Source organism: Homo sapiens, chromosome 4, assembly GCF_000001405.40.
Source record: "Homo sapiens chromosome 4, GRCh38.p14 Primary Assembly".
In the NCBI taxonomy this organism is placed as follows: Eukaryota; Metazoa; Chordata; class Mammalia; order Primates; family Hominidae; genus Homo; species Homo sapiens.
Window position 1 is genome coordinate 67,361,687 of NC_000004.12, and position 64,911 is coordinate 67,426,597.

Here is a 64,911-nt window from a genome sequence, read left to right on the forward strand (position 1 = left end):
AAGTTTGCTGATACTTTATTCTGCAAATTGAAATTGACTGTTGGATGCCTCTAGCGAATTTTTATTTCAATTATTATACTTTTCAACTCCAGAATTTTCATTTGTTTCTTTTTTATAATTTCTATTTCTTTATTTTGTCTCCTGTATTTGATGAGACTTTGTCATTGTATCCTTCTTTAATTCTTTAAGTATGCTTTTCTTTGGTTTTCTGAACATATTTATAATAGCTGCTTTGACATCTTTGTCTGCTAAATCCACCATCTGTGCCTCTTCAAAGGCAGTTCCTATTACCTGCTTTTTTATTTCTTTTGTATAGCTCATATGTTTCTGTTTGCATATCTTATAATTTTTTTGTTAAAAACTGGAAATTTTAGAAAACATATTATAGCAACTCTAGTTACCAAATGATGCTTGAACTAATTATGCGAAGTCTATTTCCCCTACAGTGTGCAGCCACTGATGTCCCTAGTCAGTTTTTCTCTTTTTTGACTGACAACCTATAGGTCACCTCTCGATTGACATAAGCCGCTTATTGGTCAAAAGTTCTGCTTAAGCCTACCTACTCGGTTAGATTTTCATTCTTTACCATTTGATGTGTATGTGGCCTAATGGCTTCTATCACAGTTCAAGGAGTTTATATTTTTGGCCTCCACATTCGGCCAAGGACTAATAGCTGAGAAGCTCCTTGTTTAGTGACTCCTGAGAGGATAAAGTCTTGGGCATTGTATTAATCAGGGTTTTGCAGAGAAACAGAACTAATAAAATATATGTATATGTAGAAATATTTATTTTAAGGAATAGGCTTACATGTTGGTTGGTCTGGCAAGTCTGAAATCTACAAAGGAGGCTGGAGTCCCAGGGAAAAGTTGACATTGTTGCTTGAGTCTGAAGGCAATTTAGAGGCAGAATTCTCTTTTCCTGTGTTGAACCTCAGTCTTTTCTCTGTTAAGGCCTTCAACTGATTCAATGAAGTCCACCCACATCATGAAGCTTAATCTGCTTTACTCGAAGTCTACTGATGTAAATGTAAATCTCATCTAAAAACTACCTTCATGGCAACATTTAGATCAGTGTTTGATAAACATCTGGGGACTGTGGCCTACCCAAGTTGGTACATAAAATTAACAATCACAGACATGGCACATAGTCTTTTACATTGCCAAGGATGAGTAGGATTATAGTTTTAAGCCTGACTTCCTAGGAGTTGACCCTAAGTAAAAGTAGCTTCTTATTCAGTCAATGTTTGGTCAAAGGTTGTATTTAACACTTCCACGGCAGTGAAGCTTCTGCCTTGTGTTGATGGCTATGTGCTTCTTGGGGAATGTTTGTAAGACTACCCTACATTCTGCTCTGAGTGTTCCCAACTGGGTGCAGCCTAGCTGTGCACATAGCCTTCCTGATCCCGAGTTGACTGAGATCTTAAAAACGCTCTTCTTGGCTGTTTCTTTCCTTATTTTGTTTTTTGAATAATCTACTCTGCCATTTTGCCTGTATCATGGAACTGCCACTCTCCTCTTAAGTGTTCTCCACCAAGGTTGGGCATGGGCTCTCCACTTTCTGTTCCACATAAAGTCCCTTTAGGCAGAGCTATGGAGTAATTTGTCTTTATGGCCTGCCTTTACCCTGGGAAGAATCCCTGTGACACTGCCCCAGAGCTAGGGGCAGAACTGCTTTTCCCAGAGTGACACAATCCATCACTATGAGTGGGCATGGAGAGGTGCAAACAAACTCTGGTCTCCTTGGCTTGTCCCTCTTAGTGTGGAGCCCCTTTGCTACAAATGAGCTCTGCCTGCTGCCTGGACTAGAGCTTCTGCCCCGTAAGTGGGAGCTTCTGCTACGCAAGGCTTGGGGAATGCAGGGTGAAGGCAGAAATGCCAGCATCCTGCCCATCCCTGGATGAAACTGTGGCCCCAGACTAAGTGCTGGTGAGAAAGAGCCCCATTGTTTCAGCCACACATGCCTGCAGTAAAACTGCTGGAACTTGGTAAGACAAGTGCCCAGGTAAAACTGCTGGAACTTGGAGCTGAGGGGCAGAGAGAGGAAAGATTGCAGTTCATGATTCTGATGCCACAAACTGTGTTCTTAAGGAGATTTGTAGATTTTCTTGAATGAATGTATCTAATACAATTTCCAGAGACTTTAAATGATAGTGTTTTATAATTTTCACCTAATGGTTGTTTCCATGGGGAAACCATCTACCGAGGACCTTATTCACCATTTTCGAAGTCCCTCTATTCTTTTACGGAGCCAAGCTTTTTCTTGCCTTGAGTCTTCTCCCATGTTATTTCCTCTGCCTGGAATCCACATTGCCTGACCATTCACAACCTGAACTCCTGCCTATTCTTCAGGTATTTGATTGAACGTATATTCCTTAGGAACACCCTTCCTAATCCAACATCCAATACACTCCAATCTGGATGAAATCATCTTGTTATAACAACATCCTAAGCTCTCATGACATCTGATACTTTCTTTCATAGTATGTATTGCAATTGTAGTAGTAACAGGTTATTAAAGGGGATTTTTCCTATTTCTGGTATTTGTAACTAAAGCTCCACTGCTGAAAATAATAGGCACCAAGCATACCCACATTCTTCAAAGACAGCCCATAGGATTTACCAGTAGCAGAATCAGCCCTACTGTAATCACCTGGATTCAAGCCCATGTGACAGATAGTAATTTCTAAAAGGAGTTATTGGAAGTTATAGAGAGTTTTGAGAGAGGTATCCTTTTCCCCAAAGCCCAGACATATGTGTGTTACTCATGGGTGGAGTAGACACTGCAAAAGGTAGCCAGGTTTGAGGAACTTGACTGAATCCTGCAAAGAGAGTGGCCTTAGAGGCGAGGGGAGCTTTGCAGCAGGTGATTAACAGGCATACCACGGGAGGTAGAAGAAGGAGCTGAAGTGGAGCTACCAATCATAGCACTAGTTGATTAAAAAATCTTTTGACTCTTTTCTGTAATTCTCCTTCCTTACATTCCCCCAAACCCACACTCTACTGATGGGGCCCAAAGCGACAAAGTAAGTCAGGATAAAAGGAATAAAAAAGACCATGCCTCCCTTCCCAGTGCCATGCCCCTTTCATCGAAAATCAGGCCCCTTTCATCGAAAATCAGGCCAGAACTGGGAGAGGGAAAAAAAATGTGGATCAGACAAGAGAATTAACTTCTCGATTGACCTGAACTGGATTGGAATTTTTTATGCCAGATGGTAACTGGGAAGTTATTGAAGCTCCCCTAAAGGTCATTAAGGAGTGAGAAAGAATCACCAAATATACAGAAAGCACAGACTAGAGAAAAACACAACTATTTCATGCTTGCATCCCACCATATTCATGCAGCTTAATTAGCTGGTGTGATAATTCTGTAGTTTTATAAAGTTCTTAGTGTGTTTATTTGCTTAATGTTTATGTCTTCCAGTAGACCATAATTTCCATGGAGGCAGAGGTTACATCTCCAGCACCAGCCCAGCTCTGACACATAGTGGGCCTCTAATTAATATTTGTTGAATAAATAAATGAATATATGCAGAAGCGAATGCTTTTGATTTTTCATTTAACATTTTTCAATTGTTCAGAATAATAGTCAAAAATGTGCTTTGTGGTATCCACATATAAAAGATATAAATATCAGACTAGTCAATTAAAAATGAGAATCTGAGGAGTAAAAAGAAATTTGGAGAAAAAAAAGAAAGAGCCTCTGCTGAGAGGATTACTTTCCTTTGGAAATGTTATTTTAAGTATAAACTTGATATTCCTTGGACAGGGAAGATTGTGGAGAAAAAGTAAAGGATCAGTCTGCTGGAAAAACAGCCTCCACTAAAGTAGCTATTGCTTGTTCCAGAGAAAAGGCAGATGGGTGGGAGGTAGAGGAGTTCTTTATCCTGTGCTCTTCTCTTCTTCTTATAATGTCTCTTAAGGTAATATTTCATCCAGAGTGATTGCAGTCCCTGAAATTTCAAGAACAGGCAGGTCTTCTTTTACAAGCAACAGTAAAAAATTTTTGAGCAGCTAAGCATGTTACCAGGGAATTAATAATAAATCTGTACAGATTGATATTCCCCTGAGATAAAACGAAAGAGAAAATATTAAAAAACTGATGCTTCTGGCAAATGAAAAACTAATGGAGTGTGTATCTCTCAGTGGAGGGGAAGAACGCAGCATTTGCTTTTATTCCCAAGACTAAAGCCTGCCATACCAGGTAATGATCAGATCTCTTCTCACGTATGCTGTGCTCTCAATACCACTGACAAAAACTAAATAGCATGGTGCCAAGACCCAGTAGGCTTTGGCTGGAATGCCAGTTCTACCACTAATTAGCTGTGTGACCTCAGACAAGTAATTTCATGTCCCTGAGCCTCAGTCTTTGCAACAAGAAACAGAGATAACACCTGCTTCATAATGTTTTCAGAATTAAGCAGGAGCATGTGCACATTGGCTAGTATCTAGTAAGGACTCAGCAAGCTTCTGATTCTTTCCCATAATATGGTACATTTTTCTAGGTCATTTAATCTTTATGTTAAAAAAAATCCTTTACTCCACATAAACTAGCAACTCTTTACCTACTAGCTCACATTCTACTCTATTTTAATAACAAGTCAAGGTCCATAACCTAAGGAAATTGTTCTTATCCAATTTTATAGACATCAGTTTCTTGAAAATGTTAATCATGCTTCTTTGAATTTTATCTCCTTCCACCAGCCCTTCCATCCCCACCCTTATTAGTCACCAGTAGATTATAAGAGCAGCGAAGCCAAGGTCTATATATTTTTTTCACTGTTGTAACATCAGCATATAACATAGACTCTAGCACTCTGTAAGTAATCAGTATGTATCTATTACATGAATGGAGGAATGTAAGATATATTCATCAAAACAAGCTAACTGCTGTATCAAACAACCTCAATATTTCAATGTCTTAAATCAAAGAACAGTTATTTTTTACTTAGCCACAGATGAATGTGAGTCATCTGGTGGCTATAATCTGCACTATCATTCAGACACTGAGATCTTTTCATTTAACTATTCCACTCCCTCCACAGCCTCGAAGTCCTCCACTAAATCTTCTGCATCCAACCAGCAATTAAAAGAAGAGCAAGGCCAGACACGGTGGCTCATGCCTGTAATCCTAATACTTTGAAAGTCTGATGCAGGCAGATCACCTGAGGTCAGCAGTTAGAGACCAGCCTGGCCAACGTGGTGAAACCCTGTCTCTACTAAAAATACAAAAAAAAAAAAAAAAGAGCCAGACGTGGTGGCATGCATCTGTAATCCCAGCTACTTGGGAGGCTGAGGAAGGAGAGTCACTTGAACCTGGGAGGCGGAGGTTGCAGTGAGCCAAGATGGTGCCACTACCCTCCAGCCTGGGTGACAGAGTAAGACTCTGTCTCAAAAAAAAAAAAAAAAAAAAAGGAGAAAAAGAAGAGTAAGCCAATGAGAAGGACTTACAGGAAGGTTTTAGGAGCCAGGCCTGCAAATGACATCCATTACTTCCCCCTCCCATTCCATCAGCCAGAACTTAGGCCTGTGTGCCCACCTACCTTTAAAGGAACCTGAAAAAACGTAATACAACTGTGTACCCAAAAGGAAGAAGAAATTGGTTTGATGGGACCCTAGCCAGATTCTTTAACTTAATAGGCAGTCCATATCTGTTGAGTGACTAAGTGATGGCATTAGGAATTGGGCAAACAGTTGTATCCAACAATAATAGCCAAGGTTAGGGAACAGGAATCTAGGAGTCAGAAAAACATGAAAATAAAGGGAAGGAACAGGTAAGGAAAAACTAAGATCCAAAATAAGAGACCAGGACTGAAAATCAAGGCAGAAGTTCTACAACTCCAGAGACGTTGGCCAATATCATAGATCAATATTATCAAATATTTGCACCAAACCAATAGCAACAAAAGTAGCTGCTCAAGTTATGCCTGTTTTGAGCCCAAACTATTGTGGAAACTGAAGCAGGGTAGGCTTTGTGTAAGATGAATGTGTTTAAGTATGCAGAAGTAGAAATTCAGAGGCAGAGACAGTCAATAATATAAACAACCAAAGCCATAAAACAGCTTACATGAAAGCTGCTCTTGGCTGTTACCCACTGAACATGATTGGAAAAAAATATGGCTCTTCCATAACCTCAGGCCTCTGCATTCTTTGTTCCCTACTGGTGTACTTTCAGACCAAGGGGCAGATTATAGAAAGGTCATGCTTTGCCGGAAGGAACAGGCCTCATCCTGGAAGACAGGCACAAGATTCCCTGCAATACATAAAAGGCAGGACCTGCATCTGCAACCCTCACCTTGGCGACTGGCACCTTTGCCTGAACAAGAACAAGGTGCAGCACTACCCATCCAATCATCCCGTAGCACTGCCCTTGACAGGCCAATGACAAGACCATTCTCCCATCTCACTTGTAGGTTTCCCTTTTCAGCACATTTCCCCCCTGCCAGGCATCATAATTAGTGCTTCTCTGTGGGCTTAATTGTACATTTGTTTTGATTAATTAGCCTCAGAGCTGACTTGGCAGTTATTGAGACATTGGAGAGGGTTCTGGATTTATTTAGTGTTCATACCTCTGCACCCTCTGGGACTCTTCTTTCTGTCAGCAGCAAAACTTCAAGTTCAAAACTGTCTGTTTTAGAAAATGTTTTATGTGTCCAATTAACTATTTGTCATGTTGAGGTAAGTACAAAGATAAAATCTCACCATCTTGTGTAAGGTGATGGATGTGTATCTTTTTATAGTACCATGGACCAGGAAACTCAAGAATCAATTTCTATACTCTGAAACAATGACAAAATTGTCTAATATGTTAATTTGTGCTGTGACACATTACTCATGATGTAACCTTCCAAATGGCTTCTCAAAATCTTAACTTCCCCCCACCCCTACCCTCTGCCCTGAAAGTTTTCTTAAATCTCTACCTCCAGGACTCAATGCAAAAACTGAAGCTGGTAATATTTAGCCTAGCAAAGTAGAGCCAAGCATCACAGTAAGGTTTATGGAGAATCCAATCAAGAGATTGAAGATCTGGGTTTGGATCGTATCCTTGTCACTAAGTAGCTGATTAGGACTCCCAGACATCCAACTATAAGAAGTTTAATGTAGGGAATGTATTAGCTCCTATAACTAAAACGTCCAGGGACTGGTCTTCAGACACAGCTAAATCAAGGAGATCCAACCATGTGGCCAAGGCTCTGTGTTTCTCCCTCCTGTGCTTGGACCTTCTTTACTTTTTTTTTTTTAATTTAAAATTATTTGTGTATTTATTTTTAAATTTTACTTTATGTTCTGGGATACATGTACAGAATGTGTAGGTTTTTTACATAAGTATACGTGTGCCATGGTGGTTTGCTGCACCTATCTTAAAATTCATAAAATTTACAGAAAACCATTAAGAAATTTTATTCTCTCTACTCTCCATTCTGCAGTTTGGACTACTGGGGCCTTGTGATTTAAATGACTTTTCTAAAGTCATGATTCTGCTAAGTGCCAGAATTGTAAGACAAATCTGTTTTCTACCTAATTCATAACTAGTTCTTTCCAGAACATAATGAGCTGAACATTCAGTTCATGCTTGAATCTAGAAAATTATACTATATTTTTACATTAATCTGGATATACCATAGGTGTTTTAAACTCCCGGAAGATAACTATATGTTCTACTCATAGCTAACATTTATTTTAGTGCTATTATGTTATAGACACTGTTCTAAGTATTTCACATCTATCAAATAATTTAACCCTCAGATTAGTCCTATGAGATCAGTTCTATTATTGCTATCTTCATTTAACAGATGAAAACATGGAGGTTCAGAGAGGCTAAGTAACCTGCCCAGGGTCTCAGCTTCAAAGTGAAGGTTGGTGCTTAAAAAGCCTATGCTCCTAACCTATGCATACTACCGTTTACATATAATAATGGCCCATGATGGCTGGAGTAATACATAAGTCCAATTCTATAGTAATCAGCAATAATAGAGAATTTTTCCAAACTTTAGAAAATGTTTTCAAATAATTGCCTATTGAATTACAAACTGGACAATTTCCTCTTAGGTTTTGCTGTTTTGTATTCTCACCAGTGCCGAGGTGAGATATGACTGAAGAATAAATTCTGTTTCATTACCTGTATATTTTAAATGTTAAAACATTGTTGAATAACTTGTATCCTGATTGTTCATAGTTTGTGCCGGCTGCTACTCCTGTGAGTAACTTCTCAATGTCAGTTGTCCCAGATCCAGATACTTAGCCACTCTTCTTCTTCTACCTTCTCTCATAGATATTTTCATTCATTTATTGAATTTTCAACCCATGTATAGGCCCATGGAAGCTAAATTTCTATCTCTAGCCATAGCCACTGAGTTCCAAATTTAAATATGCTTTTGTCTTTCGGCATATCCGCTTGAAATTCCAATAAATAGCTCAAATTTAACACAATTGAAGTAGAACACTGTAATCCCTTCTGCTCTCAAACACAGAGCAGGAAACAAAAATAAAAATAAAATCTGCTCTTAGCTCAGTATTTTCCATACCAGTTAATACCACCCCATCCACCTAGTTGTTCTCCCCCAGATTAGAAGTCATTCTTAACCATTTACTTCCCTTACACTCTGCATTAGTCCTTTAGCACATCCTCTCAGCTGTACTTTCAAACCATTCTCTCCTATCTATCACCTTACCTTCTTCTCCACTGCTATCATTCTAAGCCAAACCACGTACATCTCTTACCTGAATTACTTGGTAGCCTGTTATTTGGTCTCCTTGCTTCTACTCTCTCCCCTTTATAATAAATTTTCTATATAGCAGCTACAGGTGTATCTTTAAAAGGTAAATCTCAGTGTGTTGCTCACGTCCCTTTCCTGCTTAAAGACCTCCAATGGCTCCAGTGGCTTTTCTCTTCAGACAGTTTGTTCAAGACAGCTAGGGCAGACAGCCAATTGCAGCCCTAAGTACCTGGGTCTTGCAACTCTGCCTCATTAAAGTTAATGAGACTGCCTCTCTCTCTCTCTCTGAATACCCATAAACAAAATTTTACATTAGTTTCCAATTACCTCATTTGAACCATGGGCCCAACGCAGAACCAATCACTATAGCAAAGGGATAAAGTAATGTTAATCATGTGAGCCATGTAGACTGCAACTTATACCCCTTTCTATGGTAAGAAACAAGGAGGAGAAGAGATCAAAACACAGTGACAGACTTATCATAACATTTTGGAAATGTCATCCAAAAAATGAAAGATCAGGTGCTATTACCAGATGCAAAGGACAGAAAGGCTAAACAAACAAGAACACCAGAAATTTGCTACTTAATTATTTAAACCAATCACTTATTCAATCTGAAAAATAAGCGTAAGAATATCACTATTGACTTTACATGGAAGTACAAAGACAAAGCACAAAAAGTGCTTCCAAAAAAGGCCTTTGGGGAGAAACTTGTTAGATACTTTACAAAATAAATTACATTGCTTGTACATTGCTATTGAAAGTATAAATTTGCATGATGACTTAGGAAAACAATTTGGCATTGTCTTGTAAAGCTATATATTATAAACTCTAAAGCCTGGGAATTTCTTTCCCAAGTGGCTGAGACAGGGGTGATCATCAAACATTTTATCTGCTCCCCTACAGTTCTTACTTCACTTGAGTTAGGTTTGACCACTGGGCTACTTCAGGTAAAGGAAATGTGGATAGAAGTTGTATTAATCAGTGTTTTCCAGAGAAACAGCCAATAAGATATGTGTGTGTGTGTGTGTGTGTGTGTGTGTTTGTGTGTGTGTGTGTGTGTGTGTGTCTTCCTAGATATTATATTAGTCCACATGATTATGGGGGCTACATCATACAATCTGCCCTCTGCAAGCTGGAGATCCAGGAAAGCCAGTAGTATAATTCAAAGATAGCAGGAGAGCTACTGGTATAGATTTTAGTCCAGATCTGAAGGCCTGAGAACTGGGAGCACTGAAGGCAGAAGATCAATGTCCCAGCTGTAGCAGTCAGACAGAGTTAATTCAGTCTTCCTCCACCTTTTGTTCTACTCAAGCCTTCAACAGATTGGAGGATGTCCACACACACTGAGGAGAGCCACCTGCTTAACTCAGTCTGCCAATGCAAATGCTAATCTCTTCTGAAGAAAACAACTTCACAGGCACACCCAGAAGGAATGTTTAGTCAGACATCTGGGCATCGCATCACCCAATCCAGTTAAGACATAAAACTAACCATTACAAAAGTCATCTGTCACTCTCAGATGAAGCACTGAAAGGCCCTCTGCCGTTCTATCACATCCCTCTTCCCCTGCCAAGGAGCCAAAGGAGGTCTCACATTCCTGAAGACACAGCTACATGATAGCACAGTCTCTGTCAGCCTTCGTCCCTGGAAGTCCCCCACCAAGAAATAAGCCTTTATTGTGTTAAGCCATATATGTATAGGAGTTAATTTGTTATCACAGCATAATGGTTTATATGTCTGATACAATCCTCAAGAGAACTTCTGCACATGTGCAAGATGACCACAGTAACACTGTTAGTAATGGTAAAAATGCTCAAGCAACCCAAATGCTCATTGACGAACACAAAGAATAAAAAAGAATCATGATGTATTTCTGCAATGAAATACTGTGTAGTGGCAAAATATATTACTATAAGCAACACTACATATGAATCTTAACATAATGTCAAGTAAAAAAGTCAGTCACAGGAGACTATATATAGTTTGATGCCCTTATCAAAGGTTTAACAATAAGCAAGGAAAATATATTATTTAGGCATACAGATAGCAAAAATTAGGATTAATCCAATTTTATATAACTGAGGTCCAAATAAAGAGATACGTATTAATAATAATAACAATAGTAATACTAGTGATAGCAATTGCAAGTTTAGAAATACTGAAACACTTTAGGCAAAGAGAATAGAACTGGAACTGGTAAAAAGAACTTAAACTGTTAATATCACAAACTCAAAAATATAGGTTTAGTTTATTTTTATTTACTCTGTCATTTTGCATGTAGCATCCTTTCCAGCTTCCAGCTTGCATCTTCAGTAAATGTGTATAAACATCATAGAATGGTGTTTGGTTTGGTTTGGTTTGGTTCGATTTTAGGAGGATGGAGATGACATCTAAAGAATGCTATTGAAAAGACAGTCTCAACAAGGAAACTAATTCCAGTTGCTTTCAGTTTTCAAATTTCTGTGAAGAAGGAGCAGTCATTAGCAAAACTGTGAAGTCATTGAACTGTGTTTTTGGCTAACAAATCTCCTAAGTTTGAGCCCTTGTTCCCTTATTCCCTTTAAGCTACCTTTATCTTCATATTCTCTCCAGTCTCTTCCCTGCTGAAACATGGTTTCAACAACAAACCTGACCTCTTTCTCTGTAATGTATTCCTCTTTTCTCCACTTTCTAAAAACTATCTCAGGGCAGTCTCAACGACAAATATGGCTTTGACAGCCACTATAAGCTAATAACCCCCCAAATTTACACATTTCTCTCCTGAGCAACAGAATGGTAATGATAACTTCTCATTTGTCATCTCCACTTGGGTGTCTGACAGACACCTTCAGTACAAAACACACAATAGTAACTTCTTAACTTCCCCTCAAAATTTGTTCTTTCTCCTACTTCCCCTTCTCCTTTTTTAAATCCCATACTTTATTTCAAAACCTCTTTTTGTTTAATGCTATCACTAGTTACCCAGTTTCCAGAACCATGGATCTGGAGTTCATCCTAGACAATTTCCTGTCTTTAGATGCCTGAAAGAGTGTTTCCTATGGGATTCCAACAGCAGTGATCAGGGCAAAAATGAATGGCTAGAGAGGAAGACATAAAGACTGTTTTTGAAGACACATGAGTTACTTCCAGGAATCCCCATAAGTAACTGAGGGGGTTATTAAAGAAGGCAGGATATGTGATATCAAGAACAACTACAAACCAGAGGAATTTAAGTTACTCAATTTTACCCAAAAACTAATAAAACCTAGACATTTCCAAATTACATAGTTTGGATGTCTGTTTCTTCCACTATATTGTAAATCTCTGGAGATCGTGAGCTATATTTCATTAATCTTTGATTTCTCAGTGCCTATCATGGTACCCAACATACTGTAGATACTTAATACTATTTAATATTTAAATGAATAAATTCATATAAAAGATAACTTTTCCGGAGCCATTTACTTTTTTTATGATTGAGGAAATTCAGTGGCAGAGTGAGCCTTCCTCTGAGTCCCTGATCAGCGAAGGAGTCATTGCTCCATTATCTTTCTCATCAGGCCATTCCCATTGAGAGATGCGCTTCAGGCCAGGGCTTCTGGATTGCTTGTCAGCAAGTCATCTTACTCTGCACATAACATGTTTTCTAGCTCCACATAAGTAAACAAACAGCAGAAGAAAAAAGGGGAGAGTCAAAAGATCAGGAACAAATAGATTGCTATCTTTTGGAAACACTTGCCTCAAAGGATTTGGCAGCACTACTCATAATAATTTTGTCTATGTTTTTTTGAAGCATCAACAAATAATATCATTTAAAAAAAGCACAATGTTTTCAAAGGATGCAAACGAGAGGAAATAAAAAGGATATTATTTCCACTAGCATCAATACATACCAATCTGGTTAAACTTTGTGGAAGTCACGATAAAGGGATGCCTGGCTATAGTCACAGGAGCACTATACACTGTATATTTGTTATAAGCGATCCACTGTAAACTGACTATTTTCTTCCTCATGTAATTTTAGTGTTGTTTTTTAGAGCATGTTTATTTATTTACCTTTTGGGATTCCACATTTTTGTCAGGTCATTTCCCTTATGGTATAAGAACTAATGTGAGATGTTCATGATGGTGACATTTGTAAAGCCATCCAATGGAATATAATGAGGCCTGCAGTCAATCAATAAATAATGTTGACCTGAAAAGAATAGTGAAAACACAACTTATACCCACAAGTAACTACTGACTATGAACTGTTCTGCAAAATATCATGAAAAGAACACTGTGTCCATGACAACCCAGCAGGTGAGCTCTGATGGTGTTCTGTTGGGTTTTTTTTTGTTTTTTTTTTTGCTTTTTCCATCTTGGGAGGGGGGTGAGTGTGCATTCACATGCTTAACAGAGTTAATAATAACTTCTAAATCTGGCATTTCCTGATAATACTACAAGCTTTTAAAACAGCTTTCATCCAAGGACCTTTAAAAGGCCTAAAATCAAGCTAGTACTATCAGCATTTGAAAGATAAAGAAGCCCCAAAAGATTATGCAATTTGCCCAAGGTCAGTCTGAAAAACTTGCTAAAGCAAAAATACAATTCAAGGTAACCAACTCCCAGTCTGTTGTTCTAATTATTAGACAATCCTCTCTTGTGTCAGGCTTGAAGCTTTGCCTTAGATTCTGAAAACGTTCAATGGATCGCTGAAGTCCAGGGAATGTTCCCAAAGGGCAGCTGTGGTTAATTGAACATCTTGCAACTTGCAGAAATCTGTTATTACTCTCATTAATTAGTTTAAAGCATTTCTAACAAAACAAATTCTCAAAACACATGAAAATTAAGGATTTCCCCTTTGTTTTATAATCTCACAAATGAAGATGTTAGAAATAAGTTATAATTGAAATGAATCTATCACATTTTCACTTATAACTCAATAAAAAATAAAGCCTTAATTGTACTATGTTAGGGTAGCTATAAAAATGTTGGATGTATAAAGCCCTTCCACAAACACTGTCTTTGTGGTGCAGAGCGCATTCTAAATTAAGTAGCATAAAAACAATAGGAATTCATTGTCTAAAACAGCAAAGCACTATAAGATGCTAAGCAATAATGTCTAAGACACTGTCTCTTTCATCTTTGTGCTGCTATACTCGCTCTTCTTATAACCCAGACCACTTTTCCTCTCTCATCTCTCCTTCTTCAACATGTTAACTACCAAAACACAACTCAGATACCGCCCTTGCCTGAATCCTTGCCAGCCTGCTCTTCCCATCCATATTCTGTCCCATCTCCTCAGGCTGGAACCTAGCCCTCCTCTGTACTTCTATATTCTCCTGACTTATCCATCAACCACCTATCTTCCTGTGTTTAAATGATCTCCTTGTACATTAGACTGAGCTCCAAGAAAGCTGGGAAAGTGTTTATTTTATAAAGGTGTGAAAAGATTATTCATAATTTCCTGTGATCCAGCTCAACGCATTTAAGAGTTTAGAAAAATTGTCCCAAACTGGAAAAATAGATTTCCCTACTTTGGCTCCAACATGTAAAAAACTAAGAAGTTGCCTGATATGGTTGGGCTTTGTGCACCCACCCAAATTGCATCTTGAATTGCAGTCCCCAGGTGTTGAGATCAGAACCTGGTGAAAGGTGATTGCATCATGGGAGCGGTTTCCCTAGTTCTGTTCTCATGATAATGAGTGACTTCTCATGAGATCTGATGGTTTTATCAGTGTTTGGCAGTTCCTCCGCTGCTCTTCTCTCTCCCTCCTGCCACCATGTAAGACATGCCTTGCTTCCCCTTCACCTACCGCCATGACTGTAAATTTCCTGAGGCCTCCTTAGCCATGCAAAACTGTGAGTCAATTAAACCTCTTTCCTTTATAAATTACCCAGTCTCGGGTACTATCTTTACAGCAGTGTGAAAAGGGACTAATACATTGTCATTCTCATCCTAACAACAAGAAGAAAGCTGAATAAAGTGAAAATCAGTGACTTTCCTTTGACCCCTCAGAGAACTGAAGTTGTGGGGAAAACAACCATCCCAAAATGTGGGGAAACAAATGAATCCAGAGAATCATGTCTAAGATCTGCTTACCTGGAGCAGAAGCTTCTGGAGCTATAAACTAATAGGAATAGTTAAATGACAATTTTGATGAATTTCTAGAGGCTGTGTATGGACCGGTGTGAAAATGAGAAACTCCCAGAAGCCTCAGACTTAGGGGCCCCCACACTTTCATGGGTTTTATGTCTGGCAACTCTGCCAGGTTCTCATGGTGAAAAGCCAAAGCCAAGAAAGATTTTGTGGCTCTGACAGGTGCAAGAGACAAGTAACCAGTATGAAATGCCCAGAGCATTTTCCATTATAAAGCCCACTTTCCAGAAAAAGACTTTACCAGAGCCTTATCCCACATGAAGATGGGTACTTCCCTGATTCCCGTTCTCTCTAGCCTTCTAGTCTCACACGAAGGGTAAAAATAAAACTAAGAAACACTTGTGAAGATTATACTCCAGGCCTACTAAAGGACTGAAATTTAATCATAAGATTATAGAGTCCTTCTCCTGCCCACACCTTTACCATCACACCAACAAGGCTCTGGGGTAATAGGAATGGACTGCAGTTGAAAGATCTGCAAAATGCATACTCTATCCAAGGAAGAATTTAGGGAGATCAAGGACAACAGAAAGAGAAAAACAACGATGTTCAAAAGAATGTGAAGCCTATGACACCTACAGCTATAGTAAACATTAAACACAGATCAACTCCTACTCAGATTAATATGAATATTCACCCTAAAGACTTATTTATCTCAGTCCCTATTACTCAATACATGTTTGACTTTCAAAAAAAAGGTTACAAGCTGCCAAAATGCAGGAAAAACACAATCTGAAAAGATAAAACAAGCATTAGAACCAGAATCAGATATGACACAGATTTTTGAATTATCAGACAGGGACTTATAATAACTATAATTGATATATTAAAAACTCCAATGAAAAACAGTGGAAAATATGCAAAAACAACTAGGTATTATAAGCAAAGATTATGGAAACTCTAAGAAAATATCAAAAGAAAATCTAAAAAGCAAAAACATTAACAAATGAAGGCTGTCTTTGATGAGGTCACCAGCAGACTGAACACAGCCAAAGAAAGATTCAATGAGCTTGAAGGTAGGTCAATAAAAAACTTCCCCAACTGAAATTAAAAGACAAAAAATAAATTTTTACAGAAAAACATCCAAGAACTGTAAGATAATTTCAAATGATATAAATACATGTAAATAGAATCCTAGGAGAGGAAAAAGAGAATAGAGCAAATAAAGAAAAGAAAGGTTTGAAGTAATAATGGCTAAGAATTTTCTAAAATTAGTGACAGACACTGTTTTGGTGTCTTTGTTTTACTATAAAAGAATACCTAAGGTATGTGCAGAGATCACATGGTGACACAGAAAGTAAGAGAGAGAGGGAAGGGAGATGCCAGCCGTTTTTCAAACAACTAACTCTCATGGAAATGAACATGAGTGAGTACTCACTCAACTGCCCCACTGCAAGCCCAGGGAGGGCATTAATTTATTCATAAGGGCTCCAACTCCATGACCCAAACACCTCCTATTAGGCCTCACCACTGGGGATCAAATTTTAACGTGAGGTTTTGAGTAGTCAAATATTCTGCATTCTACTCCTGGCCCCTCAATACTCATGTTCTTCTCATATTGTAAAATATAATCATCTCTTCCCAATAGTCCCAACTCTTAACTGCTTGTAGCATTAACTTAAAAGTCCAAAGTTTCATTTGAGTCCAAGGCAGGTTTCTTACAGCTGTGAGTCTGTAAAAGGGTCAAATATTCCAACCATAACAGACACCAAACCACACATCAAGGAAGCTTAGAGAACACCAAGCAGGATAAATATAAAAAAAAACGTACACTCCGGAAATTCAAACTACAGAAAACAAAAGACAAAGCCTTGAAAGAAGCCAGAGGGAAAAAAAATTCTTAACCTATAGAGGATCAAGAATAAGAATTATAATGAACTTCTCTTCAGAAACTATGCAAACAAAGGAGAATAAATTAAAATATTTAGTGTTGAAAACAGACAACCAAATGTAGTTTTAAAAAGGGATTTATTAACTTTTATTGAAGAGAAGATATTCTTTTTAATAGCTTTTTTGATATATATAATTGATATATAATATATACTGCATATCTAAAGTATATAACTTAATAAGTTTTGACATATCTACATACTTATGAAACCATTATTACAGCCAAGATAATGAATATATCCATCACCTCCCCTAAGTTTTCTTGAACCATTTTGTGATTCTTCCCTCCCAGCCCTCTTTGGGCAACACCTGATCTGTCACTGTGGATTAGTTTGCATTTTCTGTAATTTCATGTAAATAAATCATACACTATATTATTTTGCATTTCACTTCTTTCACTCAGCATAATTATTTTGAGAATTATTTGTTGTAGCATTATCAGTTGTTCATCCCTCTTTATTGCTGAGCATTAAAGAGGATTACTTTGTATCTATGTTCCACAATTTATTTATCCATTCACCTATTATTTGGCTATTTAAGTGGATAGCTCCCACTCTCCACCATAATAAAACCTCAGCACATCTAACTGAGAGCTCCCCCAGTCACCTTCATCAAGGCTGGAAACTTGGCCCACCAGCGGGTGTTACATCTACTTACCTGCCTTAGCTACAACCAGTGCCCTACTCAGGGATACCTTCCCTATTGCCCTGAAGCCTGAACCATCAACTCAGTAAATAAAATACTGGGGCAAAATTATTTTAAATAAATTAAATAAACTGTCCTCCACAAGAGAACAAGATAAGCTTCAAGAGATCCCCGCCATTCCAACCCCATAGAAGGCAATAAACCCACCCACACACCAAGAATATAACTACTACAACCAGCATTGGGGAGAGACAGCACACAAAGACTCTCTATAACTAAGGAACTTATACAGAGTCTTCAACCCTAAAAGCACCAAGATTAAAATTAGGATAAAATAAACATAAAAGTCAAATCCTTAAGAGGGAAAAATGAAAAATAAACCACAGTCTAATCAAAACTAAATTCAAGAACAATGTGAAGAAATAGTCTACCCAAATGAGAAGGAACCAGAGAAGTAATTCTGATAACATGACAAAACAGGGTTGCATAACACTGCCAAAATATCATACTAGCTCCCCAGCAATGGATCCAAACCTAGAATACTGAAATTGCCAGATAAAGAATTCAGAAAGATGATGATTAAGCTACTCAAGGAGATACCAGAGAAAGGTGAAAGCCAACTTAAAGAAATTAAAAATACAATCCAGGATATCAATCAAAAAAATTCCATATAAACAGATGTCATAAGGAAAAAACAACAAGAACTTCGGGAAATGAAAGACACACTTAGGGAAATATAAAATGTGGTGGCAAAGTTTCAATAATAGACTAGAACAAGTAGAAGAAAGAATTTCATAGCAGGAAGACAAGGCTTTTTAATTAACCCAATAAGACAAAGAATAAAGATTTTTTTTAATGAACAAAGTCTCCACCAAATATGAGATCATGTAAAACAGCCAGACCTTAGAATCATTGGTGTTCCTGGGGAAGAAGAGAAATTTAAGTTTGGAAAAACTTATTTGAGGAAATAATCAAGAAAAACTTCCATAGCCTTGCTGGAGATCTAGACAACCAAACACAAGAATCTCAAAAAACTCCTGGGAAATTCATCACAAAAATATCATCACCAAGGCACATAGTCATTAGGTTACCTAAAGTCAAGAGGCCTCTCCCTCTCCCTCTTCCTCTCCCATCCCCCTCCCCCTCTCCCTCCCTCTGTTGCCGAGGCTGGACTGTGCTGCCGTGATCTCCACTTGCTGCAACCTCCCTGCCTCGGGCTCCCGTGATTCTCCTGCCTTGGCCTGCTGAGTGCCTGGGATTGCAGGCATGCACCGCCACACCTGACTGGTTTTTGAATTTTTGGTGGAGACGGGGTTTCGCCGTGTCGACCGGGCTGGTCTGCAGCTCCTGACCTCGAGTGATCTGCCTGCCTTGGCCTCCCGAGGTGCTGGGATTGCAGACGGAGTCTCGCTCACTCAATGCTCAATGTTGCCCAGGCTGGAGTGCAGTGGCATGATCTCCACTCGCTACAACCACCTCCCAGCCGCCTGCCTTGGCCTCCCAAAGTACTAAGATTACAGCCTCTGCCCGGCCGCCACCCCATCTAGGAAGTGAGGAGCATCTCTGCTTGGCCGCCCATCATCTGGAATGTGAGGAGCCCCTCTGCCCGGCTGCCCCGTCTGGGAAGTGAGGAGCGCCTCTGCCCGGCCACCACCCCATCTAGGAAGTGAGGAGCGTCTCTGCCTGGCCACCCATCATCTGGGATGTGAGGAGCGACTATGCCCGGCCACCCCGTCTGGGAGGTGACAAGAGTCTCTGCCTGGCCGCCCCGTCTAGGAAGTGAGGAGCACCTCTGCCCAGCTGCCCCATCTGGTAAGTGAGGAGCACCTCTACCTGGCCACCCCGTCTAGGAGGTGAGCAGAGCCTCTGCCCGGCCGCCCCGTCTGGGATGTGAGGAGTGCCTCTGCCCGGCCACCACCCCATCTGGGAAGTGGGGAGCGCCTCTGCCCGGCCGCCCCATCTGGAAGGTGAGGAGTGCCTCTGCCCAGCAGCCACCCCATCTGGGAGGTGAGGAGCACCTCTGCCTGGCCGCCCCATCTGGGAACTGAGGAGCGCCTCTGCCCGGCCACCCCGTCTGAGAAGTGAGGAGCGCCTCTGCCCGGCAGCTGCCAAGTCTGGGAAGTGAGGAGCGTCTCTGCCTGGCAGCCACCCAGTCTGGGAAGTGAGGAGCGTCTCTGCCCAGCCGCCCATTGTCTGGGATGTGAGGAGCGCCTCTGCCCGGCCACCCTTCATCTGGGAGGTGAGGAGCGCCTCTGCCCGGCTGCCGCATCTGGGAAGTGAGGAGCACCTCTGCCCGGCTGCCCCATCTGGGAAGTGAGGAGCGCCTCTGCCCGGCCGCCCCGTCTGGGAAGTGAGGAGAGCCTCTGCCCGGCCGCCCTGTCTGGGAAGTGAGGAGCGCCTCTGCCTGGCCGCCCCGTCTGGGAAGTGGGGAGAGCCTCCACCTGGCCACCCCATCTGGGAGGTGAGGAGCACCTCCGCCCGGCCGCCCATTGTCTGGGATGTGAGAAGCGCCTCTGCCCAGCCGCCCCGTCTGGGAGGTGAGGAGCACCTCTGCCCGGCTGCCCCTTCTGGGAGGTGAGGAGCATCTCTGCCCAGCCGCCCCGTCTGGGAAGTGAGGAGCACCTCTGCCTGGCCGCCCTGTCTGGGAAGTGAGGAACGCCTCTGCCCAGCCACCCCGTCTGGGATGTGAGGAGTGCCTCTGCCCGGCCGCCACCCCATCTGGGAAGTGAGGAGCACCTCTGCCTGGCCGCTGTGCAATCTTCCAAATGTGAAGTGACAGCCTTTCTGCAGGTGTACCCAACAGCTCCGAAGAGAAAGCGACCATCGAGAATGGGCCATGATGACAATGGCGGTTTTGTCGAAAAGAAAAGGGGGAATGTGGGGAAAAGACAGAGAGATCAGATTGTTACTGTGTCTGGGTAGAAAGAAGTAAACATAGGAGACTCCATTTTGTTCTGTACTACGAAAAATTTTTCTGCCTTGGGATGCTGTTAATCTATAACCTTACCCCCAAGCCCGTGCTCTCTGAAACATGTGCTGTGTCAACTCAGGGTTAAATGGATTAAGGGCGGTGCAAGATGTGCTTTGTTAAACAGATGCTTGAAGGCAGCATGCTCGTTAAGAGTCATCACCACTCCCTAATCTCAAGTACCCAGGGACACAAACACTGCGGAAGGCCGCAGGGACCTCTGCCTAGGAAAACCAGAGACCTTTGTTCATGTGTTTATCTGCTGACCTTCTCTCCACTGTTATCCTATGTCCCTGCCACAACCCCCTCTCCAAGAAACACCCAAGAATGATCAATAAATACTAAAAAAATAAAAATAAAAAAAATAAAGTCAAGAGGAAAGAAACACTCTTAACAGATGTGAGACAAAATCATCAGGTAACGTATAAAGGAAAACCTATCAGACTAACAGCAGATTTCTCAGCAGAAACCCTACAAGCTAGAAGGGATTGGGGTGCTATCTTTAGCCTCCTTAAACAAAATAATTGTCAGCCAAGAATTTTGCATTCAGCAAAACTAAGTTTCATAAATGAAGGAAAGATAGTCTTTTTCAGACAAAAAAGTGCTGAGAGAGTTTGCCACTACCAAGCCAACACTACAAGAAATGCTAAAAGGAGCTCTGAATCTTGAAACAAAACTCAATATACACAAAAATAAAACCTCCTTAAAGCATAAATCTCATGGGGCCTATAAAACTACAACACAATGAAAAAAACAAGGTATTTAGGCAACAACTAACATGATGAGTAGAACAATACCTCACATATTACTACCAACATTGAATCTAAATGCCCTAAACACTCCACTTAAAAGATACAGAATGGAAGAATGGATAGAAAGCCACCAACCAAGTATCTGCTGTCTTCAAAAGACTCACTTAACACATAAAGATTGACATAAGCTTAAAGTAAAGGTGTGGAAAAAGATATTCCATTCAAATGGACACCAAAAGTGAGCAGGAATAACTAGTCTTACGTCAGACAAAACAAACTTTAAAGCAACAACAGTTAAAAAAGACAAAGAAGGACATTACATAATGATAAAAGAATTAGTCCAACAGGAAGATATTATAGTCCTAAATATATATGCACCTAACACTAGAGTTCCCAATTTCATAAAACAATTACTACTAGACTTAAGAAATGAGACAGCAACACAATAATAATGCGGGGACTTCAATACTCTACAGACAGCACTAGATAGATCATCAAGACAGAAAGTTAACAAAGAAACAATGGATTTAACAGATATTTACAGAACATTCTTCCCAACAATTGCAGAATATACATTCTCCTCATCACCACATGGAACACTCTCCCACACAGACCATATGGTAAGCCACAAAACAAGTCTCAATAAATTTAAGAAAATCAAAATTATATAAGGTATCTTCTAAAATCACAGTGGAATAAAACTGGAAATCAACACCAAAAGGAACCGTCAAACCTATAGAAATACATGGAAATTAAATGATCTGCTTTTGAATGATCTTTGGGTTAACAATGAAATCAAGATGGAAGTTTTAAAAAATTTTGAAATGAATAATAATAGTGACACAATTTATCAAAACCTTTGGAATACAGCAAAAGCAGTGCTAAGAGAAGAGTTCATACCATTAAATGCCTACATCAAAAACCCTGAAGGAGCACAAATAGACATAGACAACCTAAGGTAACACCTCAAGGAACAGAGAAACAAGAAAAAACTAAACCCAAACCCAGCAGAAGAGAGAGAGAAAAAAAAAGAAGATCAGGGCAGAACAAAATAAAATTGAAACAAACAAACAAAAAACCAAAAGATAAATAAAAGAAAAAGCTGGTTCTTTGAAAAGATAAACAAAATTCATTGACCATTAGTGAGATTAACCAAGAAAAGAAGAGAGAAAATCCAAATAAGCTCAATTAGAAATGAAACAGGAAATATTACTTTCATGCACGTCCGTGTGAAGAGATCACCAAACAGGCTTTGTGTGAGCAACATGGCTGTTTATTTCACCTGGGTGCAGGCGGGCTGAGTCTGAAAAGAGAGTCAGCAAAGGGAGATGGGGTGGGGCCGTTTTATAGGATTTGGGAAGGTAATGGAAAATTACAGTCAAAGGGGGTTGTTCACTGGTGGGCATGGGCGGGGGTCACAAGGTGCTCAGTGGGGGAGCTTCTGAGCCAGGACAAGGAAATTCGCAGGGTTAATCACTCAGTTAAGGTGGGGCAGGAACAAATCACAATGGTGGAATGTCATCAGTTAAGGCAGGGCAGGGCCTTTTCACTTCTTTTGTGATTCTTCAGTTACTTCAGGCCATCTGGGCATATATGTGCAAGTCACAGGGGATGCGATGGCTTGGCTTGGGCTCAGAGGCGTGACAATTACAACCAACACCACAGAAATACAAAAGATCATTCAAGGTTACTATGAACACCTTTATGCACACAAACTAGAAAATTTAGAGGACAGGGATAAATTCCTGAAAATATACAACTCAGCTAGATTAAGTCAGGAAGAAATGGAAACTCTAAGCAGACCAATAACAAGCAGCGAGATTGAATTACTAGTAAATATAAAATGCCAACAACAAAAAAAAGTCCAGGACCACATGAATTCACAGCTGAATTCTATTAGACATTCAAAGAAGAATTTGTACCAATCCTACTGAAACTACTCCAAAAGATATAGAGAGTATCCTCCCTAAATCATTGTATGAAGCCAGTATCACCCTAATACCAAAACCAGGAAAGGATATTAACAAAAAAGGAAAGCCATAGACCAATATCCCTGATGAACACAGATGCAAAAATTCTCAACAAAATACTAGCTAACTGAATCCAACAGCATATCAAAACAATAATACAGCATGATCAAGTGGGTTTCATACCAGGGATGCAGGGATGGTTTAACATACGCAAGTCAATAAATGTGATTCACTACATAAACAAAATTAAAAACAAAAATCACATGATCATCTCAATAGATGCAGAAAAAGCATTTGACAAAATCCAGCATCCCTTTATGATGAAAACCCTCCCCAAAATTGTCACAGAAGGGACATACCTCAAAGTAATAAAAGCCATCTATGACCAACCCAAAGCCACCATCATACCAAATGGATGGAAGTTGAAAGCATTCCCCCTGAGAACTGAAACAAGACAAGGATGCCCACTTTTTTTTTTTTTGAGACGGAGTTTCGCTCTGTCTCCCAGGCTGGAGTGCAGTGTCGCGGTCTTCGCTCACTGCAAGCTCCGCCTCCTGGGTTCACGCCATTCTCCTGCCTCAGCCTCCTGAGTAGCTGGGACTACAGGTGCCTGCCACCTCGCCCAGCTAATTTTTTGTATTTTTAGTGGAGACGGGGTTTCACCGTGTTAGCCAGGATGGTCTCCATCTCCTGACCTTGTGATCTGCCCACCTCGGCCTCCCTAAGAGCTGGGATTACAGGCGTGAGCCACCGTGCCTGGCGGATGCCCACTTTCACCACTTCTCTTCCACATAGTCCTGGAAGTCCTAGCCAGAGCAATCAGACAAGAGAAAGAAAAGGAAAAGAAAGAAAAAGGAAGGGGAGGGGGAGGGGAGGGGGGAAGGAGGGGGAGGGGAGGGGAGGGGAGGGGAGGGGAGGGGAGGGAAGGGAAGGGAAGGGAAGGGAAGGGAAGGGAAGGGAAGGGAAGGGAAGGGAAAGGAAGGGAAAGGAAGGGAAGAGAAAAAGAGAAGGGAAGGGAAAAAGAGAAGAGAAGAAAAGAAAAAAGAAAAGCATCAAAATTGGAAAACAAGAAGTCAAACTGTTGCTGTTCACTGGTGATACAATTGTATACAAACAAAACCCTAAAGACTCATCCAAAAAGCTCTGGACCTGATGAATGAATTCATTAAAGTCTCACGACTTTACTGACTTCAGAATTGTATATTGGCTTATAGGTTTGAAGCTAAATGGGAAAGGAGAAAAAAAAAGTCTCACGAATTTACTGAATTCATTTATCACTAATGAATAGATCACTGATACATGCTGGGCATGGGCCCAGCATGCGGCTGTCTCTGTCTTCAATTGTTGTTGATGCCAGTTTCTGCTATTATTACTCCCTCAGCTCAGGCCTCTAAGGGCCAGCCTCTACGTTTCCTTTTGTTTTTCTCTCCCTGGCCCTTCCCTTCATTTCTCAAAGTAAAAAACAGGCTTCCTTTGGGAGCAAGATTTGCAGTGGCATGCTGGGCCCAGGAAGCCTCAGGGAAAATGAGGAACCTGTTAGCAAATGTGTGGGAAAGCACTGGGGAAATCCTTACAGTGTGGGAGGTTTGAATAAAGGGTGAGATTAGTTGAGGGAGAATAGAAAAGACAATTTATTTATTTATTTATTTTTATTATTATACTTTAAGTTTTAGGGTACAAGTGCACAACGTGCAGGTTTGTTACATATGTATACATGTGCCATGTTGGTGTGCTGCACCCATTAATTCGTCATTTAGCATTAGGTATATCTCCTAATGCTATCCTTCCCCCCTCCCCCCACCCCACGACAGGCCCCTGTGTGTGATGTTCCCCTTCCTGTGTCCAAGTGTTCTCATTGTTCACTTCCCACCTATGAGTGAGAACATGCAGTGTTTGGTTTTTTGTCCTTACGATAGTTTGCTGAGAATGATGGTTTCCAGCTTCATCCATGTCCCTACAAAGGACATGAACTCATCAATTTTTATGGCTGCATAGAGGGAAACACAGTTGTGTTCAAATCTTGGCGCTGCCACATACTAGCTAAATGGCCTGTGGCAAGTAATGTAGCCTCTCTGTTCCTTGGATTCCTCATGTGTAAAATGGGCATAGTAGTCATACTACCTAATTGGGTTGTTCTGAGGAGGATGTGAGTTAATACACATAAAACTCTTAGAATAATATTGAAAAAATGAAAGATTATTGTTGACGTAGACTGGTAAGGACTCACCATAACATGTATTGATGGAAATATATTCATGGTAATATTCAGTGAAGATGTCACAAAATAATGTGTATCTTTTAGCACATTTTGTCAATATGTATAAATATACAAAGAGAAATCATAGAAAAATATACTTCAATATCTCTGGATTAGGAGATTACAGGTCTTTTTATCTATTCCTTTTCATATTTCTATCCCTATGGAATTTTCTAGAGTAAACTTTTATAATAAAGAAGTAAATATATTTTGATATGTAATGAAGGAACAGCATGAAATTTTTAGAGTTGATTGATAGAAATCAGATTCTCCAATATGTCCCAAGAAATTAATTTTAACTTTAAAAGGCCCTAAGAATTCACAAGAGTCTCAATTTTTTGTTTATTAGTATGATGTTTAAAGTTATAGTGCCTGCTGTTATCCAGCTTTCCTTTTTAAAATGCGTTTATCCTTGTCAGCAAAGGACACTGTGCTAGATTTTCTCCCAACAAGTAGGCAGGAAATGGACAGGCCTTTAAGAACAGTCACTTAGGCAGGGTGTGGTGGCTCCCACCTGTAATCCCAGCACTTTGGGAGGCCGAGGCAGGCGGATCACCTGAGGTCAGGAGTTCAAGACCAGACTGACCAACATGGAGAAATCCCATCTCTACTAAAAATACTAAATTAGCTGGGCATGGTGGTGCATACCTGTAACCCCAGCTACTCAGGAGGCTGAGGCAGGAGAATCACTTGAACCTGGGAGGTGGAGGTTGCAATGAGGCAAGATCGTGCCATTGCACTCCAGCCTGGGCAACAAGAGCTAAACTCTGTTTTAAAAAAAAAAAAAAGAAGAAGAAGAAGAACAGTCACTTAACGGCACAAAAGCAGCTATATGTTACCCTCACCTTGAAAAACTGAGTAACCCTGACAACTTATTAATAATATTATCCAAAATAAAAAAGTACTATATATTATATTATATTATAATGTGTAGGGAGTAAATATATATAAATGTAGGGAGTTAATATATATATTAATATAAATATACTCTCCTTACATTTATATATATATATATATATATATATATATATATATATATATATATATATATATATATAAACTCCCTTTATTTTTACAACAATCTTATAAGGAGGGTATTACTATTAGCCAAATTTTATAGTGGGGCCACAGAGGTTAAATAACTTGCCCCAAATCAAACAACCAGGAAAGGAATAAACCAAGATTCAAACCAAAGCCTGGACATGCAGACAGGCACTCAGACTAGCTTTTAGCTCTAGGAACACAGAAGCACACATTCACACAATACAATACAGAAATGGAAAGTGCCTTAGTCCATTTGGGCTGCTGTAACAAAATACCATAGACTGGGTAGCTTGGAAACAATAGAAATTTATTTCTCACAGTTCCAGAAGTGGAGAAATCCAAGATAAAGACACAGGTAGAGTTGGTGTGTGGTGAGGACTCACTTTCTGGTTCACAGACAGTGCCATCTTGCTGTGCCCTCAAATGATGGGAGAGGCAAACCAGCTCTCTGAGGCTCTTTTATAAGGGCACTAGTTCCATTTATTAGGGCTCCACCCTCATGACTGAATCACATCCCAAAAGACTCCCTGCCCCCATCTCCTAATGCCATCACATTGGTAACTAGGTTTCAACATACAAATTTTGGGGGGACATAAACATTTGGACAGTAGCAGAAAGAATCCTCAGCATACATTTTATAATTGTCCCAAAGCTTTTCCCAGCACTGACCCCACTGACTTTAGAATTGTATATTGGCTTACAGTTTTAAAGCTAAATGGGAAAGGAGAAAATACCACCACTAAAAACATTGAAACATAAGGACATCACACACCTTTCTATGCATAACATCTAAAAACAGTATACTGTAAGTCTGGGAACTAAGCAGTACAGTAGTTGTGTTTTTTTTTTCTTGTCGTTATAGAATGTAAATGTCGTTCATTCATTTGTTGCTTTTTTCCACAAATATTCCCACATGCCTGTTCTATTGCAGGCACTGTGTGGTAGGCACTGATGGTGGTCTCAACAGTTCACTTAGGAGCACTTTATTTTTTATTTCGAGCTTCTCAGATCATCACTCACTGGAATTCAGAGTTAACAGAAAGGAAAATATACCTGCCTCCAAGCACATTCACACTCCTGCATGGCCATAGACCACAAGTTTCTCATGTTCCCTAAAAAAGGCACAAATTTTTTATTCTCCTTTAGCAACATTCAATTTTATATATATATACACACATATATATGAATTATATGTATACATATATGAATTATAGTGAAAGCAAATAAATATCTATACAAATAAATGCAAATGCAATTGAAAGACATATATACCCTGTAGGTATCTTTGTAACTGAGGATCCATTTATGCCTAATGATTTTTTTAAAAAAAGGCTATGAAAATGACCATCCTCTGTAAATGGTGGCTAAATCTAAGTCTGTACCCATTGAGGACACTTTGTTTTGATGGTGATGACGTCTTCCTCCTTCCTCCACTGCAGGGAGAACTCTTGATGAGTGTGCCTGCATCCTTTATTATGGGAGGCATGCTTTGTAATGGAGTCATTATCTTGCTGAGGACTGAGTAAGAGAAAGTGTTCCTTCTTCTCTGTATTAAAGTGCCTGCTCCTTGACTCAGTTATTAAAATGAGGACGCAAATAGCTCCTTGTTCTAATTTTCCTTATCAGCCTCCACAGGGCCCATTTCAGGCTGTCTGTGAAGTGTTAGAATGCAATTGTGTGCTTGAATAAAATGGAGAAACTGAATTAGAGCCTCTTACGACCATTATATTGTCTTATTTAGTGACACTGTTTGCCTCACCATTATGAAGCAATGAGCTAAGTGTTCTTCCGGAGTAATAATAATAATATCCACATTTAACCAGCACTTTACACTTGCAAAGCACTTTCACATACTTTATCTCTTGTGAACCCTGCAACAATGCGAAGCAGATCAGGTGGGTGTCATGATCACCAATTTACAAAGAGGGGGAATGAATTGTGGTTAAGTTATAGGTTTAAAACTTCAAAGGAGGACATGAAAGCCAATGAACCTGGTATTGGAGAAGATGAAGGAATTTGAGAAATGGCAGGTGCAGGAAAGGTTCTCTGACCTTTCTCTGAAGGAGGTCATAAGACACACATCTGAGCGATGCCCTCTCTATACCTGGAGGAAAGGAGCATCCTTATCACAGAAGACAGATTGTCAGGTGAGAGGAATCTGAACCCACAGGCCTTGCTAGGTTTTCCTAGTTTCCCCTTTATAGCTCATACCCTTTTCTCCTATCATATTTCTCCACTAATTTCCACACTTCATCAAACCTAGTATAAAAATGCTCAGGTTTAACCACTTCTTCAGGTCTTCATTTCCTTATGAAGGCTCCCATGTCATGTAAAATGTATATTAAATAAATTGTATGTTTTTATCTTGTTAATCTTTTGTCATGAAATCTCAGCCAATGAACCTAAGATGGGTAGAGGGAAAAGATATGTTTGCTCACCTACAACCACCTGACTAATTTCACTGATCAATTTGTATTTTGGGTAAGTATAAGGTTTTCTTCCAGCAGAATGCACATATATGACTTTCAGACATTTTATTTGTTGAGCTTCTACTATGGGCCAGCACTCTGCTGGAGACTGGAAATTTAAGATAGAAGTACAAACCCTTGTACTCAGGTTGTTCACAACACAACCCCAGGTGGAAAGAAACTAACCAGGAAAGTGTTTGAATTTCCCATTTGATGATGAAAGATTTCAGTAAATGCCACCTCTAAAATATGCTTCCTTGGTTTACGGGTTGAATATTCCTTATCCAAAATGCTTGGGACAATAAGTGTTTCAAATTTATGATTCTTTTGGATTTTGGATTATTTGCATTATACTTAACACTTGAGCATCCAAAATCTGAAAGTCTAAAATCCAAAATGCTCCAGTGAATATTTCCTTGGGCATAATGTCCGTGCTCAAAAAGTTTCGGATTTTGGAGTAATCAATCTGTACTGATTTCTTCAAGCTGAAGGCACTTAGTGAAAGTAAATGCAGGGAGGAGATGTCCCTGAACTCCCTTCATCTGCCTAAAGACAAATGCTCCAAAAGGAATTCAATTGTCATCAATCCCCTCCCCAGGAATTTCATCAACCAGAGGAGATTAAATTTTGTCACAGAAGAGGAAGACCAGAAGTCAACAGCACACCCAAATTTTGTCGAAAGCTATCATCTATTCTTTGAAAAAGCCATTAATCCCTCCCCTAAATCATTTGCTCTCCCTTAAGTTGCCTACATGCCCCCTCTTCTCTCCTAGATGAAGAGGGTATATAGGCTTCTATATCTCACTGGGTTGGGGAGTATTCACTTTTCTTTCATATGATGCCCTCATGCATGTAATAAATACTATCTTTTTTCCTATTAATCTGCCTGCTGTCAGTTAATTTCATAGACACAGTTATCACACTCTCAGAGGGTAGAGGGAAAGCCAAGTCTCTCATTCAATGGTTTGTAAATCCCCAGAGGTTTCTAAAAATATTTGTGTCATTGCCAAAAATAGGTTGCATCATTACCAAAAAGTAGCATCACATCTTAGCCTCCAGAAAATAAAGTCTTGACAAGTATCAAGGTGGTAACACTCTGGATAGGAGTGGAAATGTAACAGCGGGCAATAACAGAGGAAGGGAAGGAAAGCAAGGGAAAAGACATGATGCGATACAGTAACACACGACTATAGGGGCTCTCACTTCACAATGAGCCAGTAGTAAGTTGAGGAGCAGTTGTGTTTATTCTATCTGGGAACTTCTCCAGAAAGGTTGTAAGAAGGAGCTACTCTCCCTAGAAGAGAGAAAGGATGGGGAGCTTATGTGCCAGGCTCCCGTTTTTTGTTTTTTGGTGTTCTGTTTCTGCGTTGGTTGAGATTCACTTCATGGGGAGCTAGATTGTGTAAATGATCCCCTCCTGTTCATTCGGAAAGCTGGTTTCCACTGCTAAGGGATGGTGTTTTACTCGAGTTAAAACGTGGAAGGAATGCCTGGTAAGAGTAAAGCATCAATCAAGAGAAAGAGGCAGGGAGGGAGGGAAGAAGAAAGGGAGCCATAGAGGGACTTTGAGATAGTGCATGATCTTTGATTTCAATAGAGCATCCCTTACATTTTTAGGTTTTAAACTCAATACATAAAACAATTATATGATTTTTTATTTTTTCCCAGAACACACTGAGTGGAGATTACAGATGCAATTCCTTTTTTGCATGATCTTGACAAATTATGTTTCTCTCCTTCAGAATGCTTTCCAGTTTATACTCATTGGTATTATTTGATTAATAACCATAGCTTCCAAAAAATAGTAAATTTTTGATAACAAGGATCAAGTCTGATTTGAATTTTCATCGTATCTCCAGGAGCTGGCACTTAGTAGGCAAATGCTTGTTGAGTAAATAAGTGAATGGATAAAATAAGCGTGCTCGAAACAATCCCTGAGTTGTTGGCACATAGCTACATTTCAACTAGCTTCTCTGGTGACGCTGTCGTACAGACCTAAAATACTTCTATGTTTTGTCTTTTTGTTGTTGTTGTTCTCAATGGGTCATAAACATGAAATGTTTTTTTCCTTGTCTGTTCTTCAACTCTTCTGCCCACTCTTCACTTTCTAATTCCTGGGTCCTTTGGACAAGGAAAGGAGATTAGAGGAAAATGGCATATTTTTATTTATGGATGCTGCTGGGTCTCTCTAAGATATGGATGCCCTTTGGGTGGCAAGGGTCCAAATACTGGCTTTTTTGTGGAGTGTGTGTGTGCATCTTTGGAACAGAGAAGTTTCTGCAGAGGCCCCAGCTGCACTGCTGCTCATTGATGTGGGAGATCAGCTCCAGTTCAACCCTTCCAACATCCCTGTAGCTGCTATTTCTGGTAGCCTACCCCTCAGGATCTTGCTCCTGGGGTCTCTTCATCAGGAAACCCACCCTCTTAGGCAGATGGGGGAAAAGTATTAGCAAGATGGCCCAAGCCAAGCTACTTTCCAAAGTATCTACTTGTCAAGGAGGATTTTCAGTTATAGCAATGTGAAGGGTCAATAATTGCTTTCCACAAAAAGAAAGAAAAGAAAAAGTATAAAATTGGATAAAATTGTCCAAAACACCCATTTCAGAGCACTGGGCATCCTCACTCCAAGCTATCCATTCTTTCCTAAGCCTCTCCAACATCGGAATTTCTGACCTTTGTCCTTTGTACTCAAATCACTCCCAGGTGATTAGATGACTAAAGCTGATCTAATTCCTGTCATGGTATTGATATGTGTGCATGATATAATGGTTTAGCACATGCCCATGCCACATTTGCAGATTACTGGATGCTTCAAATCTTTACCCATAAGGAAGAAGAAATAACAAAAAATTTTAGCACTATTAAAAATTAGAGATATATTTTAGACAGAAAAGAGAATGATTCTTCTAGTTCTTCCTAAGCCTATCACATACCTAAGTTGCTGCCTCCTCTCCCTCCTATGAGCATTAAAATCTATATTTGTAGTTAAGTTAAAGAGAATTAACTAACTTTATAAGATTTTTGTGACACACATTTTGAGATAATTGAAGACCTCCTGATGTGCCAGAAATCCAGAAACTGAAATTTCCTGCACTAAATAATTTAGCAGTTTGTGGAGAGCTTATTCACTCAAGATTATTTCCAAAACAAGACCAAATACCCAAATCTTCCCTCCAGAGCTTTGGCTCTAATCCTTAAATTATTTTGATCTGCTTTCACTGGAGCTTCTTGTGAAAACTGAGCTATAATTGCTAGAGGTACTATAAATTAGATGGTATGTTATGTCTTTTTCTTTCCTAAAGTTAAACTGTTAACATTAGTAAGAAATTGATTTTGAGTCATTTATTAATAAACAGATTGAAGGGTTCACAGCGCCACCTAGTGGTATAACTTGTAAGTTTATGCAACTTTCCTTGATCTGAGTTGTAGTCAGAATTCTATACCAAAAATAAATGTTAAAAACTTAATTTTTTAATGGAAGTAATTAACATACATGCAAGTGTGTGTACCTCTTTTGTGAGATCATTCAAAAACTTCTTTAAAATTACTGAATTTAGTGTGATTAGGTTGGTGCAAAAGTTATTGCGGTTTTTGCTTTTTTTTTTTTTTTAACGACAAAAACAGCAATTGCTTTTGCACCAATCTTTTAGAAAACCTGGCTTGGCTCTGCTAACTTCCAGCCATATGACCATGAGTAAGTTTTTAACATCATTGTGCCTTGAGTTTCTAATCTGTAAAATTTGGGGAAAAAAATTGTTCTTGAAGAAGTAAGATGTTGAAGAAGGATAATAAAAGTGCTGAAGGTGATGGGATTCAGGACCTGCTACCCCCAAAATAAGTCACCTTGGCATTTGAGAAAACAGCAGAAACAGGAAAGCCATAAAACTTAGCCGACCTTCTTCTAAAGTAGGTTATAAGAAGCTTATATGCCCTGCCCAGAGGAAGGGAATGTCACACAAGGACACAGAGAAGAGCCTGAACAAACAGGCCCTGCTAAGTTCCCCCAGTTTATTACCCATTAGATCATACACTTTTGTCCTCCCAGCATACTTCTGCATGCCTAGCCATGAAAATTACCCAGTTTGCCCTGTTTCTTTGCGATGAGAGAGAAATACTATTCCCCACAAGGGCTAAGAAATAAATGCAGAGCAAGGAATTTACTTACATTAATTCCAGTTCTGAAGAATGAATTTTTCAGTTTGATGGAAACATGAGACAATAAGGTACTAATAAGAGAATTTTAAAAATTGTACAAGCAATGCAGCCTGGCAAGAGAAGAAGTAAAACCTGGGACATGAGAGAAAAAAGTGAAAAGGCAAGAGACTAGAGATCATAATGAGGTGAGAGAGCAGATAAGCCATAAATAAGGAAGAAAAAGATCCAGAAGGCCAGGAGGTAACAGAGATTCATTCCAGAGCTTTCCAGATGATGACGATGTCACAGATGTGCACAGAGGTGGATGTCACAGGGGTAGAGTTACCATAAGGCTGGGTGTTGGCTGATTTGTCCGGATATGGAATGCTCAAGGGCAGCAGAGAGAAAAGACCATCAGCTGGAGTCAAATCCTTTCATAATTGTGGGAGAGAGACCGATACTTAAGAAGATGACAATAAGAAAGGAATAGAGATGGGATGGGCAGATTCCATCAGTCCAAAAGCATGTGGAATTTTTGCTTGAGGGTGTCAGTTTCCTCAATCACTCAATCAGCCTCTTACTCCATCTGTGTGTGGATGTGTATATATGTCTGTGTCTCTGTCTCTCACGTCTCTCTCTCTGTCTTTCCCTCTTTGTCTTTCTTCTGCATAGTGTCCCAAAATTCCTAGTGTAGTTTTAAGCTTTAATAACTTCAAAAGTATAAATGCTACCAACAGACACACATGTTCACACATATATATGCACATACAGAGACCAATTCAGAATCTTGAACTTGGGAAAGCTTCCAAGTTTATTCCTTGAGGTACACAAAACAGCTGGTCAACTATTAAGATGTAGCACTATTTCCATTTCAAAAAATAAGGTCATGCTCCTGGGAAATTTTTGCTAAATGACCCAGGTAACAGCTTAGAGTCCCTGGATTTTAGCCTGTCCTTACCCACCTCATGAAAAGAAGTAAACTACATTAAAAACATATTTTAATAAAACTACAGTCAATGATTTTTTATGACAGGGTTCAGGACATGCTATACCAAACTGTAACACTGTGGCATACTGAATAAGCTAAAGGAATCTGAGGACCTCAGGTACAGGGAGAACTCTCTGACCTTCCCATGAAGCAGGTCAGAAGACCTCTATCTGTGTGGTGCCCTCCCTATACCTTACAGAAAGGAGCATCCTTATCTCAGAAGATGGAGGCTCAGACAACGGAATCTGAACCAACAGGCCTTGCTAAGTTTCCCCAGTTTACTGCTTTTAGCTCATGCCCTTTTTGTTCTATCATATTTTTCCATGACTTTTGACTCATCATCAGACCTAGTATAAAACACCCTAGATTAACCATTTCTTCAGGTCTTCATTTGCTGATGAAGACTCCGACATCACATTATATTAAATAAATCTGTATGTTTTTTGTTTCTTATTAATCTATTTTCAATTAATTCAGACTCAGCTGAGAACCTAGAAGGGTAGAAGAAAAAAATATTTTTCCTCCCTTACATATATGGTAGTATATGTTATATATTATACTGTGTCAGCATATTGTTTATTACGTATTATGTATGATACACTTTTATAAAAGTACAAAAACTGAGGCTGTCCTATTTTTAGCATGTGTTCATGGGTGGTGGAATATCATAGCTAAAGCAAGGACTCTAGACTTAGACTATCTCAGTTGAAAATGTGATTCATCAACTTAATAGCTAATCTTTGGTTAGGTAACCATCTTAAGCCTCAACTTTTTCTACTACACAATGGGATGGTACTAATACTACTCACCTCATAGGATCATGGGAAGGATTTAAAGATATAACATGGAAAGCCACAGTAATGCATCAGAAAGGTTTCCTTTTATTATAAAATTAGCTCAACCCCTTTCTATCATTTCTCTCCTCTTCCTTTTCTTCTTCACTCTTCTTAACTTGGCCTGCCTCACAATAATGTGAGGTAGGAAGTTTAGCCTAACTTGCTTCTGAATCTACTTTTTCCAAATTCATTATAGAAAAAAAGGTACTTCTTTTTTTTCCTAATCTCCTCTCCCTATATGAGAATTTGGGACCAAAATGTAAAACAATTCACTTCATTTGAATTCCAGGGAGATCTTAGCATATTTGAGCTTTGTGTCTACTGACTGTAATCGATTTTGTTAGGTTCTAGTCCTTAAACCAAAAAGAAATGTAGATTTATTCTCAGCAAGTCAAATTCTCATTTCTTGCTGTTCCCTGGACACAAATGAGATGGAGATTATTAAAAGGTTAAAATATTTTTGGAAACCATAACTATTATGCCTAGCTTTAATTAACCCTTCCATTGAATTAATGACAGGGTTAATTAGCTCAAATAGGATACAGCTTTTAGTTTGGGAAAATAAAGCCTTAGAGATTAGAGTCATTCTTTCACCATCTTGTGGTTTCATTCCCACACTGCAATGTGTTAAATAGATCTTTTCTGTAAAAGCTGGATAGCTACATCGTTTATCTACCTAATTTTAGTATATCTTGGCATGTATTTAAAGCTGCCACTTAAAACTACCAGACGATTGCATTTTGTCCTTTTTTCTTAAATGCCACATACTCAAATGTTCGGTCTTGATATCCCTCTAAAAATGGAGAATGTTTTCATATACATTTGGCGATAAATGAGAAAAGATGCAACGAGGAACAGCTGAGTTTACAAAGGAAGGCTGACACTTGCACAGTTCTGTGGGTTTCTTACTTATACACTACATTCTCTGCCAGTGTATCATTCATAGTTTTAATCAAGACAAATAATGATACCCTTAAAGGACTCAATCAATACAATTTGACTACTAAACTTGAAGACAAAGTGTTTTTGCTGTTGTTTTTATTAACTTTTTATCCATCTGTCTGGATGGTCATTTTCTACATCGCCCTTACTTCATTCAAACTACTGACAAGGAGAGAGCCTGAAAGCTACCCTCATGGGCAGAGTCGTCTGCACTGGTGAGGTAGACACAGCCTCAGGGTATCAGTGCCAAGATCAAGAAAACTCTTAAGTTTTCTAATTCCTCATCTACTTTTATTTCCATCACAGACTTAAAATATGTTCTTATTTACATAGTACAAATAAAACAAAAATTCTCTTATGTTTCCATGGTTCCAAAAAAGACTACTAGAGCTAACCTTTGAAGCCAAAATGGAACCAACACTCAGAACAAGCAAGTCTGTAATTTTCCAACTAAAATTATAACTGAGCTTTGGACTACAGACAGATCCATCCTTAAATAATGCCCTGCTTTGTCTCAGATACAGCATTATAAATGAATTCACTAGAAAAGACTTCCTATTCTTTATCAGTTAGCTATTGTAGCAAATAGCTAGCTATTTCCTTTCTATCAGTTAGCTGCATATGAAACTATACCAAAACTTAGTAGCTTAAAACAGTAATTCTGCAGGTCAACAATTTGGGCTAGGCTCAGCTGGTTGATTCTTCTGATCTTCACTGGGCTCATGCATGCATCTGTGGTCATTTGCTAGGTTAGCCAGAAGATGGCTGGTCTAGCATGGTCTCAGCTGGGATGACTTACCTCTGCTATACATGGTCTCTCATCCTATAGCAGGGTAGTTGAGACTTGTTCTCATGATGTCTGAGCAGGTTTCTATGCCTTATCAAGGCCTAAATTTGGAAGAGGCCTGAGACACATTCAAAGACTCTTGAGGCCTTGGCACACTGTCACATCTGCTGCATTCTATTGGCCAAAGTAAGGCCCAAGGCCAGCAGGATCACTTTGCAAAAGGCATATATACAGGGAAGAGTGAAGTGTTGTGGCCCATTGTTTGCAATGTTCCATGTTTATACCCAACACAACAAAAAGAGTGTTTCACATCTGCTCGGTCTAAAGGTTGGTTCACTTCTGTGAGTTGAATACAGGCACCAAAAAGAAGTTACTGAGAATTCTTCTTTCTAGCATTATATGAAGAAATCCCGTTTCCAAAGAAGGCCTCAAAGAGGTATAAATATCCACTTGCAGACTTTACAAAGAGAGTTTTTCCAAACTGCTCTATGAAAAGAAAGGTTAAACTCGGCGAGTTGAACGCACACATCACAAAGTAGTTTCTGAGAATGATTCTCTCTTGTTTTTCTACGAATATATGTCCTTTTCTACCATTGGCCTCAAAGCGATTGAAATCTGCACCTGGAAATTCCACAAAAAGAGTGTATCAAATCTGCTCTGTCAAAAGGAAGTTTCAATTCTGCTAGTTGAATAAATATAACACAAATAAGTTTCTGAGAATTCTTCTGTCTAACATTATATGAAGAAATCCCGTTTCCAACGAAGGCCTCAAAGGTGTCCAAATATCCACTGGCAAACTTTACAAAGAGAGTGTTTCCAAACTGCTCAATCAAAAGAAAGGTTAAACTCTGTGAATTGAATGCACACATCACAAAGTAGTTTCTGAGAATGATTCTGTCTACTTTTTATACGAAGATATTTCCTTTTCTACTTTTGGCCTATAAGCGCTTGAAATCTCCAACTTCAAATATCACAGAAAGAGTGTTTCACATCTGCTCCATTGAAAAGAAGGTTCAACTCTGTGAGTTGAATACACAGGACACAAAGAAGTTACTGAGAATTCTTTGTCCAGCAGTATATGAAGAAATCCCGTTTCCAACGAAGGCCTCAAAGAGGTCCAATTTTCCACGTGCAGATATTAAAAAGAGAGTGATTCTAAACAGCACTATGAAAAGAAATGTTAAACTCTGTGAGTTGAACGCTCACATGACAAAGTAGTTTCTCAGAATGATTCTGTCTAGATTTTATACGAAGATACTACGTTTTCTACCCTTGGCCTGAAAGCGCTTGAAATCTCCACATGCAAATTCCACAAAAAGAGTGTATCAAATGTGCTCTGTCTAAAGGAAGGTTCAAGTCTGTGAGTGGAATACACACAACACAAAGAAGTTACTGAGAATTCTTCTGTCTAGCATTATATGAAGAAATCCCTTTTCTAAGGAAAGTCTCGAAGAGGTCCAAATATCCTCTTGCGGACTATCCAACCAGAGTGTTTCCACACTGCTGCATGAAAAGAAAGGTTAAACTCTGTGAGTTGAACGCACACATCAAAAAGTAGTTTCTGAGAATGATTCTGTCTAATTTTTATACGAAGATATTTCTTTTTCTACCATTGGCCTCAAAGCGATTGAAATTTCCACATGGAAATTCCACAAAAAGAGTGTTTCAAATCTGCTCTGTCTAAAGGAAAGTTCAACTCTGTGAGTTGAATGCACACAACAGAAATAAGTTACTGAGAATTCTTCTGTCTAACATTATACGAAGAAATCACGTTTCCAACGAAGGACACAAAGAGGTCCATATATCCACTTGCTGAATTTACAAGGAGAGTGTCTCCAAACTGCTCAATCAAAAGAAAGTTTAAACTCCGTGAATTGAACGCACCCATCACAAAGTAGTTTCTGAGAATGATTCTGTCTATATTTTATACGAAGATATTTCCTTTTCTACTTTTGGCGTATAAGCGCTCGAAATCTCCAACTGCAAATATCACAAAAAGAGGTTTTCACATCTGCTCCTTCTAAAAGAAGGTTCAACTCTGTGAGTTGAATACACAGAACACAAAGAAGTTACTGAGAATTCTTCTGTCTAACATTATATGAAGAAATCCCGTTTCCAACGAAGGCTTCAAAGAACTCCAATTATCCACTTGCAGATATTACAAAGAGAGTGTTTCTAAACAGCTCTATGAAAAGAAAGGTTAAACTCTGTATGTTGAACGCACACATCAAAAAGTAGTTTCTCAGAATGATTCTGTCTAGATTTTATACGAAGATATTTCCTTTTCTACCCTTGGCCAGAAAGAGCTTGAAATCTCTGCATGCATATTCCACAATAAGAGTGTGTCAAATGTGCTCTCTCTAAAGGAAGGTTCAAGTCTGTGAGTGGAATACACACAACACAAAGAAGTTACTGAGAATTCTTCTGTCTAGCATTACATGAAGAAATCCCTTTTCTAAGGAAAGTCTCAAAGAGGTCCAAATATCCTCTTGCAGACTTTGAAACAGAGTGTTTCCAAACTGCTGCATGAAAAGAAAGGTTAAACTCTGTGAATTGAACGCACACATCACAAAGTAGATTCTCAGAATGATTCTGTATAGTTTTTATACGAAGATATATCCTTTTCTATCTTTGGCCTAAAAGCTCTACAAATCTCCACGTGCAAATATCACAAAAAGAGTATTTCACATCTGCTCTGTCTAAAGGAAGTTTCAACTCTATGAGTTGAATACACACAACACAAGGAAGTTATTAAGATTTATTCTGTCTAGCAGTATATGAAGAAATCCCGTTTCCAATGAAGGCCTCAAAGAGGTCCAAATATCCTCTTGCAGACTTTACAAACAGAGTGTTTCCAGGCTGCTCTATGAAAAGAAAGGTAAACATATCACTCTTATTTGAATACTTTTATATTTGTTCCTATTCAACTTAGGACAGTATTATAATAGAACAGACTCCCAATGTTACCAATAAGCTAATAATGTTGCTATAGAAACTTATTCAAATCATTTATACACATTTTCCACATAATACAAATTCTGTTTTAACATGACCACGTTGTACATTAACCCCACAAGTTATAGCTGGGAATTGATAATTAACCTCAATGCCACACAGAAAACCAGTGTATCCCAGTGAAAAAAAAAAAAAGCAGTGAACTACAAATCAAACAAAACAGTTTTACTTTGGTTCTACCAATGACACCCTATGATGGTGTCTTCATGATTAAAACTAAGGACTAAGTAGTTAAATGACTTCTTAAGTTCCACTCAATTAAAATGAAAAGAACTAATAAAGAGGAGAGAGGAGAGATAGTGCTTAGAAGAAAAGGGTTTCCAAGTTTCATTGGATATAGACATATTTCAGGAGTTTCCTAAAATATCCTTGTTGGGAGAAAGCCTGGTAACCTAGAAAGCTGGCTTGAGAAATAGAAGACCTGATCTCTGCTCCCATCTCTACAACTTATTTGTCAGGGACTTTGAGAAAGAAATTGCTATCCATAGGCCAGCATTTGCTCATTTCCATAAATTAAGGCAATAGACTAAGTGATTTTTTTAAATCTCTGCCAATGCTTAATAAATAAATAAATAAATAAAAAGCTGTGGCGGTTCCTGAGTTCACTGTATATAATTACTATGCGTGCCTCACTCCCATCCTTACTCAACCTCCCACTCCACTTTCCATCCATCCTGGAAAAAAAAAAAATCCAAAAATGTGTATGTCAAATGGCCTTAATCCAGTTGGGCTAAGAGTACTTGCAATGTAAATGAGAGAATTCAATATGCTAACATTTGTAGTGAGTGACAACTTGTTTGACAATCAGATTACATGACAGACGAGACAAGAGAAGGCTGCCAACAGCATACTGGATGTGTGACTGGGGGTGTGGTGTGAGAAGTGACAGTGACATGAAAGAAATAAAGGCTTTTTTCAGAAAATGGATGATTCAACAGAGTATAAATGAAGCTGTTCTGGGGATGGCAGATAAGACTTTCTAGATAAGCTGCATGAACACCTACAAGGGACTGGCAATTAGAAAAGGTTTAAAACCAAAATTCAAAATAGGAAGAGAATAGAATTCAGGGGAGCTGAGCAGGGGTGTGTGCCAGAAGAGAGGAAATTTGGGGTGATTTCTAGAAATAGGGCTCTAGAAGAGAACCAGCACTCAGTTTAACCCAACAAAATCAAAAGATGCTTGCACATGCATGTTTATAGCAGCACAATTCACAATTGCAAAAACATTGAACCAGCCTAAATGCCCATCAGTCAACGAGTGGATAAAGAAACTGTAGTGTACATATATAGATATGATGGAATACTACTCAGACATAAAAAGGAATGAATTGATGGCATTTGCAGCAACCTGGATGGGATTGGAGACTATCATTCTAAGTGAAGTAACTCAGGAATGGAAAACCAAACATCGTATGTTCTCACTCATAGGTGGGAGCTAAGCTATGAAAATGCCAAGGTGTAAGAATAATACAATACACACTGGGGACTCAGGGGGAAAAGGTAGGAAGGAGGTGAGGGATAAAAGATTACAAACTGGGTTCAATATATACTGCTCGGGTGATGGGTGCACCAAAATCTCACAAATCACCACTAAAGAACTTACTCATGTAACCAAATATCACCTGTTCCCCCAAAACCTAAGGAAACAAAAAATTAAATAAATAAATAAATAAATAAGAAATTTTTAAAAATACTCTTTCCTCATGGAGCATTTTAGAAAGGGAAAACAGAAAGTTTTTATGGGATAAATAAAGCAGGAAATGGGTTCCTGGGTAGGGTCAGGGAGGTTGCACTTTTTAAAAGATTAGTCAGGGAAGGCTTCAATGAGAAGTGGTATTTGAGTACAGACTAGAAGGAGATGAGTGCAAAGGTTCTCTACCACTTGTATGAGCCTGATGACTCTGAATACACACAAGACATCAGGCAAAGCAGATTCATTACTCACAGATAGGCAGCAAGAACAAACAAAAGCCTAAGATCCATGGCGAGCCAACCTCCCAAGGCTCAGGAAAGCTGCTCATGGTGGCTGGACTCTCACCTGTATGTGCCCTTTGCCAAACAGCAGCTAACAGACCCCCAAAGCATGCACCATGCCCTGGGTTTTATACCCTGGACGCTACTTGGACCACTGAGTTCAAGCATTGTAAGACATTCTGTTCTAGGAGGAACAAGGATATATTCTGGGCTGTTCCAGAGAGTTCCTTCTTATCTCAGGACATTGCATTCTTGGTACATTCTACAGCTATTCTAAGTATTACAATTAGTAGTCTGAGAGAGACAGGTCAGTCCAAGCCAACCAGGGACATGTTCTACTGCAGTGAGGGGGTTATACAGGCTGACATTTGAGAACAGATGTTCAAAGCAGATCATGCCTCATATATACTAAGATCTGCAAAGAGGCCAGTGCAGCTGAAATGAAATGAGCAGGTAGGGAGAGATGTAGTTCAGAAAGAAGAACTAGTTTGTGGGCATGTTGGAAGGCCTCTGTGAACTTTTTCTCAGAGGATCACAGGAAGATATGGGATGGCTTTGAGCAGAGAGACGTGACCTGACTATCATGAAAGTAATGGGGCTTTGGTCTCAGTCTGGTCATGTTGGTTGCATAAACTTATTTGTATGTTAAGAAGGGCAAATATACAACAGAATCAAGATCTCTAAATCAGTTTATTCTTTATTCAATAAACAAATATTTAAGTGAACAAATGTAAGCCTAAATTCTAGAGATACGACAATGAATATAACACAAACGTGCCATAGGAACTTAAGATTTAGCAGGAGAGATAAACAAGAAGACAGTCACAACTCAGATGTAACTTTACTTCTTTTTTTTTTTTTTTTTTTTTTGAGATGGAGAGTCGCTCTGTCGCCCAGGCTGGAGTGCAGTGGCGCGATCTCGGCTCACTGCAAGCTCCGCCTCCCGGGTCCACGCCATTCTCCTGCCTCAGCCTCCCGAGTAGCTGGGACTACAGGCGCCCGCCACCACGCCCGGCTAATTTTTTTTTTTTTTTTTTTTTTTTTTTTTTTTTTGGTAGAGTCGGGGTTTCAGCGTGTTAGCCAGGATGGTCTCTATTTCCTGACGTCGTGATCCGCCCACCTCGGCCTCCCAAAGTGCTGAGATTACAGACGTGAGCCACCGCGCCCTGCCACTTTATTTCTTTATAAACCTAATTTGTTTGTAGGTCTCCACTCAATAGTAGAAAACAAAGTAGGTTACCTATTCACAGTAACTTATTCACATTTGCATTTAAAAGAAAACAAAACCCTCTTCCAATTTAGTTTAGTCTCTGGTTCTCCCAGAGGTTAGGGTATTCGCCTCTCAGAGTATGCAGGAAAGCGAATTTGACAAGAGAGAAGTGACTCTTCCCATGTGTTCCACCCACTTGGCTGTGCTTATGAGCATCTCTCCTTCCAGCCTCTTTCAGCTGGAGTGTCTGGAGTGTCGGAGTGCAAGCTGTTCTCCCTGCACTGTCAAGAGCAAAGGTCTTCCCCACCACTGAGGACTAAGCTTGGGCATGGCCCTTGCGGGAATTGCTGGTTTTCTGCATCTTTCCCAAGACCCCTAACTGGCCCCCAGCTTTGGGCTACCCACTGCCAGCGAGTTGGCCCTACGCTATCAGCCACATTCCACAAACCCCAGAGGGTCAGGCACACACATCCGCATCTTCCTCATGCCAATCATAGGCTTCAGAAAATCAAGGAGGGTAAACTCCTACAACCACTTCCCATTGGAGAGAGGCACTCTGCAGGGCATCTCTCCACAGCCTCTCAGATGGAAAGCCAGGCACAAACGCACTTTGTTTTTGTTATCTTCCAACCTCTCTGACTAGTCTTTATTTTCCCAACTAAAGGTGCAAACCCTGAGGTGGAGGCACGGAACAAGCTCTACACTCTGTTCTGCTACTCTCCTCTCCCTCCCCAACCCAAGGTCCTACCCCAGCTGATAAGGACTTCCAACCTCCTTCTGCATGATAAATGCCTTGACATAGCCTGTTTCCACTCAACAGTTTTGTCTCAAGATCCTTTACACTTGTAAAAAATGTGGGGAGTTCAAAGGGCTTTTGTGCAGATTACATATATTAATATATTTTTTATTATACTTTAAGTTCTAGGGTACATGTTCACAACCTGCAGGTTTGTTACATATGTATGCATGTGCTATGTTGGTGTGCTGCACCCATTAACTCATCATTTACATTAGGTATATCTCCTAATGCTTTCCCTCCCCCCTCCCCCCACCCCACAACAGGCCCCAATGTGTGACTGTTCCCTTTCCTATGTCTAAGTGTTCTCATTGTTCAATTCCCACCTCTGAGTGAGAACATGCAGTGTTTGGTATTTTGTCCTTGTGATAGTTTGCTGAGAATTATGGTTTCCAGCTTCATCCATGTCCCTACAAAGGACATGAACTCATCCTTTTTTATGGCTGAATAGTATTCCATGGTGTATATGTGCCTCATCTTCTTAATCCAGTCTATCATTGATGGACATTTGGGTTGGTTCCAAGTCTTTGCTATTGTGAATAGTGCTGCAATAAACATACGTGTGCATGTGCCTTTATAGCAGCATGATTTATAATCCTTTGGGTATATACCCAGTAATGGGATTGCTGGGTCAAATGGTATTTCTAGTTCTAGATCCTTGAGGAATTGCCACACTGTCTTCCACAATGATTGAACTAGTTTACAGTCCCACCAACAGTGTAAAAGTGTTCCTATTTCTCCACATCCTCTCCAGCACCTGTTGTTTCCTGACTTCTTAGTGATCACCATTCTAACTGGTGTAAGATGGTATACATATATTAATATTTGATGTGTTAGAAATCAAATCTGAGATAATTTTAAAATATTTATTTACACGTTAATTTAAAAATAATAAATTTATTACTAGTTAACATAACTCAAATAACATTTTGGGAAAAATAACTCAACTTTTTTTCTTTTATTTTTTTCTTTCTTTTTTCTTTTCTTTTTGGAGACAGGATCTCCCTCTGTTACCCAGGCTGGAGTGCAGTGGCACAATCTTGGCTCACTGGAACCTCCACCTCCCAGACTCAAGTGATCATTCCACCTCAGCCTCTCCAGTAGCTGAGACCACGGGCGTGCACCAAGACACCTAGCTAATTTTTGTATCTTTTCATTTTATTTATTTTATTTTTTTTTTATTATACTTTAAGTTCTGGGATACCTGTGCAGAATGTGCAGATTTGTTACATAGGTATACTTGTGCCATGGTGGTTTGCTGCACCCATCAACCTGTTATCTACATTAGGTGTTTCTCCTAATGCTATCCCTCCCCTTGCCCCCCACCCCCTGACAGGCCTGGGTGTGTGATGTTCTCCCTCCCTGTGCCCATATGTTCTCATTGGTCAGCTCCCACTTATAAGTGAGAACATGTGGTGCTTGCTTTTCTGTTCCTGTGTTAGTTTGCTGAGAATGATGGTGTCCAGCTTCATCCATGTCCCTGCAAAGGATATGAACTCATCCTTTTTTATGGCTGCATAGTATTCCATGCTGTATATGCGCCACATTTTCTTACTCCAGTCTATCATTGATGGACATTTGGGTTGGTTCCAAGTCTTTGCTATTGTGAACAGTGCTGCAGTAAACATATGTGTGCATGCGTCTTTATAGTAGACTGATTTATAATCATTTGGGTATATGCCCAATAATGGGATTGCTGGGTCAAATGGTATTTCTGGTTCTAGATCCTTGAGGCATCGCCACACTGTCTTCCACAATGGGTGAACTAATTTACACCCCCAAAAACAGTGTAAAAGCATTCCTATTTCTCCACATCCTTGCCACCATCTGTTGTTTCCTGACTTTTTAATGATCACCATTCTAACTGGTGTGAGATGGTATCTCATTGTGGTTTTGATTTGCATTTCTCTAATGACCAGTGATGATGAGCTTTTTTTCATATGTTTGTAGGCCACATAAATATCTTCTTTTGAAAAGTGTCTGTTCATATCCTTCGCCCACTTTTTGATGGAGTTGTTTTTCTCTTGTAAATTTAAGTTCCTTGTAGATTCTGGATATTAGCCTTTTGTTAGATGGATAGATTGCAAAAATTTTCTCCCATTCTGTAGGTTGCCTGTTCACTCTGATAATAGTTTCTTTTGCTGTGCTGAAGTTCTTTAGTTTAATTAGATCCCATTTGTCTATTTTGGCTTTTGTTGCAATTGCTTTTGGTGTTTTAGTCATAAAGTCTTTGCCCATGCCTGTGTCCTGAATGGTATTGCCTAGGTTTTCTCTAGGGTTTTTATGGTTTTAGGTCTTATGTTTAACTCTTTAATCCATCTTGAGTTAATTTTTGTATAAGGTGTAAGGAAGGGGTCCAGTTTCAGTTTTCTGCATATGGCTAGCCAGTTTTCCCAGCACCGTTTATTAAATAGGATATCCTTTCCCCATTGCTTGTTTCTGTCAGGTTTGTCAAAGATTAGATGGTTGTAGACGTTTGGTGTTATTTCTGAGGCCTCTGTTCTGTTCCATTGGCCTATATATCTTTTTTGGTACCAGTATCAAGCTGTTTTGGTTACTGTAGCATTGTAGTATAGTTTGAAGTCAGGGAGCATGATGCCTCCAGCTTTGCTCTTTTTGCTTAGGATTGTCTTGGCTATACAGCTCTTTTTTGGTTCCACATGAAATTTAAAGAAGTTTTTTCTAAATCTGTGAAGAAAGTCAATGGTGGCTTGACGGGAATAGCATTGAATCTATAAATTACTTTAGGCATTATGGCCGTTTTCACTATATTGATTCTTCCTATCCATGAGCATGGAATGTTTTTCCATTTGTTTGTGTCCTCTCTTTATTTTCTTGAGCAGTGATTTGAGGTTACACCTTGAAGAGGTCCTTCACATCCCTTGTAAGTTGTATTCCTAGGTATTTTATTCTCTTTGTAGCAATTGTGAATGGGAGTTCACTCATGGTTTGGCTCTTTGTTTTTCTATTAATGGCATATAGGAATGCTTGTGATTTTTGCACATTGATTTTGTTTCCTGAGACTTTGCCTAAGTTGCTTATCAGCAGGGAGTTTTTGGGCTAAGATGATGGGGTTTTCTAAATATACAACCATGTCATCTGCAAAGAGAGATAATTTTACTTCCTGTCTTCCTATTTAAATATGCTTTTTTTCTTTCTCTTGCCTGATTGCCATGGCCAGAACTTCCAATACTATGTTGAATAGGAGTGGTAAGAGAGGGCATCCTTGTCTTGTGTCAGTTTTTAAAGGGAATGCTTCCAGCTTTTGCCCATTCAGTATTATATTGGCTGTGGGTTTGTCATAAACAGCTCTTACTATTTTGAGATTCGTTCCATCAATACTGAGTTTATTGAGTGTATTTAGCATAAAGCAGTGTTGAATTTTATCAAAGACCTTTTCTACATCTATTCAGATAATCATGTGGTTTTTGTCATTGGTTCTTTTTATGTGATGGATTACGTTTACTGATTTGCACATGTTGAACCAGCCTTGCATCACAGGAATTAAGCTGACTTGATCATGGTGGATAAGTATTTTGATGTGCTGCTGGATTTGGGTTGCCAGTATTTTATTGAGGATCTTTGCATTGATGTTCATCAGGGATATTGACCCGAAATTTTCTTTTTTTGTTGTCTGTCAGGTTTTGGTATCAGGGTGATGCTGGCCTCATAAAATGAGTTAGGGAGACATCTCTCCTTTTCTTTTTTTTCTTTCTCTTTTTTTTTTTTTTTTTTTTGGAGATGGAGTCTCACTCTGTCACCCAGGCTGGAGTGCAGTGGCACAATCTAGGCTCACTGCAAGCTCCGTCTCCTGGGTTCAAGCCATTCTCCTGCCTCAGCCTCCTGAGTAGCTGGGACTACAGGCACCTGCCACCACGCCCAGCTAATTTGTTTGTATTTTTTTTTAGTGGAGACGGGGTTTCACGTGTTAGCTAGGATGGTCTCAATATCCTGACCTCATAATCCACCCACCTCAGCCTTCCAAAGTGCTGGGATTACAGGCGTGAGCCACCGCACCCGGTCAGGAGTCCCTCTTTTTCTATTGTTTGGAATAGTTTTAGAAGGAATGGTACCAGTTCGTCTTTGTACCTCTGGTAGAATTCAGCTGTGAATCCATCTGGCCCTGGGCTTTTTTTGGTTGGTAGGCTATTAATTACTCCTCAATTTCAGAACCTGTTATTGGTCTATTCAAAGACTCGACTTCTTCCTTGTTTAGTCTTGGGAGGGTGTATGTGTCCAGGAATTTATCTATTTCTTCTAGATTTTCTAGTTCATTTGTGTAGAGGTGTTTATAGTATTCTCTGATGGTAGTTTGTATTTCTATGGGATCAGTGGTGATATCCGCTTTATCATTTTTTATTGCATCTATTTGATTCTTCTCTCCTTTCTTCTTTATTAGTCTGGTTAGCAGTCTATTTTGTTAAGTCTTTTCAAAAAACCAGCTCCTGGGTTCATTGATTTTTTGAAGAGTTTTTCGTGTCTCTATCTCCTTCACTTCTGCTATGATCTTAGTTATTTATTTTCTTCTGCTAGTTTTGAATTTGTTTGTTCTTGCTTCTCTAGTTCTTTTAATTGTGAAGTTAGGGTATCTATTTTAGATCTTTCCCGCTTTCTCTTGTGGGCATTTAGTGCTATAAACACAGCTCTAAACGTTGCTTTAGCTGTGTCCCAGAGACTCTGGTACGTTGTGTCTTTGATCTCATTGGTTTCCAAGAACTTATTTATTTCTCCCTTAATGTTGTTATTTACCCAGTAGTCATTCAGGAGCATGTTGTTCAGTTGCCATGTAGTTGTGTGGTTTTGAGTGTGTTTCTTAATCCTGAGTTCTAATTTGATTGCACTGTGGTTTGAAAGACTGTTTGTTAGGATTTCCATTGTTTTGCATTTGCTGAGGAGTATTTTACTTCCAATTATGTGGTCAGTTTTAGAATAAGTGCTATGTGGTGCTGAGAAGGATGTATATTCTGTTGATTTGGGGTGGAGAGCTCTGTAGATGTCTATTAGGTCCACTTGGTCCAGAGATGATTGTCAAGGTATTCAGAACTGAGTTCCTGAATATTCTTGTTAATTTTCTGTCTCGTTGATCTGTTTAATATTGACAATGGGGTGTTAAAGTCTCCCACTATTATTGTGGGGGAGTCTAAGTCTCTTTTTAGGTCTCTAAATACTTGGTTTATGAATCTAGGTGCTCCTGTATTGGGTGCATATATATTTAGGATAGTTAGCTCTTCTTGTTGCATTGATCCCTTTACCATTATGTAATGCCCTTCTTTGTCTTTTTTAATCTTTGTTGGTTTAAAGTCTATTTTATCAGAGACTAGGATTGCAAACCCTGCTCTTTTTTTTTTTTTTTTTTTTTTTTTTGCTTTCCATTTGCTTGGTAAATCTTCCTCCATCCCTTTATTTTGAGCCTATGTGTGTCTTTGCATATGAAATGGGTCTCCTGAATACAGCACACCAATGGGTCTTGACTCTTTATCCAATTTGCCAGTCTGTGTCTTTTAATTGGGGCATTTAGCCCATTTATATTTAAGGTTAATATTGTTATGCATGAATTTGATCCTGTCATTATGATGCTAGTTGGTTATTTTGCCCATTACTTGATGCAGTTTCTTCATAGTGTCAATGGTCTTTATATTTTGGTATGTTTTTGCAGTGGCTGGTACCAATTTTTCCTTTCCATATTTAGTGCTTCCTTCAGGAGCTCTTGTAAGGCAGGCCTGGTGGTGACAAAAATCCCTCAGCATTTGCTTGTCTGTGAAGGATTTTATTTCTCCTTCACTTACGAAGCTTAGTTTGGCTGGATATGAAATTCTGGGTTGAAAATTCTTATCTTTAAGAATGTTGAATGTTGGCCTGGTTTGTAGGGTTTCTGTAGAGAGATCCTCTGTTAGTCTGATGGGCTTCCTTTTGTGGGTAACCCCAACTTTCTCTCGGCTGCCCTTAACATTTTTTCCTTCATTTCAACCTTGGTGAGTCTGACAATTATATGTCTTGGGGTTGCTCTTCTCAAGGAGTATCTTTGTGGTGTTCTCTGTATTTCCTGAATTTGAATGTTGATCTGTCTTGCTAGGTTGGGGAAGTTCTCCTGGATAACATCCTGAAGTGTGTTTTCCAACTTGGTTCCATTCTTTCCATCACTTTCAGGTACACCAATCAAACATAGGTTTGGTCTCTTCACATAATCCCATATTTCTTGGAGGTTTTCTTCATTCCTTTTCATTCTTTTTTCTCTAATCTTGTCTTCATGCTTTATTTCATTAAGTTGATCTTCAATCTCTGATATCCTTTCTTCTGCTTGATCGATTCAGCTATTGATACTTGTGTGTGCTTCATGAAATTCTCGTGCTGTGTTTTTCAGCTCCATCAGGTCATTTATGCTTTTCTCTAAACTGATTATTCTAGTTAGCAGTTCCTGTAACCTTTTATCAAGGTTCTTAGCTTCCTTGCATCGGGTTAGAACATGCTCCTTTAGCTCAGAGGAGTTTGTTATTACCCACCTTCTCATACCAACTTCTGTCAATTCATCAAACTTATTCTCCATCCAGTTGTGTTCCCTTGCTGGTGAGGAGTTGCCAGCTTTTGGAGGAGAAGAGGCATTCTGGGTTTTGGAATTTTCAGCCTTTTTGCACTGGTTTTTCCTCATCTTCATGGATTTGTCTGCCTTTGGTCTTTGATGTTGGTGGCCTTCGAATGGGGTTGTCACGTGGTCATCCTTTTTGTTGATCTTGATGCTATTCCTTTCTGTTTGTTAGTTTTCCTTCTAACACTCAGGCCCCTCTTCTGCAGCTCTGCTGGAGTTTGCTGGAGGTCCACTCCAGACCCTGTTTGCCTGGGTATCACCAGCAAGGGCTGCAGAATGGCAACAATTGCTGCCTGCTCCTTCTTCTGGAATCTTCGTCCCAGAGGGGTACCTGCCAGATGTCAGCTGGAGCTCTCCTGTATGAGGTGTGTGTCGACCCCTGCTGTGAGGTGTCTCCCCGTCAGGAGGCATGGGGGTCAGGGACCAACTTGAGGAGGCAATCTGTCCTTTAGCAGAGCTCGCGTGCTGTGCTGGGAGATCCGCTGCTCTCTTCAGAGCTCGCAGGCAGGAATGTTTAAATCTGCGGAAGCTGCGCCCACAGCTGACCCTTCCCCCAGGTGCTCTGTCCCAGGGAGATGGGAGTTTTATCTCTAAGCCCCTGACTGGGGCTGCTGCCATTCAGAGGTGCCCTGCCCGGAGAGGAGGAATCTAGAGAGGCAGTCTGGCTACAGCAGCTTTGCAGAGCTGCGGTGGACTCTGCCCAGTTCGAACTTCCTGGTGGCTTTGTTTACACTGTGAGGGGAAAACTGCCTACTGAAGCCTCAGTAATGGCAGATGCCCCCACCCCACACACCCGCCCACATCCACAACAAGCTCGAGTGTCCCAGGTTGACTTCAGACTGCTGTGCTGGCAGCGAGAATTTCAAGCCAGTGGATCTTAGCTTGTTGGGCTCCATGGGGGTGAGATCTGCTGAGCAACACCACTCGGCTCCCTGGCTTCAGCCTCCTTTTCAGGGAAGTGAATGATTCTGTCTTGCTGGCATTCCAGGTGCCACTGGAGTATGAAAAAAAACTCCTGCAGCTAGCTCAGTGTCTGCCCAAATGGATGCCCAGGTTGTGCTTGAAACCTAGGGCCCTGGTGGTATAGGTACCCGAGGGAATCTCCTAGTCTGTGAGTTGTGAAGACAGTGGGAAATGCATAGTATCTGGGCCAGATAGCTCCGTCCCTCACAGCGCAGACCCTCATGGCTTCCTTTGGCTAGGGGAGGGAGTTCCCCAACCTGTTGCACTTCCTGGGTGAGGTGACACCCCTACCCTGCTTCTGCTTTCCTTCAGTGGGCTGCACCCACTATCTAACTAGTCCCAATGAGATGAGCTGGGTACCTCAGTTGGAAATGCAGAAATCACCAGCCTTCTGCATTGGTCTCACTGGGAGCTGCAGATCGGACCTATTCCTACTCAGCCATCTTTCCCAGGCATCAATGTTTGTATTTTTTGTGGAAACAGAGTTTCACATTGTTGCCCAGGCTGGTTTTGAACTCCTGGGCTCAAGCAATCCACCCGTCTCAGCCTCCCAAAGTGCTAGAATTACAGGCATGAGCCACCAAGCCCAGCCAACTCAATTTTTCAAAACAAAAAAATTAGTTTAAAAAAGTGGCATGGTTTTACATTTTTGCCAATTTATAATATCTAGCTTAATAGAAGACAGTTGTATTCTCATCTTGACTTCTGTATGCAATGTGATACAATATGCTGTTTGAAAGAAATCTGGTCACACAGATATGTAATTGGAAAAGGGAGAAATACTATCATAGCCTTTTTAGATTCTAGGGTGTATGCTTCTTTTACATTGAGCTAACATTGATAAGTGGTATTTTCTTAAAGTTTGTTGTAAGGTGGCATCTGAACAGCCAAATTAACAAACTTTTTAAACTTTATGATGTTAAAATTTGTTGGACTTTCTTACATCTCAAATAGATCTTTTTACACATACATAATTTTGTATCATGCATGGCTCATTTGAAAATATTGGTTCACTGAGTTATGTGGATCATTCAAATGCTGATGCATTTCACTATACCATATCAAAAACTCACATTTGTTAATATATCATCAGCAAAGTCTTTATGTATTGGGACGCAGTGAAGTTCAAGGTAGTAGATACAAGTCTTCAAGGATAATTCTAATTTTCACTTGAAAACTCAAATTTACCATTGGAAACAAATACTGTCAGTTGTTTTCCCTGAAGTTATAAGCTCATGTAATTCATTTCCAAGACAAGATGTTTGCCAAATATCCAAGTCTTAATAACAATTGCTTATTTGTCAATTGGTCACTCAAAAATTATATTTCATAAAAATAGTGTCTGGTCCAGCTCACAAGTCAAAAAAAAGTGCTTTTCCTTTGGACAGTCATGACATTTTTTAATAGCTTTATCAGGATAAAATTCACACAATTCACCCATTTGAATTGTACATTTCAATGATTTTTAGTATATTCACAGAGTTGTACATTGTACATCATAACCACAATCAATTTTAGAATGTTTCAATTACCAGCCAAAGAAACCAAATACGCTTCAGCCATCATCTTCCAATTCCTCTATCCTCCCCAGTGATAGGCAACCACTAATCTACTTTCTGTCTCTATAGATTTATCTATTCTAGACTATCATATAAATAAAATCACGTGGTTTTTGTAACAGGCTTCTTTGACTTACCATAATGTTTTCAAGGTTCATCTAAGTTGTAACATATATCAGTACAGTACTTCATTCACTTTTATGGCCAACTTAAGATCTAGGTTATCTATATGATGAAATATTGTTTGGCCATAAGGCCTCAAACAGCTGATGCTGCTTCCATTTTGGGCTAAACAATGCTGCCAAGAACATTACTGTACAAGTTTTTGCATGGAGATATATTTTAATTTTTCATGGGTATATAACTAAGATTGCCATTGCTAAATCATGTGATAACTCTATGTTCAATCATTTGAGGACCTGCCAGACTGTTTTCCAAGCAGCTGCACTATTTATCATTCACACCAATAGTGTGTAAGGGTTCCAGTTTCTCTTCATCCTCTCTAACCCTTGTCTTTATCTGTCTTTTTTTATATTAGCCGTCCTAGTGGGTGTGAAGTTGTACCTCACAATGGTTCTATTTGCATTTCCCTGATGGTTAATAATGTTGAGTATCTTTTTATGTGATTATTAGCCATTTGTATATCATCAGTGGAGAAATGTATTTTCTAATTATTTGCACATTTATAAATGTCAATCGAGTTATAAACTCAATTTATCTCTGTATTATTCGATTGTAGGAGTTCTTTATATGTTCTAGATACAACTCTCATCAGATTTAAAATTTTCAAATGTTTTCTCCCATTCTGTGGGTTGTCTTTTTATTGATGTCATTCTTTGAAGCATAACATTTTTTAAATTTCATGATTTCTTGTTTATTTTTACTTTCATCCCTTGTGGTATTGGTGTCATATCTAAAAAACCATTGCCTAAGGCAAGGTCCACAAGCGTTACATCTATGTTTCCTTCTATAAGTTTTATAGTTTTAGCTCTTAATTTACGCCTTCAATTCATTTTGTATTAATTGTTATATACATGGTGAGGTAGGTGTCCAAATTCATTCTTTTGCATGTGGCTATCCAGGTGTGCTAGCATTGGTTGCTGAGGAGACTATTCTTTGTCCATTGAGTTGTCTTGGTACACTTTTTAAAAACCAGTTGACAACAGATGTATAGTTTTATTTCTGGATTCTCAATTCTGTTCCATTGGCCTATATGTCTCTTTATGCCAGTGTCATACAGTTTTGATTACTGTAGCTTTGTGGTAAGTTTTGAAATAAGAGAAAAATGAGAGTCTCACTTTGTTCTTTTTGCACACTTGTTCTGGCTCTTCTATAATAGGTCCCTTGAATTTCCATGTGAATTATATTTTATTTTATTTTTGAGACAGAGTCTTGCTCTGTCACCCAGGTTCAAGTACAATGGCACAGTCTCAGCTCCCTGCAACCTGCACCTCTCGGGTTCAAGCAATTCTCATGCCTCAGCCTCCCAAGAAACTGGGAATACAGGCATGTGCCACCATGCCTGGCTAATTTTTGTATTTTTAGTAGACTCAGGGTTTTGCCATGTTGGCCAGGCTAGTCTCGGACTCCTGGCCTCAAGAAATTCCCCCATCTCAGCCTCCTAAAGGGCTGGGATTACAGGCGTGAGCCACTGTACCTGACTGTGAATTTTAATTTGTCAGTTTCTGAAAAAAAAAAAAAAAAAAAAAAAAACAGCTGTTATTCTAATAAGAATTGTCTTGAATCTGTAGATTAATTTTGGGAGTACTGCTACTGTGATGGTTAATTTTAGGTGTCGACTGAATTAAAAAATACCTAGATAATTAGTAAAGCATTACTTCTCGATGTGTCTATAAGGTTGTTTCTAGGGGAGGTTGACATGTGAGTCAGTGGCCTGAGTGGGGAAGATCTACCCTCAATGTGGGTGGGTGCCATCCAATACCTTGGGGCCCAACTAGAACAACAAAAAAAGAGGGGAAAGGATTTCTTCTCTCACCCTCCAGGACCTAGGCTACACTCTCCTCCTCTGCCCTTAGAAAGCAGAATTCCAGACTCTGCAACATTGGGACTCCAGGAGTTAACACCAGCAACTTTTCAAGTTTTCGGGCCTTTGGTCTCAGACTGAGAATTACACCAGCCTTCTGGTTTTGATCATTTTAGACTTGGACTGAACCATGTTACAGGCATCCCAGGGTTTTGAGCTTAAAGATGGCCTGTTGATATGGTTAGGCTTTGTGTACCCACCCAAATCTCATCTGGAATTATAATCCCCATAATCCCCATGTGTCAAGGGAGAGACCAGGTGGTGGTAATTGGATCATGGGGCAGTTTTTCCCATGCTGTTTTCATGATAGTGAGTGAGTTCACATGAGATCTGATTGTTTTATAAGTTTTTGGCTGCATAGTATTCCATGGTGTATATGTGCCATATTTTCTTAATCCAGTCTATCATTGTTGGACATTTGGGTTGGTTCCAAGTCTTTGTTATTGTGAATAGTGCCGCAATAAACATATGTGTGCAAACCTGCACGTTGTGCACATGTACCCTAAAACTTAAAGTATAATAAAATAAATAAATAAATAAGTTTTTGTTAGTTCCTCGTGTTCATTCTCCTTCCTGCTGCCTTGTGAAGAAGCTGCCTTGCTTTCCCTTTGCCTTCCACCGTGATTATAAGTTTCCTAAGGCCTTCCCAGCCATGTGGAACTGTGAATCAATTAAACCTCTTTCCTTCATAAATTACCCAGTCTTGGGCAGTTCTTTATAGCAGTATGAAGAATGGACTAATACACCTGTTGTGGAACTTCTCAGCCTCCATAATTGCTTGGGCCAATTCTAATAAATCCCCTTTCATCTATCTGTCTGTCTATCTATCTATCTATCTATCTATCTATCTATCTTCTATCTATCAATCCATCTACTGTTCCAGTTGGTTCTGTCTCCCTGGAGAACTCTAGTTAATATAACTACCTTAACAATATTAAGTCTTTCAATCCACAAGTATGGCATATCTTTTTATTTAAGTCTTTCAACCCACAAGTATCGGATATCTTTTTATTTATCCAGGCCTTCTTTAATTAAAGCAAAATGTTTTTTAGTGCTCAGTGTACAACTCTTGCACTTCTCTCACCAAATTTATTCTTCAGCATTGCATTATTTTTGACGCCATTGTTAATGTGATTGCTTTCCTAATTTAATTTTCAGATCATTTATTGCAAGTGCATAGAAATATAATTATGTTTGTATATTGCTCATGCGTCCAGCAATGGGCTAGACTCATTTATTAGTTCTAATAGTTTTTTAGTGGATTCCTTAGGAATTTCTATATATAAAATTACATCATCTGCAAATAAAGATAGTTGTACTTCTTCCTTTCCAATATGGACACCTTTTATTTTGTTTACTTCCCTAATTGCCCTTACTAAAGCTAACAGTATAATGTTGAGTAGAAGTGGCCAGAACAGCTTTCTCTTGTTTCACATATTAGAGGGAAAGCATTCAGTCTTACCCCATTAACAATTAACCACATTAGTTAGTTGTGGGTGTTTCATAGATGCCCTTTAGTAGGTTGCATAAATTTCTTTCTATTTCTTGTTTATTAACTGTGTTTACTGTGAAGAAGTATAGAATGTTGTCAAATGCTTTTTCTGCTTATAATGGGGTGATCATATGGTTTTTGTTCTTTATTCTATTGATGAGGTGTGTTACATTAATTGATTTTCAGATGTCAAAACGGCTTGTATTCTTGGAATAAATCATACTTGGTTATGGAGTGTAATCCTTTTAATATACTGCTGGATTTGATTTGCTAGTGTTTTGTTGAGGAATTCTGTGTCTATATTCATAAAAGACATTGATCCGTAGTTTTCTTTTCTTGTAATGTATTTGCCTAGATTTGGTATCAGGATAAAATTAGCCTCATAGAATGCATTGGGAAGTGTTCTCTCATCTTTTATTTATTGGAGGAGTTTGTGAATAATTGGTATTAATTACATAAATATTTGACAGCATTTACCAGTGAAGTCACCTGGTCCTGGGCTTTCCTTCATGGGAATGTTGGTATTACAATTTGAATCGCTTTACATGTTATAAGTCTATTCGGATTTTTTGGTCTTTCTTGAATCAGTTCAGGTAGTTTGGGTCTTTCTAGAAATTTTTCATTTTATCTAAGTTACCTAGTTTATTGCCATACAGTTGTTCAACTACGGAACTTTTGTACATAGCAGAAGTGCTCTCTATATATTTCCCATTTCACCACGCAGAATATTGAAAAATATGTGCGCTCAAGGATCAAAATTTAATAAAATTAATTTTTTACTGCTTCAGCAAGGACATTCTGAAGCTATTTTTTTAAAAAAAACGTAATTCCTTGGTGATGAAGAATACAATGACTACGAGGGCATTTGATGCCAGTATCCAGAGGTCCACAGAGTATACCTTCAGAAGTACTGGCTTATACTAAAGACTCTGTACTTCAAGTTTGGGCTATTTAAGTCATGCATATCCTTTTTCTCTTGTAAAGTTCTTGCAAATGAAAGCCTTGCTTACCAGACTATTGTTTCTGCAATGCTGTTTTAACAATTTTTTTAAAACTAGTTAAAATGTTCAACTTAGCAATGTCTTCTTTGCTTTCAGTTATACCAGCTCGCACCTTGAAGCAATGGTATCTGAGCTTCAATAAATGGAGACCTGCAGGGCAAAAAATAACAATTTCAGGGAAGAAAAAATATTGTTTCAAATTTTCAAATTTTACTTCCTTTCACAGGCAGTCATATTATAGTTCTGCGGGTGCTTGGATGAAGAAAAGCACTGGTGTCTATGAAAGCGCAAAGAATAGGTGCCAAAAATCACTTCTGAGCAGAGGCAAGGCATGGAGGGTAAAGAAGAGCACGCCATAGAGAAAGGGCACATGCAAAAGATCCAAAGATCAGACAGCATTTGACCCAGTAGTTAAATGGAAGTCTTTTTTTTTTTTTTTTTTTTTTTTTTTTTTTTTGGCTGCAAGGCAAACTGAAAGGATATAGCTCTAGAAATAAAACTGTCAAGGTAAATAGGAATGGTATGATATCCACTCACATTGATGAGGGCAGGTCTTCTTTACTCAGTCCACTGATTCAAATGCTAATCTCTTCTAGAGACATGCTCACACTCTCAGAAATGTTTCACTAGCTATTTGGTAAAAATATTGTTTAAAATCCTCAAATTTTATTTCCTCTCATGGGCAATCATATTATCATTCTGTGGGTGCTCTGATGAAGAAAAGCACTAGTGTCTATGAAAGCACAAAGAATGGGTGCTGTTCATTGTTACATTAAGGACGTGTGACATACTCTTGAGAGCAATAGGAGAGACATGAAAAATCACTTTGGCTACAGTGTGCAAAATAGATTAGAAGAGCAAGATAGGAGGTCAGAAGAGCAGTTAGAAGATTGTTGAAATAATCCAAATGAGAGAAAATGGGGGCCGGAAAACACAGTGGCAAAGGGTGAAAAGGGCAGGTAGATTTTTAAAACAGAAACATAAAAACATCAAAACTGACAAAATTTTAAATGCAGAGAGTGAGAGAGAAGAAAATCAAGAATAATGCCTACGTTTCTGATGGATGGTGTGTCATCTTAAGATACGCAAGAGTGGCCAGGTGCGGTGGCTCACGCCTGTAATCCCAGCACTTTGGGAGGCCGACTGGGCAGATCACGAGGTCAGGAGATCGAGACCATCCTGGCTAACACGGTGAAAACCCGTCTCTACTAAAAATACAAAAAAAAAAAAATTAGCCAGGCGTGGTGGCAGGTGCCTGTAGTCCCAGCTACTTGGGAGGCTGTGGCAGGTGAATGGTGTGAACCCAGGAAGCAGAGCTCGCAGTGAGCCGAGATCGCGCCACTGCACTCCAGTCTGGGAGACAGAGCGAGACTCAGCCAAAAAAAAAAAAAAAAAAAAAAAAAAGATACACAGGAAGGGGTTGGGGATATTTAGGTGAGAAGTTAATTAGCTGAGTTTGGCACAGGCAGTTTTGGGTGTTTATGAGATATGTGAGTCGAGATATATGGTGAATTATTTAACAGAAGTTTTCTGTACATTGCTGAGAATAGCCAAGTTAGTTTCTGCTCATTTTTATTTATACCATTTTGCAAGCTTGTGTGAGTATCTTCAACAGCGCTCAGTAGCTTGGGTGTAAGAGCTAGTATGGCTGATGACTTGGTGATGATGGAGCATGCTGGGATAATGACACTGGTTCCAGCAATTCTAATTTTCAAGTGGGGAAGAAGAGCTTGTGCCACAGAAGTCAGCAACTGTGGTCCCAAGAATAACAGTCTCCAGAAACATCCTTCAACTGTGCAATTAAAATTGAGGGTGGCCGATAAACAGGACCCAGAAGAGGAAAGCCCATGGAAGGAAAGAGACAGATCAGCAAAGTTGTATTGCTCTCACCAGGGCTTTTTCTCAAGGCAAAATTCCTGTTGTGACATAGACATCTTTATTCCATTTTTTTCTTTTTCTCACCTTTCCTTTCTGTTTTTTTAGTCAAGATTCTGAGAAGGAAAAAGCACTATATTTTAAGCTAGAAAAGACATGATACAGGAAATCAGGTGCTTACAGCCTTATTGATAGGGATGATGCAGCAGGTCTTCTCAAATGATGCTCATGCAACACAGAAATGATTTTTGGGGGCAGATACCACCTCCGAGCCTGCCCTTGTAGCTATGCTGGAGCCACTCCAACACTCTCTGGACACCCAAGAAGATGGAGAATAGTCACCTGAAGATTCAATACAAGGAATAGGATGTCATATCAAGAAATGACAATTGCCAGCATTGCATTTCAACACCCAGGAAGCTAGAGAAGGAATACTAGAACAACATTGTGGGGAAACCTAGTGTTTCCATAACATTGCTTGCCAAAATCATGAGCCAAGAACCACTGGAGAATGGCCCCCTGTTTACACCTACCTTCCAAATCTCATGTAAGTGCATTTATTTGGCAGAACCTAATATGCATTTAATGGCTAACACGGTGAAAACCCGTCTCTACTAAAAATACAAAAAAAAAAAAAAAAAATTAGCCGGGCGTGGTGGCGGGCACCTGGAGTCCCACCTACTCGGGAGGCTGAGGCAGGAGAATGGCGTGAACACAGGAGGCGGAGCTTGCAGTGAGCCGAGATCACGCCACGGCACTCCAGCCTGGGCGACAGAGCAAGACTCAGTCTCAAAAAAAAAAAAAAAAAAAAAAAAAAAAAAAAAGATACACACGAGGGAGATAGGGATATTTAGGTGAGAAGTGCATTTAAAACCTAGATGAAAGGGGGTCTTGGAAATGTAATTTTTGCCTTTTCAATCAATCACTCAACGGAGAGGAGGGCAGAGTAGAGTTTAGGTGAGTCAATTCAGAGAACCCACATCCTGGGGATGCCAACAAAGAGGAAAATGTGTTTTTATTTTTTTTATTTTTTCAGAAATGATGTGTACCCTCCTCCTCGCCCTATTCAGTGGATCTATGCCAAGAAATGATTAGGAAGTTACATTTCTGGCCCTCAGATGAGAAGTTACTAAGCCTTTAGTTTCTCTTACTTAAATTTTTATTTGAGGTTTCACCTTTTCTCATACTTTCCTTGAGCCTTGTGTCACACCTGATGGACTTTTCCCAAGCCAAGATCACTTTCAAATCAGACATCCTATTGAGTGGCAGGTACTGTTCAAGGCACTAAACACACAAAAATGAAGAAAGGAATTGAAAAGCCTGGTCTTTAGGAACATTATATTATAATAGGAATGATAAACAACGAATAAAATGATTAAATAAACTACAAGCTATTTTAGGAGGTGGCCAGAGCTGTATTTAGTCCAAGGCTATTTGTCCCCCACTACTGAGGCAAGATCCTTCTGAGTAATTTTATTAATGCCCCATGTCTCATGAGGTTTTCCAGTCTGGCTGGTGAAAGCAGACACTATGCACTGTTTCTCCAGTTCCTCTCAGTTATTTCCCCAGCCTTGGGTGGTCTCCTCACAAGCATGAGCCAAATGTACTCTGCTGAACACTTTGGGAAACTCTCCAGCGCCTTGGTCTCCCTTGACTCTCAACTTGGGAAGTCTACTAGCTCTCCTTGGGTTCCTCCTTCCTTTTGTCTCACATTCACAGGATAACTGTGTTGTATTTTATGATGTCCATTGTTTTGTAATGCACTATTTCATGTATTTTCTCTGCTTTGGGGGTTGTTTTAGGCAGGAGAGTAAATCTAGTCCCTTTTACTACATTATGGCTGAAAGCAAATGTTCTGATGACAGCCCCTATATGTCCCAGTTGGTATGTTTACTAATTTTATGAAATGGTAGGACAAGATACATGAATATTAAACTCTGACTCTATCACTAGAGAGCCACATTGATACTTAAATGTTGATGACTATAAATTTTATGAGGGATGGTGTGATGGTTAATTTTACTTATCAACATGACTAGGCTGTGGTACCCAGTTGTTTGGTCAAACATCAATCTAGACATTGCTGCGAAGGTGTTTTTAGATATGATTAATATGCAAATCAATAGATTATCCTCCATAATATGAGTGGGCTTATCCCATCAGTTGAAGGCCTTAAGAAAAAAGACTAAAGTTCCCTAAAAAGGAAAAAATTCTGCTTCCAGACTGTATTCAGCCTCAAGATCAATATCAACTCTTCCCTGGGTCACCAGCCTGCTGGCTTGCCCTGCAGATTGCAGACTTAGCAGCTCCAACAATCTTGTGTGTCAATTTGTTAAACTCTTTCAAGATATTAGATTATATATATAATCTTCAATTGGTTGTTTTTCTGAAGAATCCTGACTAACATAGTTGTATATATGTCTGTCTTTTTCACAGCAAACCCAAGGGAACTGGAATAGCTCTTAAATAATTCAAAACCGTGCTATCTTGAGTTCTTTGCAGCACTTCTTTATTTAGAATACCAAGACATATATAATCCAGTTTGTCTCTGGAAATAGTCTACTAATGACAGAATATATTGAATTGGTCAAAACTTAAGGAAATCAAAAGTTTGCTCCTCTGCTGGCTATTGCTGACACACAAGGCCCAGAATAAGAATTTTAAGGTTGATTCTATTGTCTTTGGTATGTTCTATATCTGAAATGTCTATTACCTTAATCCTAGTGTCGTTCTCTCCCCGTGCACCATATCTTGCACACTATTACCCAAACTCATCCCTCACAGTATTAACAGCCACAGGGATTGTGGTGAATCAGAATAATCCCCAGGACTTTTCTGACAGAGATACTAAGGAAAACCGTCTTTTGCTTTGCAGCATGGCTAGAAGAATGTGTAACTAGGACTACTTGTGGCCATCTTCCTCACTTGCAGCAGGAGAGAATGAAAGCCACACAGGAAGAGTGAAAGAAAGAGCCAGATATTCTCTGCCAGGGAAGAATCTCAATTTCTAGCCTCAAGTCTTTGCTCTCTTTAGATTTTCTTTCTTGTGAACTGCTGCAATATCCTTCACAATAATGGGAGCCAATAAATTCATTTTTGCCTACTCTATTAGAATTGGGTTGGGGGTGACTGGAACTAATAGTGATTGGACATGTTTGCACCTTCTTGTTATTGGAGATTCCCATAACAAGAACTAGAGGTGTAGCAGCATCAGAGTGATTGGACTGTACCACTGCAGGGAGAACACATGTTCTAACATGGTGGAGAGATTTAATGTGTGATTCAAAATTATATTTTCTCTGTGAGTCGGTGGAGATCCAGAAGTTAATATTTTGATGAACAAAGTTATCTTACAAACTATCTTACTATTGATCATAAAAAATTCATTGGTTACCAAAAATTTCTTTAAGTTCCTTGCCTAATGCAATTAATTAATTGTTTTAATGCAAAAACACAGATAGAAAAACAACAATGAGATGCCACTGTATACTACTAGGATGGCTATAATTTTAAAAAAATAATAATAAGTATTACTGATAATATGGAAAAATTGAAACCCTTACGCTTTACTGGTAGGAATGTAAAATGGTGCATTCACTGTGGAAAACAGTTTGGTGGTTCCTCAAAATGTTAAACATAAACTTACCATATGACCCAGCAATTCCACTCTTACATACATACCACAAAGAAATGAAAGCAGAGACTTAAGCAGATACTTGTTCATTAATGTTCACAACAGCATTATTAACAATAGCCAAAAGTTACAAACAACCTGAGCACCCATCAATAGAGGAAGGGACAAACAAAATGTGGTCTATACATACAGTGGAATGTTATTCATCTATGAAAAGAAGTTAAGTTTTGATACACATCACACATGAATAAACCCTGAAAATATGCTAAGTGAAATAAGCCAGATACAGAAAGGCAAATGTTATAAGATTCCACTTACATGAAATATCCAGAATAGACAAATTCATAAGGTAGATTAGAGGTTACTAGGGGCTGGGGGAAGTGGGAATGGAGAGTTACTGCTTAGTAGGTATAAAATTTCTGTTGGGGGTGAAGAAAAATTTTGAAAATAGATAATGGTGATGGTGGCATAACATTGTGAATATAATCAATGCCACTGACTTATATGCTTAAAAGTGGTAAAAATGGTAATTTTATGATATATATATCTCAAATATTTATCTTTTACCACAATAAAACAAATGATAAAGCACACACACATACACACACAACTAGAGAGACAGTATTATATGTGCGGCAACTAAGAACAAAAGACAATGGCTGCGGGTCAAACAATTTGAGGTTCAAGTAGGAATCTTTGGGAATGTTCTTGATTAGTTTGTATCCCCATTTCTTTATCTGCAAAACTAGCATAGGAAGTACAATAGCTAGTTCATGGTGTATTAGTTCATTCTCACATTGCTATAAAGAAACACCTGAGACTGGGTAATTTATAAAGAAAAGAAATTTAATTGACTCACAGTTCCACAGGCTGTACAAGAAGCATCACTGGGGAGGCCTCAGGAAACTTACAATCATGGCAGAAAGAGAAGGGGAAGCAGGCACATCCTGCATAGCTGGAGTAGGAGGAAGAGCAAGAAGTGGGAGGTGATACACACTTTTCAAAAAGCAGATCTCGTGAGAACTCACTCACTATCATGAGAACAGCAAGGGGGATGTCTGCCCCCATGATCCAATAACCTCCAACCAGGCTCCTCCTCGAAAATTGGGGATTACAATTTGACAAGAGATTTGGGTGGGGGCACAAATCCAAACGGTATCACATGGGTTGGAGGAAAGATAACATTTATATAAAGTATTAATTTTGCATGGTAAACATGGTGGATAACTATTAAATATTAGCTGTTGTTACCATTATTATTGAGTTCACGCTCTACTTTAGTAATCTCCGCATTACCCTACAGTACTGAAAATTCTACTCATAATTTTTATATCATTATTTATTTAATTTGTATGAAATAATTATTTTAAAATTGTATTTTCAATCTGGAGCCTGTATATGTGGTTAAAAACTTGAATTTCAAAGCATAGGCTAAAAACCTTAGAAAATAAGGTAAGGGAAATTAAGAATAATATGAAAATCTTGAGAATTCTATGTGACATTGTGTTGCCTCTGGGATGCCAAGCCATGACAGTGCAAAAATGAATCCTGCCCATCCACAACCAATGATTGCATAGAAAGTTACAGTAGCAGCAGTTATCTTAAAATCCCAGTATGTACTGAGGTACTCTTTTAAAAGTTAGGACATACCATTATTGTGCAGATAACAATTAGCCACAATCACCTATATATTCATGTATGTTATTCAGGAAATCCTGAGAGATGATTGCATAAAATTATCATTTAAACTTCAGAGGTAAATTACTGGACTATTCCGTTGTCTAAGAGCACTCAACTCTTGGCAGAACAATTTAGTTAAAAGTACAATTAAGCAAACAAATAAACAATAGTTTGAAACTCACTTCAATTGTAAAGTGAAAATAATGGAAGTAGTAGGTTTGGAAAAATCCAGCTATTTTAGATCAGAAAATGACTTACTTATCTATGCAAATGGCTAAACAATATGTGAGATGATGGGGGTAGTTTATGCCAGTTCCTTATATAAACAACTGAACTATTTCATGCCACTATTGTTCATGTTCTTATTGTTTCTTAGTTTATTGTAGCAAACCGTATTTGTAAAAGCAAAAAGTAAATAAACTTTATCCTTAAGAAAGTTGGAGAGGGGGCCAGGCATGGTGGCTCACACCTGTAATCTCAGCACTTTGGGAGGCCGAGGCAGGTGGATCACCTGAGGTCAGGAGTTCGAGGCCAGCCTGGCCAACATGGTGAAACCCCATCTCTACT

The 64,911-nt window shown here is 39.3% G+C and overlaps 1 long non-coding RNA gene across 1 annotated transcript, besides 4 other annotated features; it reads right to left on the reverse strand.

Annotated features, from left to right (window-relative positions):
- Positions 36,561-37,316: an enhancer, noted in NCBI's record as "OCT4-NANOG-H3K27ac-H3K4me1 hESC enhancer chr4:68263965-68264720 (GRCh37/hg19 assembly coordinates)". NCBI's record gives its function as "activates a minimal SCP1, AML or CMV promoter by ChIP-STARR-seq in naive and primed H9 embryonic stem cells {active_cell/tissue: H9 hESC(naive and primed)}" and the evidence as "EXISTENCE:reporter gene assay evidence [ECO:0000049][PMID:30033119]".
- Positions 37,317-38,072: an enhancer, noted in NCBI's record as "OCT4-NANOG-H3K27ac-H3K4me1 hESC enhancer chr4:68264721-68265476 (GRCh37/hg19 assembly coordinates)". NCBI's record gives its function as "activates a minimal SCP1, AML or CMV promoter by ChIP-STARR-seq in naive and primed H9 embryonic stem cells {active_cell/tissue: H9 hESC(naive and primed)}" and the evidence as "EXISTENCE:reporter gene assay evidence [ECO:0000049][PMID:30033119]".
- Positions 38,073-38,828: an enhancer, noted in NCBI's record as "OCT4-NANOG-H3K27ac-H3K4me1 hESC enhancer chr4:68265477-68266232 (GRCh37/hg19 assembly coordinates)". NCBI's record gives its function as "activates a minimal SCP1, AML or CMV promoter by ChIP-STARR-seq in naive and primed H9 embryonic stem cells {active_cell/tissue: H9 hESC(naive and primed)}" and the evidence as "EXISTENCE:reporter gene assay evidence [ECO:0000049][PMID:30033119]".
- Positions 38,829-39,582: an enhancer, noted in NCBI's record as "OCT4-NANOG-H3K27ac-H3K4me1 hESC enhancer chr4:68266233-68266986 (GRCh37/hg19 assembly coordinates)". NCBI's record gives its function as "activates a minimal SCP1, AML or CMV promoter by ChIP-STARR-seq in naive and primed H9 embryonic stem cells {active_cell/tissue: H9 hESC(naive and primed)}" and the evidence as "EXISTENCE:reporter gene assay evidence [ECO:0000049][PMID:30033119]".
- LOC101927237 (uncharacterized) lies at positions 55,619-60,314 on the reverse strand. The gene is made up of 3 exons (NR_110747.1): positions 60,206-60,314; positions 59,212-59,372; positions 55,619-57,305 (listed from the first exon to the last, which is right to left on the reverse strand). It is a non-coding gene; the product is annotated as an uncharacterized LOC101927237 (long non-coding RNA).
- Between the last annotated feature and the right edge of the window lie 4,597 nt (positions 60,315-64,911).